The following is a 72089-nucleotide window of genomic DNA, read 5'->3' as shown; positions in this document are numbered from 1 at the left end:
TCCTATCAGTTGTCACCTAGGCTTCTCATTATAATTTTATTACCTAGGTATGTGTTACTAAAAATAGGATTTCAATTGTCTATTTCTTAAGGTTCATATAAATAAATTTGTATGAATTTTACATCTTTATTCTTGCACTATGAAAGATTAATTAATTGTAGGAGCCAGAGGGGTGGGGGACTCTAGGAGCCCATAGTCCACAGAATCAACTAAGCAGGGCCATAGGGGCTGCATGGGCAATCATGGAGCCTGCATGGGCCTCAGCTAGGTTCTCTGCATATGCCTTATGATTGTTTAGCTTGGGCGTGTTGTGGGACACCTAACAGTAAGAGTGGGGGGTATCTCTGACTCCTTTGCTTGCTCTTAGGACCCTTTTCCTCCTACTGGGTTGCCTTGCTCAGTTATGATATGAGGATTTGCACCTAGTCTTATTGTATCTTGTTATGCCATGTTTGGTTCATATACCTGGGGCTTGCTTTTTTTCTGAAGGGAAACAGAGGAGGTGTAGATCATGGAGAAGGGTGAGGGAGGAGAAGGACTTGGAGGAGAGGAGGGAAGGGGAAGGGAAGAATTATATGAGGGAAGAATAAATTTTTAAAAAGAAATATTAATTCACATTATTTGATGGGACAAGAGTTTATTTTCATTGCTGTCTACTACAAGAAAGATATGCATTAACCTAATTATAGGTAGGCATATGAGCTGGGTCTACGATTTTTCTTTGCTAATTGCTTTCTGTATGGAGTTACAGTCTCTCTAAAATTTTATATCTACTTTACCACTTAACATTTTAGTATGTTTTTGTGTTATAAAAATCATTTCATTATATTTTATCTAATTACTACATGACATTTAATTATACATACATGTCATCATCTATCCACCCATGCCTCAAATAGTTCTGTTCAGATTCTTTCCAACTACCATAAATAAAATTATAATGAACATTTTATAGGTTGGAAATTTTATCTATATTTCAAAGTATTTCTTTATGTTAATTCTAAGAAAATAGAATTATCATGTCAAAATAGTATAAATATTTTAAATCAAATTCTGTACAGAAAAAATGGTACTAAAGTAATGTATTCTTTTCTTGTGAATAAATAAGATTTTGTTTCATTCTAGCCAGAATTTAGTCTCTCTCTCTTTCTCTCTCTCTCTCTCTCTCTCTCTCTCTCTCTCTCTCTCTCTCTCTCTCGAGATTTCAATGTGAAATTTGACCTTTACATGATCAAAAAGCTTTTTTAGAAAAGATCTGTTGCACATAAGAAATACCTACATAACATAAAGAGGTAGCACACCCAGTTGCCCTGAGGCCCTGAGATGTGACAAGGTCTTTGATGCAGCAGAGGACACAAGGCATGGGGTACTGGGGAATGTTCTAGAACAACCCCTTCAAGTGAATCGCCCTCAAGATCCCTCCAGCAGTGACACAAACCACCCCAGGGACCCATGCTTCCTGTGCCTTCCTGTTTTCCACAAATGAGTCAAGTCCTGGGGAGAGCTCATCTACTGTGTCTTACAACGACAAACCTGGAGTTCGAAGATCCTCGTCAAAGTAGGGTTTTAAATGCCTTTATGATTTGATAATAATCATCAGCTGGGCTTCATGGACCTTATGAACGTCTCACATTGTCTCAGAACAGTGAAATGCAGACTTCCACGCCACACTACCTTTTCCCCGGGCCGCATAGGAACCTGAATTTTAACTCGTTTTTCATATTAATGAGCTTTTAAATGCTTTTAAATGCTTTGTGAGTCACACTTCCACCCTTGAAACCACAGGAGAAACATTTAGGGCAAAAATAAATAAACAAATAAGAATAAAAACCTTGAATCCAAGGTTTTAGGTTTCTGTGGCAAGCACTTTTCTCTGAAGATGTTAGTTCAGTGATTCCTTTAGGTATTTTTGTTCATTTGGTTTTTCTTTGTTTTTGAGACAGGGTCTTATCATTTAGCTATAGCGGGCGTGGAACTCACTATGTAGACTAGACTGGTTATCCTCCTGCCACTGCCTACAGAATGCCAGGGTTACAGGCATTCACTACTACTCCAGGACAGATAGATGGTCCTTTGAAGGGACAGCTCTAGAACATCTTCCTGCCTCATATCAGCTGCTCATCAAAGGCCCTGCCACCTTCCAGGACCACTCAGGGGAAATCAGTCCTCTCCCTGCTAGTGCCCACCTCCTCTTCTCCATCCCAGCCTGTCTTCCCGCAGGGTGAACCCCATGCAGTCCCTTTCCTATCTCTACCACCCCAAACTCAGGGTTTCTTCCCTTAGCTTGACCTTGGAGGAACACAAAACCAGCTTCTCCTTTCTGGATGGAAATAGGGAAATGACATCAGGGTTCCTTCCCAAGGAGCCAGTGGCAGCAGCAGCAGCAACCAGGAAGACCAAGAAAGTAGTAACAATTCTATACACAGAAATAGAAGCCAGCAATAGAGTCTGACAAGTTAAAATGGACAATTTACTTAATTATATTTTAATAAGACGAGACACTGTGATCAGATATTCTTATCCTCCACTAACTCCTTGAGAATGGCCTCTCAGGATCAACCACAGTTGTTACTTATCAGATGCCTGCGTAGTCTGCACCTGCCAGTTACAGCTGGAGCCAGGGGACACGGCTGAGCATTGCAAGTCTATCTGCTTGATAATTGGTCTGTAATCACACAACGTGTTCAAACCCTTGTCACTTTGCAACTGAAGAAACAGAGAAATCAAGTGAGTGGCTCAGTTTCATAACTGCTGACTGATACAGGAGGATATTACTGCGAGGTCTGGTTCCAGAGACATGTTCTTACTCAACTGTATTGATGTTTCCACAGCAGCAAAATGATTGTCAGTCATAGTGCCTCCTGCTGCTAGAATTTTCCTCTTTCATGAGCCCATCTAAAGTAGATGCATCTAGAGTCCAACCAAGAACCTCACCTACACTTGCAGGTGAGAGAAGGATAGTTACTCTGACACCAGTTTATTGGAACAGAGAGTTTTATTCTTGGCTTGATAATTTATTTATGAGAATACATCAAGAACAATGAAGGGTTGTATAGACTCTTTTTGGTTTCATTTTAGGGAGTCTGTCATGATTTGGCAGGTGGTGGTGGTAGAGTTTTAGGCTGTAATGAAGACTGAATTTGGGATCAATCATCTGCATGCCAGTCAAGGACTCTACCACTGATCCAAGATAAAGATAGTTAATACCCTAAACAATGAAAACATTTGATGGGCATCCATATCCAATATGTGTTGAAAAAATACAACTGTATTTCTGAATGATACAAAGATAGACTTATAAAAATCACTACAAATGTTTAGTGACATTAAATCATCACCCCCCTTTTCATCTTCTCCGTTTCTCCTTTCCTCTCTCTACCACCCTGCTTCATGTTCATGGGCAATCCAGTACACCCCCAAAGATGGAGCCGGTATACTGCTGGGGGCCTCTCCAACAGACAGAAAGTCCTCCTAAACCAAGATGACTTCTCTCACTAAAAAGAAACTCATTGCCAACAATTATTTGAAACTTTTTGAAGTCCTTATGATCTCTAAAATCCCTGGATCTTCCCAACAGCTCCCAATCCACTCTTGTAACATGCACATCCATGTTCATGTGTGCGTAGGCATGTGTGTATACTTGTGTGGGGTTACATGTGAATACATTTGTACATGCATGTGGAAGGCAATGGACAACCACAGATATGCTGACACACCATCCACCTTGGTTTTTGAGACAGGGTCTTTCACTGGCTGAGGCTCACCTAGTATTTGCTGGCTGAGAAGGGAGCCCTGGGAATCAGCATGACTTAACACTCCAGCACTGGGATTGCAAGTGTGCACCTCCCCACCGGGATTTCTCTTTTATTACATGGACAGGGGCTTCATGCTTCCAAGGCAAGCATTTTGGTGATCAAATAATCTTCTCTAGCCTTCAATTATTTTTTTTGACAGAAAAATGGGACTTTGGTTTTTGTCCTCAAAGTACTGTGTCTGTTTGATGACAAATGTACTCATTATCATAACCAGAATGACAACATGTCTTCCTCGTATTTAGTTTTAGCCTTGCTGTTCATCAAAATTGAGAATAATTAAATGAATTGCCAAAATGTTTGGGGCTCTCCAGTTGCACAGACTGTTCTGGGAAGAGAAGGGTGTGCAGCTCAGAAACAGCTACAAGGCTTACATTCTGCCAGAGGAAAGATCCCAAAGATGATGAAGACTGTGGAATCATGAACCCCCATTGACTGCATAGTACAGGTAGGACACACAGTAACACGGGCTCATTTTTGGGATGGGAACACTTTATACCCAGGACTGAGGCTACACTGGATCTTGAAAACTGAATAAATTTTTGTTGTGGAAGGAATGAGGAGGAGGTTTTTAGTAGCAAGGTGGTAAGAGTGATGTAGGGAAGGGTTAGAGTGGAGGCTGTGCCTGGACTCTGGACAGCAGCGTTCCTGGACAGCAGTGACCTTAGGAGAAGAGAAATCGGAGACAAAGCCACACAGGGCCACAGAGGCAGTCTTAAGGGACTGACCCCCCAGAACAAAGGATTCACTGAAGGTTTTTGGCAAATGTAGGCATAATGGGATAGTGATGGGACAACAAACTGGAAATGAGGTCACAGTTCCTCATATGTTTTATTATTAGCTCCCCGAATTTTCAGAAATTCTCTTCAGTTTTCAGCTCCCTCCAGTTTTTTTCCCCCTCCAGTTTTAATACCACAAATAAACTATGTATTTCTTTATGGCCTCCCTCTCTCACTTCCTCTCTCCCTCCCTCCCTCCCTCCCTCCCTCCCTCCCTCCCTCTTTCCTCCCTCTCTCCCTCTTTTCCTCCCTCTCTCCCTCTTTTCCTCCCTCTCTCTCTCTCTTCCTCCCTCTCTCTCTCTTCCCCCCTCTCTCTCTCTTCCCCCCTCTCTCTCTTCCTCCCTCTCTCTCTTTTTCCCCCCTCTCTCTGTATGCCTTCTTTATACATAGGAAGAATAGATCATTTTCAACCACCAAGGCTACTTTACCCCCTTGGGAGGAAATCTGTCCTGAGGATGCATGTTGCTGGCTGTGTAGAGTTGGAGGGTGCCTTAGTGTGTAAGGCAGAAGTGCATTACTTCTCACTGAGCTAGGGTGCCAATGGATTTGAGAACTTGTGCAAATTTATTTACTGGCCCATAGATGGCGCCTCCTCTCTTCATCCTCCCACAAAAAAAAAAAAAAAAATAGGGAACCTGAATTGCCTTGGGCCTATTTTAGGAGTGCTTAGCTCCCAACTCCATCACTTTGGGGTTAGGAGTTAACATATGCACTTTAAGGAATGAAAATGTTCAGACCACAGCAAAGGGGGCATATTGATATGTGAGACCATAAACTATTTCTGAACCAGAAGGAGCAGAAGGGAGTCACTAAGAGAAAGGTATTGAGAATACAACTTGGTAGAAAAGTGAGCTTGCAACAGGAAGGCTGCAGGGCTGGGGCGGGGCGGAGGGGGTGGGGCATCACATGCGAGTGGACTAAAGTGGAGACCACCTCAGGGGAGATGGGCAGCGGTCTGTACTGTGAAGTTCCAAGGAGACACACGATGTAATCACAGGGATTCAGGGGTGGTGACTTTGAGTTGGCAGAGAACAAGCTGATGTTGATGAAAGAAGTGACATAGGAACAAAGAGAATTGAATACCGGGGCCAGAGGGACAAAAAAGGAGAGTCCTATAGCACAAAGACTGATCTAGGGCCAAAGATGAGTACCAGGACCTGGCTGTCAGGACACAGACTGTTCATGTCAGTGAGAGAGCCCCTGAGATTTAACAGTCTTCAATACATCAAGATGAAATGACTCAGTAAACAGGAGGAGGACTGAGTCATAGCAGAGGCCTGACAAAGGCATGGGAACTGGGTGAGGCTGACAGAGGAGCTCAGGAGGTAGTCAGTGGCCACCTCAGCTCTTAGAAGTCATCTTGAGCTGGACATGGTGGCATACACCTTTAATCCCAGCACTTGGAAGACAGAGGCAGGCTGATCTCTGTGAGTTCAAAGCCAAACTGGCCTACAGAGCAAGTTCCAGGACTGCCAGGGCTGATACACAGAAAAACTGTCTCGGAAAAGAAGGAGGAGGAAGAGGAGGAGAAGGAGGAGGAGCAGGAGGAAGGGGAGGAGAAGGAGAAGGAGAAGTCAACTTAAAATGTTGAAGACAGTGGTCTAAGCTGCAGATCCCACCGTCCACTAAAATGAGAGTAAAGACAGATCTCACACATCAAAGATGACGGTGGAGGACCCATCAGCACAGAGACATGCCATCAATTGTTGAGACAGGAAAACTGAAGGCCAAAGCACACAAAGAGGCTGCAATGACAAACATCTGTCACTCACAGACCCCCACCAGCATAATGGAGAAGATAATAAGTAGAATCTGAGACAGAAGAAGCAATTTAAAGCCTGGATACACACACTATGAGCATGCAGAACTGACTCGGGAGCTCAGAATGTCCCTTCTGCTAATTGCACTCTAACCCGGGCTAGAAGAAAAGAGGGACAAGGAGAGCTAAGAGAGAAGAACTAAGTGGGGAAAAGTGCCTTTCCTAAAAGCCTCATCCATCTCTGGAGACTGGGGCTCTTACTGGAAGTGTAACCAGCAAATGCAGGCATCTAGAGGCCCAAGCATAACACGCACACACACACACACACACACACACACACACACACACACACACACACACACAGAGAGAGAGAGAGAGAGAGAGAGAGAGAGAGAGAGAGAGAGAGAGAGATTGGTACATGCCTATACTTCCACCACTCAGGAAATGGAAGAAGAAGGATCAAGAGTCCAAGGCCAGCCTAGAACACAGAGATTCTGTCTCAAAAACACAAACAAACAAATGAAAAGCAATTTCTGTGATCCAAATGCAGCAACTGGTTCTAAGAAGAGAGGAAGAACTGGGCAGATAGCACTTCCCAGGACAAAGCGAATATCCCAACTGGAAAATAGCACACCTCTAACACCACAATGAATACGTCGGGATGTTAAGTTTGGATTAGGTTCTGCTTGTCAGGGCAAGGACGCTTTTATAAGAACACCCTGCAATGGAGCTGCCACTAATGGTCAGATAGAGGTCCAGGATTGAGGCTACAACCCGAAGCACTTGGTGGTGTCTGGAGACTATTCCCACCTGAGTGGTCATTCCCACCCAGAGCCAGGATGTCATCTGGGCCTAAACTGCTGCCAAGAGCCATGTATGGGGCCATGGTTCAGCCACAGCTGGAGTCTGTGATGATGTCTGTGGCCAGTGTCACCACAGGAGGCCCTAGGAACCAAATGAAATGAAATCAGAGGGCCATGCTAAGCCACCCTTTACTCTCCTAGGAAAGCTGGCCTTCCCGCTCACTGCCCACTACAGCAAGAGAGCTGGCCTCTGCACTCAGGAGAGAGGGTCCCCAAAACTTACCACAGGTGAAGATGAACCTACCCTGAGGACATGAATGTAGAGGATCTGACTCTGCCTTCACACCTGAGGCCTGAGGCCCCAGTGACTGGATCTAACCTGCCTAGCTAACACCTAGGCCCACAGCTGGGTCTTGGGTTGGCCCACCAAGGGACTGGTCCTGCGGAATGATACCCATAAGATCTCTAAGACACAGGATACCTTAGAAGAGCTCTGGTGAAGATCCAGTGAGTCCAGTGTACCAAAGAACAGGGGCCTTGAAGCAGACCAATGTCTCATTGTAATGTGTAGTTGCCGGTCAAGCTGACGCGGGTCAAAGCTGTATGACACACGGAAGCCTCCAATGCCATCAGGACAAATGAGTAGGTGATAGAGAGGCAGAAGAGAAGTAGAGTTTTTTTGTTTCTGGCTTGATTTTGTTCTGTTTTGGTTTTATTAGGTTTTTTGTTGTTATTCTTGCTTTTGTTTGCTTACTTGTTTACTTTGCTTTGTTTTCTTTCATGGCAGGGGGATGCAACAGAGGTGGGGGGATATGGGGAGACCAGAATGTAAACATAATTGGGGTGCATGATGTAAAACCCCCAAAGATTCAATAAAGAAATGTTTTTTTTAAAAAAAAACAGAATACTCTACAATGGTATTGAAGTTTTCAAAAGTTCATGTAATTGGGAGAGTTGTTTTCAGGTGATAGACGTAAATTCATACCAACAGCACCACCTGCTGAACACAAAATGAACTGCCCAGATATATGTGGGTGGGGGGAGAGGCAGGGAGGGAGGGGGAAAAAGAGAGAGAGCAAAAGAATGGAACACTGGTCCAAGAGGCTTTTGGAAATTAGAATTGGATATCATTTGAAATCATGACAAAACCATCCTCCTGCTTGCATCAGCTAAATCAATAACCAAAGCCATGTGATATGGATTCACTTCCATCTGGAATGCAAAAGTCAAATAGAGCCACTTTTACGGTAACAGAGACTAGTGTTCCTCACACACAATATATTCTGTGCTGAGCTGGGACAGGTTCTGCCTACCCTCAGTGAGCTGCCCTCACCTTAATTCCTGATTAAGGATTGGAGACTTCAGATAAAAATAAGACTTCTGCAAATGTGATCTGAGATGGAGAGTGCTCGTGAATTATTATCAAGTGAGGTCAAAGGGTCTTTAAAAAGGAAAATGGAGGCAGGAGGACCAGAACTGGAGAGACTAAGTAATAGAAAGCAGAGTCACTGGCATGACTGGTGGCTTTTACAATGAACAGGGGATGAAGGCAAGAGCTGGAGAAACAGGGCGTGTGTTGTGCACAGCCCTGTCAGCCTGGAGAAACTGGGTCTCCAGCCATCTGTGACATGCACAGCCTTGTCAGCACTAGAACTTCAGCCCAGAGTGAGGGGTGCATTCTGGACTTTTGGCCTGCAGAAGTGCAAGAGAATCTTTTGTGTCATTTTAAGTTGCCAGACTGGTGGTAAATATATATTTGATATTTTATATATACACATTGCTACAGGGAGTAAAAAGAGTCTACCATTTTAGGAAAAACTGAGGAAGTAAGGAATACAAAGGGATCTTGTTGAAAGAAAATATCAAAACTCAAAATAAAGGTCACAGTATGGTCCCTATGTGTAACAAAAGGAAAAATATTATTGAATGCATTTGCTGCACAAGGGCCTTGCTCCCAGCTGGAGAGCTCTTGGAAGCTAATGGCTGCTGGGGTGTCATTTTTCTTCAGTTGTGTGCTCACTGCTAAACTGTTCATGTTCCAGTAAATGACACCCCACCCCCACACAAGCAACTCTAATCCAACTCAATGAATCATTTTAAAAGCCATGAAGTGGGAGGGGTGCTTGTTGAAGAAAGGGTTTGGGAGGGCGTTAAAATGCAAAATGGGGGATTGATGGTATATGAAGAAAATGTCCACCATGACTTTCTCCTCTGAGACATTTATGGTCTGGAGACTGCTCCCTATAGAGACAGGGATTAACCAGACCTGTCCCTTTGATCCAGCTGTATGTCATAAACCCTCCTAGTTTATCTGTGCATGATAAACACACCTGTTTGTTCACCTGTATATTATAAACACTCTAAGAGTCTGGGGGAGCAGTTTCTCCATGGAGAGCCCAGGCCCCCCTACACCAGTTTTTCTGTGTATCTGTGTGTTTGTCTTTTCTTCATTCCCTCACTACTTGTCAGGCCCATCCCTGGAGCTGTGCAGGTCATGGCACTCAAGGCCTTTAGCCACACCTATTTGATCTTTGCTAAATTAAGTGAAAAATTATACCTCATCATAATTTTATTTTGCATGATACCATGAATGATTTTATCCATCATTCCACATGTTTCAAAATAACTTATTTCACCTACTCTGCAAATTAATTTTTTATGTCCTTGGTCTTCACTTTCCATGAGTTATGGTCATTTTGCTTTCAATATGAAGGGATTATATACAGGCAGTTAATACCTGCTGGGACAGTCAATGATTACCCAGTTATCTTTATGCAAGTTATTTTAAAAAGGAACTTCCTTGTTTATATGTGTGTGTGCATATATAATACATATGATATATGCCTTAACATATATTAAACATATAATATATAAAGGAAATTATGCCCTTGCATTGTAAGTATTTTACAGGTGCTTTTCTTTTAAGCTTGCCTATTGGTGTAAGCTTTATTCACACATCAGGTTAATAATTGGGCACATTAAGACTTGAGTCACCATGCTAGTGATTCCACTTACTCCAGATCCACTCCACATAGGGCTCATCAAAATAGCACTGATGAGTGTAAGGGGATCCTGCTTACAACAGTTTAGGACCATGGGCATGAACAGACTCCTTCATTGGATTGATGCTCTCCTTTGCCTGTACCCAAACCATTTAAACCATGCCTCAAGTATCTTTCAGCATCTCCTCATAGAGATATAAGCTAATCTATGCTTTTAGTTCCTTTCTTATCTCCAACTTTTCAAACATGAATTAGAAAAAGTTATGGACACTCTTCTGACCCTTAGCCCTGTTTCCTCACTAAGGGTGTTGGACACTCTGCCATCACATACATAGAAAACTACTATAAGCCCCATGCACCAGTTCATTTGAGCAGTCTTCTATGGATGGAAATACAGGTTATTCCCAACCTTTTGCTAAAATAGGCATTATCACAATATGAATCTTGTGCCTACATCATTCATAAATGGATAGTGGACAAGTCTCAGAGTGCCATAAACGCTTTTATGGCTTCAATAACTACTGCCAGTATGTATTGGCTAATTTCCCATTTCTGTCATGTTGGGGTTCCTCCCTCACCAGTGTGTTGACACACTGTGTCATACAGCTTTTGAATTCCTGACAATCTGTTTGGCAAAGAAAGAAATGCTGACATAATTTGGATCTGTCTCCCCTATTAGGAGCTTTAAAGCAACCCTTCATGTGCTAAAGGCTCATCTATAGTACTTATTCTGGAAACCCTTTCTTTTTAGTTTTTAGTTATAGTGGTGGCTTTTTCTGAGACAGGATCCAGCTATGTAGTCCAGTTTGTCATCCAAACTAACAGCAATTCTTTATCAGCATCCCAAGAGCTGAGATTACAAGTGTTTGCCATCATGCTTGGCTTTATGTTCTAGGCATTATTTGTATACTAAGCTCTTTGTTACATAAACTAAGCATTTCTCTTTTTTTCTCGTCTTTTACATGTTCTTGTACTCATGATGGTGTTTTCCCTTTCCACCATCTTTGGTACCCTCTCTCCCTCCTTCTCTGCATCTTACTGTCCTATTGTTGTGAAGAGACACTATGGCCAAAGCGATTGGGGACCATACTCTGAGAAGGCTGCTGACAAATCCTAATGGCTCCTTCAACATCCTCAGCTTTCAGATTGAGCCACTCCTTACCAGCAGACACCTAGCCAGTAACTAGGCAGGCAGTCCAGACAGACAGGAGCTTCTCCAGGGGAATGTGCTCCAAACTTCATGTCACATTAGCAGGTACTAGTGGGATCCACAAAGTAGTCTGATACCTGCCCAGGTCGGCCTCCTGCAGGTAGAAGTGAGTGGCCTGTCTGTGCCCTCCTGCATCCCTAACTTCACCCCAGAACTGTCTGCATCCCTACCTTCATCTCAGCACTTTCAGAAACTCTTGCAGGCAACTCTGGAAAGGTCTCTATTATGATGTTCCACCTAAGTTTATCATTTTGAGATTTACCTGATCAAAGGAAGTTCAGAACTAATCTTGTCTTCTTTTTTTTTTCCTCGATGATTGTCCAGGTATCTCCACACAAGTTATTTTTAAAGGAACTGCATTGTTGTACAGTAAATTAAGGCTTACCTACTCCTGGCACTTTCCCTATCTGCAGTCATTTATGAAGCATGAGGTTCTTGTTGTGATAGTGGTTTAAACAAAAGATTGGAAAGAACCTAAGTGTCCATCCATATTTGTTTTAATATTGGAGTTTGCTTTTTTATTCATTAGTCTGTTCATGTGCCAATTCTGCAGAGTAATGATTCTCCAGGGGTGTGGTTCAGTGGTAGAATACTTGCTCAAGACCTGCCTGGGTCAGTTTCCAGCACCAGAAAGAGAGAGAGAGAGATTCTCTCATTTACATGAACTAATGAGTCATCATCGAACATGATCTAGTTCTGGGGGAAAAATCCACTGTTTTCATAGTGAGTTCATGGGAAGATTTGGCAGGGTTTACAAGCTGGATAAACACAACACATGGTAAAACATTTCCATCTTTATTTAAAGCCAAGTGAGTTCCTTTTCTTTTTCTGACACAGTTTCACACTGTATCCCAGGCTAGCCTGGGACTCCCAGCAGTCCTCTTGCCTCACCCTTCCCTGTGCTGGGTTACAGGTGTGAGCCACCAGACCCAGCTCAGCGCACTGGAGTAAGCCAGCCTTTGCTGCTCAGCTTATGCAATGGAGCATGGCTCTGCATCTGTGGAACTTGGGGGAAATCCAACTTTACATTATCTCACACACAGTTCTTACAGTTTCCTTAGTGACTCTGTAGAGTACTGAGGGCTGTGAAAAGATTGCTGTCATTTTTTAAAATTTTTTGAAGGGAGATTAACATTTTACTTAGGGAAAATAAAGTAACCCTGAGTGTGTGTAGTGTAAGTACAAATAGCAAAATGACTTCACGGAAAAGGCATCCTGAACACAGGAAACTGAAAGACAAGCATTAGGAGAGCTGAGGAAATGGCTTCTAAAAATGCTGTCTGTCGTTACCTCAAAGGGGAGAGACGGCCAAGGTGGAGAGTGAAAGAGAAAGCCAGAACTCTGGAATTCTAGGTTGTGCAAAAAGTACTTTTCTTTCTCCTTTTTTTAAAAAAAAATTATTTTATATTTTTTAATTTTATATATCAGTCCCAGTTCTCCCTCCCTTCCATCACCCTATTCCCCCAACTTTCTCCTCAACCCACACCCCCCATCTGCTCCTCAGAGAGGGTATATGCAGCATGAAAAATAAAAGACCCAGAAACTGATATTGGGGTTCAAATTTCAAAATGAAGATCAGAAAAGCAAAGCAGCGGGGCACTAGCTCTTTCTCTACCTCAGGCTGAAAGGCGATCCTGAATCCACCAAACCTTAGACTGCAATCCCAGACTGCTATGCTCTCCTCAGTATGGCTGGAGAATCCTGATACTGACTACTGAAGACCTTGTTCCTATCTTTTTATGCCTCTTTTGTGCTGGGATTAAAGGTGTGAACTCTGTTACTCTTTTAGACTGATTCATCGTGTAGCTCTGGGTGGCCTTGAACTCAGAGAGATCCATCTGCCTTTGTCTCCTGTGGCCTGGGATTATAATGGTGAGTACCAACCACTGCCTGATCTCTCTACAGCTTGAGGCTGACTTGGCTTTCTGAATCCTCAGGCAATTTTAATAATTCATAAATAATATGTCACCCCTGATATGGCCTCTCATGGGGAGTCAAGAAGTCTGTCGCATCACCACAATGAGGCCTGACCAAGGCCCTCCCCTCTGTATCTAGGCTGAGCAAGGTATCCCTACATAGGAAATGGGCTTCAAAAAGCCAGTTCATGTACTAGAGATAGATCCTGGACCTATTACTAGTGGCCTCATAAACTGCCCAATCCACCCAGTGTCATCTGCATTTATGGGGTCTAGTTTGGTCCTATGCAGGTTCCACGGCTGTCAGTCTGGAGTCAATGAGCCCTCACTAGCTCAGGTCGGTTGTTTCTGTGGGTTTCCCCATTATGGTCTTGACCTCTTCTCATATTATCACTCCTTCTCTCTTCAACAGGACTCCAGGAGCTTGGCTTAGTGGTTAGATGTGGATCTCTGCATCTACTTCCATCAGTTACTGGATGAAGGTTTGACAATTACAGTAGTCCTCAATCTGATTACAGGAGAAGGCCAGTTCAGTCCCCCTCTCCACTATTGCTTAGAGTTTTATCTGAGGGCATCCTTGTGTATTCTTGAGAATTTCCCTTAGTGCCAGGTTTCTTGATAATCCCAAAATGTCTCCCTCTATCAAGGTATTTCTATCCTGCTCTCCCTCTCTGTTCTTCCCCCAACTTGACCTTCTCCTTCCCTCATGTTCTCCTCCCCACTTCTCTTCCTTCCTCCCTCTCTCACCCTCCCCCCTCTCTCCCATCCTCCCAGTTTACTCAGGAGATCTTGTCTTTTTCCCTTTCCTAGGCAGATCCATGTGTTTCTCTTAGGGTCCTCTTTGCTACTTAGCTTCTCTGGGGTCAAACATTACTTTTTCTGCTAGTAAAAAACACACACTATTGCCTTAGCTGATAAGGAAATAAACCTCTTTACCCTTCCTCCACAGGAAACTCTCTCTCTCTCTCTCTCTCTCTCTCTCTCTCTCTCTCTCTCTTTCTCTCTCGATACTCCACCCCACACCCAGCCAGGACACCTCACCCTACCCCATCCCCATCCCTTCATTAAGAAATTTGGTTTGCAGCACTGCATATTTAGTACCCCAAGACCAACTAGGATTTTAGTTTTCCCATATCACTGTCAAATGCCTGGTTTCCAAAGGATATCATTTCTAAACACATACAGGATTCAGAGGGAAAGGAATGTTTATTTGTCATTCATCTTTTTGATACAACTATCATAATTTTGCAGGTCTGATAGAGCAGTAAGCTTGATTGGCAGCATTTCCAGGAGTTCACAATTTCACGGCTAAGGTTCCGATCCAGGTAATATGGTTATTAACTTAATAAAAATGAAGCTTTAAAAAAAGGTTATAAAGAGCAATCTGATCTCTTTATAGACAGTATTGATAACTCAGACATTAGACTTAGAGACAAATGAAGATCAGCACTAATGTCAACAGGGAGATCAGAAGGGGTGTGCCACTACTGTCATCTGTGACTCATTTGGTCATTAGCATACTAGTGAGAGTAAGGCAACACTTTTGGATGTTAGCATACTAGTGAGAGTAAGGCATCCTCAGGCAGAATACAAGCACGGCTGCATGTGCTGAAGGAAGCTGATGGAGGCGGCAGGCCCAGAGCACTCCAGGCAGCCAGCCTCAGTCATCTTCTCCTCCGCAGAGCAGCAGCAGGGTTTTCTTATAGTCTCCAGATGTGTCACCCTGGAACCCAAACACAGTTATTGTGATGACTCACAAAAGCCACAGGAAATAAAAGATCAAGAACTATCTGGGCATGAATTGCGTTCCTATGATTTTTCTCCCAACTGGGTAACTTCTCTGCATGAATCTTACAACAGGAATGCTACACAGGGAAGTTCCTACCAACTTTGCTTAGTTTAACTTTCTAATTTTACCCCTCAAGGGCTGTTCTCTTAATGGCAGTGGAGTGTGTCCTTCCATCTAGAAACAGAGAGGGCAAGGAAACTTTTCCAAGTATGTTAAAATCATCAAGCTGTCTAAACAGACTCCCAGTCTCTCTCGGGCTAATAAAGGTGGAGCCCCACCTGAGTGCTGTGGCTTTGCCTCTGACACAAGCACAGAAGATGCTTTTATCAAGCTTGCCTCATATACCAGTGTGTGTGAAATACTGGTGTCTTAAGTGTGCCAACTCCCTAGCACCCTTCAGCCCAAGCACACAGACCACACACTCTAAACCCAAAGTTTTGCTCAACTGAAACCCTGCTCTACACATGGTCCATGGTAACTTGCCCCACAAGAGTGTTAAAAGATCTGTGGCCAAACTTCAAAGTCACAGTATGCTTCCCTTTTACAGTGAAGCAGTGTTGCCTTGGCCCCTTGCTGCAGATATGAGCTGACACCAGAGAAAAAGTGTTGAAAGAGAGGCATTTAAAAAGATAGTTGGTAGTGATGAACACTGAAGAACACGTCTAAGCATAGGCAAAGCCTTGGGTCTGTTAGGCCTTGGCCATGCCTGTAACCCATCTCTCCCTTTCTCTCCCTCAGAACCCCTGGCTGTAATCCAATAGCACAGGAGCTGGAGAATCCTGTCATCCATTTCCTGCATGCTGTTCACTGTCTGATTCTGGGCTTCTAATGTAAGACAAAGTTCTACCTTGATCATAGAATACAGAGAGGTAGCGAAGTTCTTCCTAAACTCCTTCCTGATGTTATACAGATCAATCTCGCTCCTCGACACCACGACTCTGATGAGGGTATGATCATCGGTCCCAGCACCCTTTAAAGAAGAAAGAACACAAGTGTTAAAAGTCTTCACATACAACATCAAACGGCCCTGGTTTGAGTCACTTCAGTCTAGCAGTTTATTAGAAACAGGCTACACATCTGAAGATGTAAAATGCCTAGGTTGTTGTCTAAAATGGAATCAGACAGAGAAGGGTGCATTCATTAGACAGAAGGTTCATGGTGTCCACTCACCTTCATGGCATAGTAGAGGGTCTCTGCAAGGTAGGCAGGTATGCTCCGAATAGACTTCACTAGGAAAACACATAATACAACTGTCAAATGCTATTCTAACACAAGAATGACATAGTCACAATGCAAACACTGTCTCATGTTCCCAGCTTTGTTTCTTAGTATAAAAGTGAGATGTGCTACAGAGGGGCTCATCTGCAAGCTGCTAGGGTTCCCTCACCAACTACTTTCTTAGACACTAACCTGGTTCTCTCCTAAGGTCTATGCAGGCACAGAAAGACACTGGACCAGAGGCTTGGTCTTCTCTGTGCCCCTTTGTTCTCTGCAGTCTTTGTTGGCACCTGGGTAGTTATCATGCCACAGCCTTCATCACTGATACATTATATAAGTAGCTTGGAAGTTTCTGTTCTAAGATATTCAATCAAATGATACAAGAACACTCTATAATCTCTGGAAGCACTTGGACTGACTTTCCATGTTCTCTCCTAATCCTCCAAACTAAAACTCACAATTCAAGTAAGAGCCTGCATGTACCCATTGCAGTCCAGACACTGGGCCAGGCTGACAGAGAAGTGTCCCTCCTCCTCCCACCATACACAGCTGACACAGTTAAGGCTGTGTAGACCACAGTCCACTCAGCAAAGGACACCTAGCATATAAAAACTCTGTAGTATAAAAAATGACAATCCTGGGCTGGAGAGATGGCTCAGTGGTTAAGAGCACTGCCTGCTCTTCCAAAGGTCCTGAGTTCAATTCCCAGCAACCACATGGTGGCTCACAACCATCTGTAATGTTTGGTGCCAAACACTGTACATATAATAAATAAATAAATATTTTTAAAAAATGACAATCCTTCAACTTCGAGGTTTCTTAATTCTTCCTTGTCAAACATTAAGAAAAACATCTTTTCATGCAGACTGGAAAACTATCAGCTGGCTAGGAAAAAAATCCCTGTCTTTGACGTGACAGGAGCTGGGATGGTAGTTGTTTTCAGGTTAAATAATTTGGAGTTTTAATAAAATGCTCAGAATAACTGTAACTTTCATGTGTCTTCACCATGAGAGAGCCAAGTTTCCAGCTCAATGGTCATGGGCTCAGATAAAAGGCAACTTTTAAAACTTGGCTCTTGCATAACTTTTGTTCATTCTTCAGAAAACAGAAAGCTCGATGAGCTCCATGTCTAATGCTCAGAACAGATAGGTAGACAGGAAGACAGACAGACAGACAGAAAGACAGGCCACCTTCAGACCATGTGAAACCAGGACCTGGGCCCTCAGGATTTGGGGAGTGGATAAAAACCCACAGTCGACTGCAAACTCACTTCCCCAGTTATTCTGAGCCCTTAACGAAAACCCCAAATTAATTAACCCGAAAACAACCACCATCCCATCTCCTGTCACATCAAAGATAGACATTTTTTTCTAGCCAGATTTCTCAGTTCACATGAAAAGCTGTAAGGACAGTATTCAAAAGAATCTTAAAACCCCACAGGTATCAAAGGCAAGCCACTCTTGGAAGCCTCTGTGACAATGTCCACAGCATCAGAGGGCCATAGTACTATTTTTCATCTATTTTTTTCCAATACAGGATTCTCTGTGTAACATCCCTGGCTGGTCTGGAACTCAATTTGTAGACCAGGCTGTCATCGAACTCACAGAGATCCTCTGCCTCTGCCTCCCGAATGCTGGGATTAAAGATGTGAACTACCACACCTGCTGTACTATTTTTAATGTGACTTTAAGATGAGTCCTACTAATGCTCTTAGTGCTTCCACATAACTGGACAAATAACCAGATAACCATGTATTCACAGCATCAACCCAGACTTCCCAAAGGAAAACCCAGGAGTTTGGTTCATTCAATGCCTTGTCATTCCCTTAATTTCCATAAAGAAACATTATTTTCAGATTTGGCCTCAACTGGATGAAATCAATTCACATCACAATATATATTACACACACTGTGAATTCACTTACCCACAGCCAGGAGCAACTGCTCCAAGTTCCCTGAAGTCTCTCGGTCTATGGTCTCCTCAATCTGAAATCCCGATATCGTCATGTACTTGTCAAACACTAGAAAAATAAAAAAAGAACATGCCATCATACTCAATGAAGACAACCCTCCTTCCTTGCTGTCAGGGCCTCCATGACATTAATTGGGAATTTTTAATTGAATTTAGTTGGTTTTGTTGTGACAGGACTTTGCAATGTTGCACAGGCTGACCTCGACATTTAGCCTCCAGTCCCTGCTTTCCACAGGCTCACCTGAGATATAGCCAATCTTTATGATGTCATGCCATTGCGTCCTTTTAGCTATTGTCTTGAGTTAAAGATAGATTCCATTAGCCAAGAGGAATGTCCAAATGAGGACAAGATGTGACAGCGGCTTGCCTGAAGATCTGGCTTAGCATGGAGATTATTAGGCATAAGCCATCAGGCTTCTAAACATTATTTCATAAATGCTGATTTCCTGGCCTCTTGCTGATTGTAAGAGACCAACTGATAAGTCTGCTGTGAGATTCTGAAAAGCTTCTCCTTCCTTCTAAAAAGTGATCAGCAAATACAACTGATTGAACTTTTTCTCCTCTTCCTGCTGTGAAAATGAGGCTTGGAGCTACAGAGCCATCTTGTGATGATGAGGTAATGAGCATAAGAAGGGACACTCTAGCACAGAGGACAATGCCACAGGAAACCAGAAAACAGATACAAGTCCTACCAAATCGACCATGCCGTATACCACAGAAATAAAGCCCAACTGTTAAAGCCGAGATGAGGGCTTTTGTCACTTCCCACCGAACTAATTCTAGACTGACAATGGCGTGTGAACTGAACAAATCCATATGAAGTCTTAGGGACCAATGTGCAAGGAAGTTCTTAGAGTGAGACGCTCCTTGGTGTCTGGAGTCTGATGTCCCTCATCGCCTCTGAAGGTGAAGGGGCATCTAGCCTTGTAAAATCTCAAGACCTTTGAGATTCCTCCAGATCAAACCGTGAGAACTGGTTTTGCTCTGGGCAGGTATCTGCTCAGACTTGTCACGACTTCCCAGATTTGCCAAAGCATTGGTCTCAAACATTTTTTTTTCCCCGTACCTCTTCTCAGATGAGACACGCTGCGTGTTCCAAAGATGGTGATAAACTTCTCTTCATCTGTCCCCCACTTCAGCTCTCCAGCCTGGAACAAGGCCTGCAACAAACCACCCTGCAAGAGTCAGTCACTCTTCCGGCTTCCCAGTGCTCTGCCCCTTCCTGAAAAGTGAATCTACCTGCCTGTGCACCAAGTTAATGGGTCACATGCAAAGCACAGAGATGACACAGGAGCTCATGTTTCCAAGTGTTGACAGGACTATCCCATCTTCCAGGAGATGCCATGGTTTGGGAAAGCTCCTGCCATCTCACTGTTGAACACTCAATGTTAAGCTGTGTGGGTTTTGCTTGGCTCGTCCTATAGCTGCTGTCATGTCTACAGTACATGACAAAAAGTAAACTCCATGATTCCTGTTTACATCTGTGACTTAACCAAAGTTAGTTACAGAACACCGTAGTACACAGCCACACAGATCATGGTAAAATGCTCACACGCTGCAGGATAGCACAGCGGTTGGCATCTATAGGGCACTTAATAAGTAGTCCTGAAAGCATTTGAGTGCCCATATTCACTTTTGACATGAAAAATATAAATGCTCACAGAGTTCGTGCACAAACTTACAAAACTTATACATGAACATTATGAAAGCTGAGGTCACCTGGGATGTGCCAGTCTTTACGATGTCATACAGTTGCATCTTTTCAGTTACTGTTTTAACAAACAGATCCTTGTTAGGCCAAAAGGAGTTTAATTTGCCTGGATTAATTTGCCTGTGTGCCTTCTGCCACAAGGACACTCCAAATAAAGATAAGACATGACAGTGGCTTGCCTGTGGATATATGATTCCTGATCTTGGAAGGTACAAGCATGTGGAATATAATGGCCTAGGAGCTATTCTTTATTTTACCAACAGGATATTAAAAGATAAGATCCCTCCCTATACCTTTGTACTCAATAAACCCAATTCCCTTTTCCCTCTAAGAGTTCAATGCTCTGTCCAGAGCAAGCACTGGGCAAGAAAATCATAAACATCAGTTTTAACACTCTTAAAATATTAAGTCAGTTTAACACATTGAAAAACATGAGCCAGGGGTGGTGGTGCATGCCTTTAGTCCCAGCACTCAGGAGGCAGAGGCAGGCAGATCTCTGCGAGTTTGAGACCAGCCTGCTCCATAAGAGTGAGTTCCAGGACAGGTTCCAAAGCTACATAGAGAAATCCTGTCTGGAAAAAAAAATAAAAGAATAAATAAATGAAATTTAAAAAAAAATGTGAAATTGGAGGCTGGAGAGATGGCTCATTGGTTAAGAGCACTGGCAATTCTTCCAGAGAAGCCAGTTCAATTCCCAGCACTCACACAGCAGCTCATAACTGTCTGTAACTCCAGTTCCAGGGACTCTGACACCCTCACACAGACATATAAGCAAAACCCCAATGTACATTTTTAAAAAACTCTTAAAAACATTTTTAAAAGGTGAAATTGATTAATACTATATATATATATATATATATATATATATATATATATATAGTAAAGTATTGTCTACACGTTCAGTTCCCAAGTAAATGACTCAACTGTGGCTTATCAGATTCCTGAGATAACAGCCTGGCTCAGTGCCAAGTATCAGTAGAGAAAAACTCAGAGGTTTGTACAAAAGCCCTTTCACTGTCTCAGCTTACTCTCCACCAATAATCACTGATCCCTCCTAGTTAAGAAAATCTCTCTGCCTTTGCTACAATCGACAAAGGGTGTGCGCCTTCCAAGACCCAAGAGAAGCAGTCTGCTCAAGGCTGGATTACTGATGTGAACAGTCAAGCGGGCATGGCCAGTAAGGCTTACTCTCTGCTGCTCCAGGTCATGGCAAAGTGGGGAAAGCCTGGGTTCCATCAGGGGATTTTAAAGTACCCCCATAAGGCAGTATTCCCAGTATACAAAATCTCACTTCCAGTATTCTAAATGGTGACATCTGCTGCATGACAGGTAGGTGACATGGCCAAGGCCTGGGTAATCAACACAGTCCCCAGATAAGGACATCAGTGCCTGGGGGAGCATGAGAACCATGGCCCCACCCAGACGTGTAGGACTAGAGCTGAAGCCCAAGATCAGCAGGTGACCCATAGGCTCATGAACACAAGGGACCATTCTGTGCAACCAATGGTGAGAAGAAAAACAATCAATGAGAAAGTTCAAGGGGACTGCTTTCCCTAGGCCTCATACAACACAGTGCTGACTACAGCAACTATGCTGGGAAGTCTGCCAGCCAGGCCCTAGTGTAGGCCTCACCGATATCATCTGAGACTACAGTTGGCTTCCCTCCCTGTAACCAGTGAAAAGCTTCCAGAACTCCTAGTCCTGAGAGTAGGAATGTGAAAACTACTCTGTCTCTCACGAAAGCCCAAAGGAATCAATGCCTGGAAAGCAATGTGGTCATCTGAAACTAAGCAAAGCCCCTAGCTTGAGAGGTCTGTTCCTGCTCTTTCTCTACAAGAAGGTGGAGGAAAGTTGGACCTGAGCTTTTAACCTATATTCATAAATGCTTCACATGATATGAGAAATTAGAACAGAGAGCTAACACTGAATATGAGGCTTGTTTGGTGGAAGAGAGAAGGTGTTGGAGTCACTAGTCAGGGGATTGGAGCTCCATTGTTACTCGAAGGGCCTGGGCTTGTTCCCTTGATCACAGTTGAAAGCCCCCCTGAACCTGGGTGCAGCACCTACTCACACATCAGTTTCTGACTGAATGCCAGCACTATTGTAGGAGCTGGAGCGGGAACTGAACTGACATGGTGCCCTAGAAAGGCAGGCTGAGGCAGGAAGACAGGGACAGGAAGCCTCAGGTGCTACAGTTTTGCCTGAGGGCCACCGGACTCATGACTTGCAGGTCAGGAAAGGTCACACAGGAAGCATCTAAAATGGGACTGACCTTTGAAGAGATGGGGTAGGAACAAGAGGAGAAGAAAAGAGAACTCAAGATGGGGTAGAAAGCTGAAGACATGGATTACAAGGTTTAGGAAAAACATTCAGGGGCCTGGACTTTATCCTGAGGACAATGCCACACTAAGTTTGAAGGGCTTAGATAGGAAGGTGGTGAAGCTGATATTTACAAGGCAGAATGGGCATGAGTGAATACTGTACAGTGAGTGAGTCCTCAGTAAGTGTTTCCTTTTTCTCCAGTAAGGCTGGGACCACAATAACTGAAGCTGTTAAGAAATCAAGCACTTCAAAATATAACGTTCTCCTCTTTAGCAAAGTCAGATGACATATTGATCACAACTGCATAGAGTGGTCGACCAGATCTCCCTTCTTCCATGGCACCTTAACTGAATCAGAGACAGCACTATAATGGGTGATGCTAGGAACACAAGTACTCTAGGACCAATTCCCAGGTTTCACATCTCATGTTTCACATTTCCTAACGCTTCTTCCTTACGTGTAACTATTTTATAAAACACACTGAGACTGCACTGGGATTCAGAAGTCCCTGAAGCACAATTTTTCATTTAGGAGCTGATAAAGAGTAGCTGTCAAAAGAACAAAAGAACAATCTCTCTGCTTAGAGCACTGTCAATGGAAACAGAGAATTTTATAATGCTGAAATAAACTAACATGTCACTCCTTTTGTAATGAAATGCCATTTAAACCATAAACACTTTATGCATTCTTCCTTACTTTATCCTACTAATAAAACCTATTCAATCATGGCAATGGAATGGTAACACAGGGATTTTTTAATTAATAAAATTCTCCATTTTGTGAATAATAATAAAGAACATGTCTAGGTGTAACTTTCGATACAATTTGCTTTTATTTCAGCTTTGGATACAATTATTTTGTTGGCCAGATCAGAGTAAGAAAAATGTACCTATATGTTTTACAGGGAGATGCTAAATACATTTTTAAGGTTATTGAAATTCACATGATTTTTCATTATTATGAATTCTTTTTCTTTCTAAGTCATCACAAAGTTTTCATATAATAGATCTTACTCACCTGAGCATCCAGTTCAACTTGAGCATCATCAATTGCAGTATCAGGGTCTCTATTTGCCTGTAAGAAATGACATCACACACTGGACCATAGAGCATCTTCATTCTGATGGAAAGAGGCACCTAATGCCTATGCACAAAGCACATTCTCTCCCCGGAAAACTATGCTTGTGCTAAGATCTTATCACCCCTACAGCATGCTGCACTACCACATAGCAGCGTCCAGACCAGCACAACCCCGCTGATTCTAAATTGTATGAATGAACAGGCTGCATTCAACTGCCTGAAACAAATGAATGAGTTGGTTATTTATAGTCTGAATCAGATATTCTGAGGCACAACCAAGCACAGGCAGCATGTAGTCATCACAGTAGGAATCTGTACATACCAGGAATTATTGAAATATTTTAAGTGGCTTTAACTTAATACAGGCAGGTCATTCCAACCCAACACTTTAATCAGCTATGTTAAGTCTCTACCAGTACCTGAAGGAGGACTACCAACATCCTCTGGTAGTACCCCGAGGTATCCCCCACCACGTCATCTTCCAGGCTGGAACCATATTCTGCAAAACAATGATTTCACACTTGTTCATAGCATCCTTCAACTAGAAAACCCCTGCCCCATTAACCAAATGAACAAGACATAAAGGAAAACATGTATATTTGATTAACAAAATCTTCTGTATGCCATCAAGGAGTGCTCTAAACACGGATAGCAAATTCAATAAGTGAGTGGCCGGATGAAAATGGGCTACATTAATATCCCCCAAAAGCATTCACTCAAGCCTAAATTGTAACAGTCACTTAGAAATGCTCTCCCCAAATGTAGTTAGTAATGTGCCAAAACAGAATGACAGTGGAAAGCTTCAAGAGTATGGTAGTTGTAGGTAGAAGCTTTTATATTTGCCAGATGTTTCCATTATCTGAATTCCTGTCTCTGCACGTTTGTATCTCCTCTAATAAGATATTTTTCCTTTGCAGCACTTAGTCTACCTCTGACAGAGAGCAATGACATTTTAAAGTATGAACCCTCCTACCTCGGGTTCCAACTCCTCAATTCAAGGTCATAGGAAGGGGAGAACTGAGACCTCCTGAGTCACAGACCCTTTCACTAACTCTCAAACTGCTATTTTAAAATGGTCTTACCATAAGGCATTAAAATACTTAATCACTGTTTAAAAGCAGAATATTTTAAAAGCCTGACACTTGTATTTTATGTATATTAGAACCAGGTACCCAAATACAAAGCCTATAAGCATCTGATTCCTCCTCTACGCCAAGAAAACTATGTTTGTGCTAAGATCAAATCTACAAGTTATCAATTCCTCCCTCCGCTCCAACACCAGTAACTAGTTATCAATTCCTCCCTCTGCTCCAACACCAGTAACTAGTTATCAATTCCTCCCTCTGCTCCAACACCAGTAACTAGTTATCAATTCCTCCTTCTACTCCAACACTGGTAACTAGTTATCAAATCCCCCAAACATTTGTTCCTTTGATTTGGACTCTTCATGCCCCCACCTCCCAGCAACCTCGATGATGCCATAATTACTACACAACTTCCTCATTGCCTCCCTACAGAACTATCTATCCAATACACATCTAGACTCAAATCTCTTTCTGTCCTTCAACATTCCATCAGCCATTATACCACTGACTCAAGGTCACGTTCATCATTCAGACATGCAAATTCCTACACTGCCTACCTACCCAGTGCGGTTTATCTCCATAACAAACACACAGGTGCCCTTCCCTAGAGTCAGGCTCCATTAGATTTCCCTGTCTATGCTCCTCAGTGCAGGGTCCATGCCACTGACGATCAAAGTCACCTTTGGTACTGAAGACCCATCTAATCCTTCCCTCCCCACTTTGCTTAGTTACAAGAATAAATAGAACATGTATGTATTTAAGGTATACATCATGCTTGATACACACTGTGAAATAAATGGTTGCCACAAACTAACTGGCACCACTATGTAGTGTTCTTTGAATGGTGAAACACTTAAGCTCTAGTTTCTTAGAAAAGTTCAAGTGTACAATATAGTGCTATGAATGGTCTCCACGCTACGGCTTGTCCACCCTACCATACTGTGTGATAACACCGTCTTCTCCTATCCAGCCTTGGCAAACACCATGTTACCCTCTACTCTAACAGCTTTATCTGTTTTATCACTTGCTTGGATTCTACCCAAGTAAGGTCACGCAGTCTTTGTCTTTCTGCACCCAGCTCACTTCACTTAAGTCATGTAATGCCTTCCATGTTGACCTGTGCTATTGCAAATGTCAGAAGTTACACGTTTAAGGCTAAATAATGGAGCACTGTGTGTGCATGCATGTACGCCCAACTCGTTTCTTCCACATATTTTTCAATGGTCTCTTAGTATGTCACCTACTCTTGAAACTCAACTATCCAGTTTGTGTTATAAAGGCTCACCTAAGACCCAAAGCTATAGTGCCCTCTCCCTCCTGTGTGCATCCTGAGTTATGCTTCTCATGTAAGACTTTCTAAATTTCACCACCCTTTAACTACTGACTATAACCTCATTGACAAGAGCTGTGCTATGCATGCCTTCTGTGTCCTTCAGGGCAGCAATGGACACATAGCCATGCCCAGTAACATGCTGAACAGGATGCAGCATGCTCATTTACAGCAACACAGATGTTCAGGCCTCAGTATCAGCACTTCTAGATGGAGATCACACCAAATAAACTGTCATGTGTCACCTCTGCCATGGTGATAGCAACCATTTCTACTACAAAGAGAAGCTGGTAAGAGGGACTTGAGTAATAATCTAGTTACCCTAAATTTCACACTGTTCTGACCTGGTGGGTTAAAACATAACATCTAAATTCTATAAGCTATTCCTGCAGGAGAGCTGCCATCACTGGCTAACATTCCTGGCTGAGTCCAAAGACAGAAAAACCATACAAGATCACAACTCTCTTCCTTCACTTTCATTTTATGGGCTTGAATACTTTCAAAGCATTGAAATATGAACTAGACTAAAATAAAGACTTTGTTTTCACAAAAAAAAAAAAATAGGTCACACTAAAAATAACAGCCAAAACAACAGGACACTTTAGCCAAGCAGTCCCGGCAACTGAACAGCATACTTTTAGCAATGTTTTCTCCACTCCAGTCTGGAAAAGGGTTTCAGTCTTTCTTCCCATTCCTCAAAATGTCTTCTATATAGCTCTTAACATCTAGCATAAAACTGAATTTGTTTGAAGAAACCTAACATATTAGAAAAAGCCAGTCTATTCCTACAGTGTCTGCAAGACCTTTGCAAAACTAAACTGTCTCTCCCTTACATGTGCTTCAAGTTTATTCCTTTATTATTTTGTTTGTTGTCTGTTTTTCATTGAAGAAGAATAGCCTGACTTATTTACAGTTCATTCACTCATCATGTACTGCCTGATGCCCCTATCTACACAGGACTACATCCATGTGAGAAAAAGGGAAGGCAATGAACTCCAACTGCTTACCTTCTTCATAAACTTGTTTTATGACCCTTAGTTCTTCAGGTGTCCTTGAAGCAATAATTTCTGTCAGTACTTTTTCATTGGTCCCAGCTCCCTGTTGGAAGATTTATTTTTAATGGCGAAAACATGTCAATAAGATTTAAAAAGAGAGAGAGAGAGAGAAAGCTATTTCCCTGGATGTTATCCAAATTACATAATTAGAAAAATATCCAACAAAACATGGATTTCTTTGTATATGTGTTCTATTATTACAGACTTAAGATTCCACACTAATTTTCTTTCTAGGGGCAATGTAATTCTATTTTACTTTTTATTTTTCCCAGTAAAAAATAAAGTTTACTTTTCTATGTCCATCAAATATATCATTACAGCTGAGATCTTTAATTCTGTCCTCCTAAAAGTCCAACCATTAAACATTGGTGCCCAGAGTGGCACTAGGGGCTGCTAACCAAACCCTTAAGAGGCTTTTAGGTCACTGGGGGATGTCTTTAAAGGGGATGATGGGACCACAGTTGCCCCTTCTCTTGGTGCTAGTTATTTATGGACATGAGCCAAAATAAAGCCTTACTGCTTAAACAGACCATCTCAGGTAGCAGAACAGAAAGGTGGCTGACAATGGGGATCACGTGCTGACACTCACTTTCTGTTTCTGAAAAATAATTTTAGCTGGTTTCCCTCTGTACTTATAAAAGTCATGCCTACCCTGCTGTGTCAGAACATATAAGCAGCAATATGGTCAAACTTAGGTTTGTCTGTTTAAGATAGCATAGTTTCTATTTCTGCTTCTTTGCAACAACTCACACTAAAACACCTAAGTTCATCATATGGGAAAATCTGAGTTGCTCACAATGCTTGTGATGTATTCTGTTAAAAAGCCCTCTTCTCAAGTTCCTATGGTCTCATTTACTTCAAAACTGGAATGGCAGAACAGCACAGACACTCAGCAAATGCAGTCTCTTGGCTGGGTGATTCCCATTCTTCTGCTGTGTGAGTGGAATCCCTGAGTTGCTAATTTAACTACCGATTCAGAGCCCATGAAGGACAAGCCACTCCTGTCACTGTCTGAGCAAGTGTTTCAACACAGTCAACTTGAAACGTTCTATCTCAAAAGTTAAAATATTTCATCTGTAACATTTCCAAAGCCTGAAGATAAAATGAAAGTATAGGACTCTAGTACACTAAAATTTCAGACAGCACTTTTGAGTTTAACGATACAAGAAGACTGAATGGCACCCGTGTTAAGTTTGTTCCCCTTTATTGACTCCCCCAGTTTTGTCTTCTGAGCACCTTTACTGAAATGAGTCAAATAAAACACAGGCTGATTACCAAAAAAAAAAAAAAAAAAAAAAAAAATCAGCACTACAAATGGCAGGAACACCCCATGCATGCCCCCTTTTACCTTCAGAGCGTGCTTGAGCTCATAGGCATCATAGAGCCGAGAAGGCTTCATCAGAGCCACAATTAACTTCTCAAACTTTCCAGTCAGTTCTGATTTCAGGTCATCCAGAAGGTCCTACCTCAGAAAACACAAACTTGGTGACCATTATCTCCCCAAATGGAAAGAACAGCCCTTTGCTCAAGTCAATTCCCTATGCTGCTTCTTCAAGTATTACAGACGATACTTGTGCTAAACAGTGCCCTAAGGAGGGTACCTTCGACATCTGACCCAAACCTCAACAGCAGTACTTACCTACTAAGGTGTGAAAAATGTGTTCCTTAACTTCAAGCATTAAAATAATATGGAATGCCTTTATAGAGCAGGCTAGTATGTGTGGTAGCACGTGCTTGTAACCCCAGTATATGATGCTGCGGGACGAAGTCACTGGAAACATGTGCTTCTCTAACTTTGGTACTAGAATAAAACCCTGGGTCTCCTCGTGCCAGGAAAACACCCTACAGTCAGTCTACATTCTCAGCCTTTTGTAAATTGTGAGGCCGCTGTCCAGGCTGGTCTTAAACACACTCTGTACCCCAGGTAGGATTGTTGTTGTTGTTGTTATTATTATTACATTTTATTATTATTTCTTCTTCCTTTTCTTATTTTTTTTTGAGACAAGGTTTCTCTGTTTAACAGCCCTGGCCCCCCTAGAACTCACTCTGTAGACCAGACTGGCCTCTGACCCACAGAGATCCACCTGTCCCTGCTTCCCAAGTGCTAGGATTAAAGGTGTGTAACACTACTACCTGGCAGAATTCTACCAGGTAGAATTTGAATTTGTGGTCCTATCTCAACTTCTGGAGTATCTAGAATTGCAGGCCTACAACACTACACCTGGATCTATATAGTAAAATTCTTCCTCAAAATTCCAAGTCTCCTGTCCTGCTGTCCTGATCCACACCCCCACACAAAAGCTTAACTAGCAATGTCACTCTGTGGCAGAGACTTGGGCCATGTAAAGTATATATTCAACATACATATTTTTTCCAGTGCCCTTTCAAAAATATCCTTGTAAAAGCTCCCCTAAAGGGCTCGAATGCATCTCAGTAGCAGAAAACTGTGTCATATGTACAGGGTTTTGGGTTGGACCTCCAGCACCAGAAAGAAAAGGACAAAAAAAAAAAAAAGGCAAAAGAAATTTTCTCAAAACTCACAAATACAGTTTTAAGGGCAAGATTTAGACTGTAATAGCCAAGCAACTTCTTTTCTTTTTTGTTACTATGCAATTATAATATATAATATTAACGGTCCAATATGGAGTTAATGAACATTATTTTACTTTGAGAGGCATATGCTGGAGAGAGGAGCCTTTAGTGTGAGAACGTGTGCAATCAGTTATGAAAAGGAACACAGTGTTTCCCCAGCACACCAGGCAGCAGCATTGGGATTAGACATCTTCTACCAATGGGCTACACTGCAGCCCCGTGGAGAGCACTGGCCCTGGAATCCATCCCCAGCAACACAAAAGGACACTTTCTGGTTTGGCACTGCATTTGTTTCCCAGTGAAATGACAAAGGTAAATTGTCAGAATTACAGGTCTACATTATGGTTTTTCACACATCCTCTCATTCGGTAAGATTTCAATTTTTACTTTGAATTATTAATCAAATAAGAACTGGAGTCAAATAATTTAAAATGTATTAAACTTATTGCAATACAGGCATATACCTATTATTATTATTGCAACACAGGCATACACCTTAAAAGCAGAGAGGAAGGACGAGGAAAGTTACCAGCATGGGGTCACTGACACCTTTACACCCCAAAAGTGTCAAGCAAGGAAAAGCAATTGTGTGAGGCTGCTTTTCGCTATCTTCTAAACAATATGGCAAGACAATTTGTTGGTAGTGCATGCATTCTATTAGTATATACTGATCTTCTAAACATCTGGGAGTAGTTTGACCTCGTCAGAAGGAGGTCAGCAAGTTACAGGAGAGCCCCGTGCCATTCTTGAGGACGTGAGTATCTAAGGATCCCATATCCTTCAGGTGGAACAGAGAGGTCCTGACAAAATTCCCTATAAATACGGGGTGATTGTTTTACTTCTCAAACTCTTCTAAAACTCACAGCCGGACTCACTCCCACCTTGGCTGAGCTGTGCTCTTACCTTGCCAAACAGTGTCTTAAACTCCTCGGCAATTTCCTGGCGCTGAGCATTGCTTCGAGATGTAAGCAGGGTCAGGATGCTCTCCTCATCAGTACCTGGAATTAATGGCTAACATGAAAACTTGCCTAAGCACCCACTTCCTAAGCAACCTTTCCAATTAGCTCACCAGTCACTCTGTGCTCTTAACACCCTCTACAAAAACATAAAACATAGCTTACACAAAAGAAAATACAAAATTGAGAATAGTTAAACTATTATATTTCAAATACATATGAAAACACCACACACACACACACACACACACACACACACACACACACACACACATACAAAAGCTCCTATTCTCAACTGGACTTAAAGAAGATGGACAAACAGCCCTAGCTTTTTAAAATCCTGGTGGGCCTACCTTTTATGCATGGTTAAATAGTTACCCCAGTAATAGTTATTCACTAAGCATAGCATGTTGGTTATCTCAAGAGATTAAGAGAAGAAGAAAAGCATAGTGCCTGGCTTCAAGTTACAGATAATTTAGGGTGGAAAACTTAAAAACCTACAGATAACTAAAGCTACAGCAGAATGGCAAGTACCTTAGGGAGACCCAAGTGTTACATGAGATGCAAAAGTAAGTCTCCTGGCTTACAAGAGTAGAAAGGAGTTTGGGGGGAGGAGTTACCAAACAGTGTCTTAAAAGATGAATGCTTCTGAAAAGTAGCCATATAAGGGCAGGCTTAGAATAACAGAAAAGCTCACAGAATAGAAAAATGTGGGACTTGCACGCATAGAAGACAGCCAGGCCTGGCTGGATCTGAGATATCAAACAGTAATGGGAGATGAGTCTGAAAGGGGGCCTGGGGATGCCATGGGCAACCTCTCAAGGAAAGGAGAAAGAGAGATCTGGTGTAGGAGCCTGAGAGCAGATCAGACACTAACACACAAAAACCCTCAGGAGATTAGCAACTGCTTAGAAAGACACTGTAAGAGCCTCTTAAGCAGGAGAAGTGGACATGTGTTGGGCAAGGCCACTGAGTTACACCAGTTGGCTTCACACTGTGTGTAAGCTGGACTGGTGACCCCAGAGCACAGAGCTGATGTCACTTGCCTATTGAATTCTAGAGAATGAATCTTCAAGATGGTCTCAAGTATCAGTTCATTATCTGAACACATTTGTACCCATCTCCCACCCAGTGTTCGGTCTTCTAGAATGAAAAGATGTAACTTACCCAAGCCTTTCATGGCCTTCCGAAGAGTTTCTGCATCAGCCCTGCTATCAAATCCAGGGAAGGCAGTCACGGTGCCTCTGAGAACCTGAGACAGACAGAAGGACAGTATTATTCAGACTGTGACCAAGGTCGAAAACCTAGTAATATCAACAGCCCAGTCTCCCTTTGCTCAATGTTGTGTTTGACCTCTAAGTAAATTTACCATCTGGTAAGATTTGTGACCCACTGGAAAGTGGAAGTAAGCACTAGAAGTGACAGTGCCAGTCAAGGGCAGGAGACACCCAGAGCCACCGACAGCAACATCGGAGGGCAGCTCCCTCATCTACCTCACTGTGATCACGCCCAGCCAAGGCTTCCTGCTTCACAGAGCCTGCCTGCAGGCTTCTTTCCCTGCTAAGTCTCTCCCACTTGAAGCACACTGAGTTAAAATGTGATGTCAGTTGGAAACACAGCTCCAGGTTTACATAGCCTTCATACTGAATCCCAGTCCTGTAGAGCTGGGAATCTCGAGACAATTCAGCGATTTCTGAAAATACTTGGTAATTTATGTGCTGGACAAGTGCCCGTGAAGGATACTCTTCTTTAGAAGCCCTCCTGTTTCACATTATCATACGTAGAGCTTCTACTAATCTCTCGGGATTCCTAAACCAGGAAAGTGAGTAACCAAGTGAGGCAGAGCAAGCAATGCAGAGGCTGATCAGGGCCACTCACATGAACACAAACTTGAGAGAGCATGAGAGGGAAAGCGCAGAAGGGGGGAGAGAAGAAACTGAGGTGGGGGGAAAACACAAGCCAGAATTAAAGGCTACCTGTAAAGTCACCAACATCATAAAAATAGACAACTGCAGGGCCTAACTGTCAGCATGCATTAAGGCCCATGAGAATAAAATGATCTGTTACTTCTGGTTAAGGGTTAAATGCTACAACGGACTGGAAAAAGCATCAGGTTGTATAGAAGAGTCAACATGGGAAGGGTCTCCAAATGCCACACAAAAAGCACAGAGCTTGTCCTGCAGCCAACAAGGAACACTTCAGACAAAGGAGCCAGGAACAATGTCAGCTCTGCTCAGCACTGTGACTGACAACAGTGGGGACAAAGGAATAGACTATACAAGAGTGCAGCCAAGACTGCCAGAGACTAACACAAGAGAAGGTAAAAAGGAGATGAACAAATGGAACTGGTAGTAACATGGAGAGGGGAACGAGCAGGAACAGAGTCGGAGCCTCCAGTGCTGGTTTGAAAATGAGACCTGGAAAAAACTATGCATCTGTCCACAGCAGGCATGCAGGGAAAGGGCAGGCTGTGAGTGACAAAGCCATACAGATGGTGGTTAAGCTATTGGAGGGAGCCATCAAACCACAATAACAAGATGGGAAGAAGTAGGTGGAAGAAGGATCTGGAATCCCAGCACTCGGGAGGCAGAGGCAGGCAGATCTCTGTGTGTTCAGCCTGATCTCCAGAGTGAGTTCCAGGATAGGCTCCAAAGCTACATAGAAACCCTGTCTTGAAAAACCAAAAAAAAAAGAAAAAAGAAAAAAGAAAGAAGGATCTGGATAGGAATGACAACAGCTATCTGCTGAGGACAACAATGACCGGGTGCTGTGCTGGGTGCCTGTAGTTTGTCTCATGAGACTCAACTCTAAGGATGACTCCAGCTTAGCCAATCACTCAGCACCATCATGCAAGTACATAGCAGTTAGGACTTGACTCAAGCCATGGGTTTTGGTTCCTTAATCATGGGGTGTTGAGCTGCCTCCCAAGGCAAGAAGACAGAGAGGAAAGAGGCTTCCAGAATGTCCTACCTTAGGGTGTGATGAAACATCATGATGAAAGCACTTGAGGAAAGGATTTATTCTGCTTACATTTCTACATCCCTGTTAATCATTGAAGGAAGTCAGGACAGGAACTCAAAAAAAGGCAACTTCTGGAGGCAGGAGCTGATGCAGAGGCCATGGAGCAATGCTGTTTACTGGATTGCTCCTCGTGGCTTGCCCATCCTGCATTCTTACAGAACCCAGGACCACCAGCCCAGGGATGGCAACACCCATGATGGGATGGGCCCTCCTCCATCAATCACTAATTAAGAAAAGCCGTACAGGCTTGACTGCAACCCCATCTTAGCAAGGCATTTTCTTCATTGAGGTTCCTTCCTCTCAGATGACTTTAGCTCGTTTCAGGTTAACATAAAACTATCCAGCACACTAGAACAAAGAATAGGAGGGACAGACCAAAAGGCTGCCCAGAGGAAGGGGACAGGAGGTGTGTCAGATATACCCTCTGGTAAACAAAATATGCTACAAGACAGTGAGGTGGACTGCCTCAGAGAAACCATATCTCACAGAGTTTGAAAAGAAGAAATACTGATCTGCTCTGTAAGTTATGAAGAAACTTCAAGGAGAAAGAGTTAAACATGGACAAGTTTGAACAAAGAGATAGAAGTCATTTGTCTCAAAAAATATACCAGACCCTAAGAACTGAAGGAAATATCTTGAGCGGTATAAGGAAGAAAAATATCCTTAAAGATTTCAGCTATTAGCTAGAAGAAGTAACTTCCCAACACTTACTTAAGAGCTTTCTAGAAACTGTGACACCGTTTTGCTATATTCCATACAGGGCTAGCAAGGCCACAAAGCAGCACTAGGGGACCAGACGTGAGTCATCCATATGAGTAATGAGGACAGAGCCCTGGCTAGGGCTCTGCCTGCCCCTTGCTACCCACGCAAAATGCAATATGATTCCGAGTGACTCATCCAGGAGGCCCCCACTTCCGGAAATCCCCACAGTCCAGCAGAGTAAGCTTCATCCTCAACTTATCCTCATTTCTCTTCCTCTTTCATCACCAATTCCCCACAAAAGGAATTAACCCACCTGCTTAAACAACACCTGTTCAAAACATAGAAACCACATCTTAACTCTCATCTTTAAAAATATCCACTCTTTAGCTCAGTAATTATGTTGCCTGGAAAGGTAGAGAAGGGAAGACAGAGAGTTCTGCACCCCATCGAAGTGAAGCAGGAAGGTCTGATTGGGTAACAAACTAAAGGCCCACTAACATTCCCCGTGATATTGCAACCAACCGATAAGGAAAAAAATCTTATTCACTGAATTGCATGATCAAGAAAAGATGGAAAAGTCAACCTGGCGTGATAGTGCATTGCAAAAATGAAATAAACTCAAGAAAAAGTTAGAACTTCTAACAGGACCAAGGGGTGCAACACACCCAGGTCAGACATAGGATCCCAGCCCTTGCCCTGGCCGCTTCCAAAGAGGGAGGCTAGCATCAAGCTCTTGTGTCACACTTGGTTTACTGCTCTCAAGTCTTCCTTTCCCTTTCTCATGCCTTACTCCTTTTTGCTTCCCATCAGTTGGTCAAACTATCCAACTACTTTTGAACTCTTTCTTACGGTCAGGGACAAAAGTTTCATTGCAAAATGAGTTATTTAAGTTATTTGCACAATGTTAGAAAAGTTCCAATGACAAAATAAGGGTTTGTCAACGTGACTTAAAATTCTGCTAGCTGAATAGGCTTTGTGGAACACGCCTATAATACCAGCTGCTCAGGAGTTTAAGACAGGAAGAACAAAAGTTCAAGGCAACACAGCGAGTTCGAGGCTAGCTCAGGAGACTTAGTGAGACCATGTCTCAAAATAAAAAACCAAAAGAGGGCTGGGGAGGTAGCTCAGTAGTAAAGCATTTGCCTGGTACATGGGAGATCCTGGGTTCTGTCCCCTGTGCCCGTTTTTTAAAAAAAGAAAAACCTTTGGTATGTATTTCTTTGATATTAGGTGTTTTGTTTTTAAATTTCCCTGCCAGTGAAGAATGTCTCCCATTGGCAAACATCAGTAATGAAATAACACTGAGTGCTCTTAGAAGCTGCCCACAGTAAGGGTGGTGCCTCCTCTGAGCTTCAGCTCCCATGAGCTCCTGAGGCAGGCCGGGGACAGTCTGCTGTTTCACCTAACTGTTCAGCAGGGCATTCTGTGGACAACACTTGGAAAGCAGTGACAACCAACCAATTCATTTGCAAGGCAATCAGGAAACAATCAGGTTTATAGAAGAGTCAACAGACTGAAGCTTCATTTCCTTTTATATTTAAGAAGTACAAATCTAATGACTGACTTAGACTATGCTAAGGTAGAAAAGAGTTTCAAGTGCTGTTTAGTTACAGAGATATGCAATATAAAAATCACAGAAGTGAGAGGACTTAGGGGGTGTGAGCACCTTGCTGTTTAATAGGAAATGCAGCCTACATACCTTTTTAAAAAAATTATGCATATGGGTGTTTTGCCTGCGTGGGTGTATGTGCGCCACACAAGTGCCTAGTGCCCACAGATGCCAGAACAGGGCATCAGATCCCCAAGAACTGGAGCTATCTACAGATTATTATAAGCAGTGTGGGTACTGGAAAGCAAACCTCGATCCTCCGCAAAAGGCAGTACCCTTAACCACTGAGCCATGTCTCCAGCCCCCATTAAAGTGTATGTTTGTTTGTTTTTTTAACTTAAGCATATGCTTGTGAAACTATGTGAGCCTATGTTCATCAGAGGAGTGTAAGTGCCCAGAAGCCAGAATTAGCCATTTAACCCCCTGGAACTGGAGTCAAAGGCAGTTGTGAGCTGCTTAATGTGGATGCTGGGAACCTAAATATTTAATAGGAACTCAAATTCAACAAATTCACTTCTCTCTTCTCTGTCCAAACCTAAATCAGCAAGCGAGTCATCCTGATCGCCACCTAGCCCTTCATCAACTACCACCTCACTCACTTATCAAAGTTGTCCCCTTCTCCCATTCATCTTTCCTATCTAGTCCCAGCTGTGCACTGCATGACGACTAATGGTATTTGAAGGACTCTGGAGGCTGATGCAGGAGGATTGCTGTGAGCTCAAGGCAAGCCTGTGCCTGAGTGAGACCCCATCTAAAAAAATAATAACAATAAAGTCCTAGCCACTGCCTAGTTTACTTCCTTGGTGGTGGTGGAGCACGCCCTGGGATTATTGGAACAGGTTCCTAAGTGATCCAGGTTCCCTCCCAACTTCAACATGGCAACCCCTCTTCTACAACCCTCAGAAATGCAGCCACCATGCTAGCACCAGGATACTCTCCCCTAAACACAAATCTGGTCCAGGCATGCTCACCTTTACCAACCCTTTGAAGGGCTCACCATCATCTAGAAAACAATTCCTATTACTTGAGTCTGGCTCTGCCTTTTCACCTGGGATCTCTTCCCATGACAGGTAACCTCTCATCTCCCTTACCACAGTCACTCTGACAGTGCTACCCACAGTTCAGCCTGCCAAAGTCTTGACCATGCCCTAAGCATCTGCATTTGTTCTTTCGATGGATACAGAGGATTTATTCCACACAAACCATGCCAGCAAAACAACCTCAAATAATACATATTTCCAAAATGTATCATAAGTACTAGATAATGCAAGCAAAGGGTTTGGCAATGCATCTGTTCTAGTGACAAATGTTAGTCACAGTTCCCATTTTACGTTCCATGTCTTACAAGACCCAGGACAGAGTGGGAAAGCAAATATTCAAACTTTCAGGATGCACACACAAATGGAAACTCAACAGAATCAAGTATCCAAAGAAATGAAGCCAACTACATGTTCCTTCCAATTAAATTATGGCTTATATGTTTACATACTATGTAAACCAGTATGGAAAGGATGGATCCAAAACATATTTTAAAGCATAGATCTTAGGAGCACTAATTCTAATTCAACCTAGGCATTTGTTCAATTTTAGAATAGTAAACAGTTATACAACTAAAGTCTCTTTCAGAAATGGATCTATGATGTAGAAATATATTCATTCTATTTTGAACTCTGAAGTCATTATAGGAAGAAAAATCACAGACTACATGTACATCGCCAAGTCACTTAAGCACTGAAATGGGTCTTCCAAGGAACAGAAAAGTGATATGGAAACCAGGGCTCACTGGTGCCAATGAAGTGAACAGTGCCTTGCAAAGCAGCCAAACGGCTTTCTCAGAATCAAGATCTCAGAGTCAAAGGCATCAGGAACTGCAACACACTGAACCAGAGCAGCAGAGGCCATGGGGAAGAGGCAGCCTTGATCCAGGATCTGGAGATCAGCTATAGAGTAACTGACCTGAGGTGCAAGCCAATGTCCAGAGACTCCTCTGTAATGAACTTGTGAGAAATGTACTTGTTTACCCTGATCCTGCCTGCTCCACAAAGGTCCTTTGTAAATTATGATTATGAGCCCAGAATTTGAAACCAACCCCCAAATTTTCAAACCAAACCTTATACAGTTTAAATATATACCACAGAGACAAATGGTACTCTTAAAGTTTCTACTAAACATTTATGCAACCCAGTTTTGTCTTCATGGCATTCCTGCTGCTGTGAACATATTAACTCTTTAAGAGAAAAACTAATAAAATTAAGTTCATATTGCTCAAAATTAAATTCTTAAAATTTGATTATGTGAAAATGACATCCTTAAACTGAATTAAATTTATGCAATGGTTCATTTGTCTATGAAATACCAACAACTCTCTCCAAGCCAAAGAAAATAAGCCCATGAACTTTTAAGTATTTAAAGTAAATTGAAATACCTACTAATTTGGCTGTAGCTAGACAGTGAAATGAAATACTAGCTGTGCTGTTACATGGAACTGTGAATAAAATGAACCCTTTCCTCCCCAAGTTGCTTATGGTCATGGTGTTGCATGACAGCAACTGTAACCCTAACTAAAGCAGGTTGGAACCAGGATGGTGTGGTATGGCTGTGACAGACCTAATGATGTTTTGGGGGAGGACTTTGGAAGGACTGTTAGACTAGAAAAGCCAATGAATGTACAAAGCTTGGTGAGCTCTCTGTAGGAGCTTGGAAGATAAGAATGTTTCCAGCAATGCAGATGATGGAGGCCTGGCTTGTGACATTTCAAAGGGAAGTAAAGACTCTACTGGGGAAAAAAGAAAAAATACTGGGTAGACAGTAGAGTGTTAGTGTCTGGTCGGCTGGAGCTGAAGAACTGTCTGTGACTAACAAGGGGCCAGAAACATTAAAGTAAAATCTTTGCTTTACAGGGACAATGGATGCTGGCCAGCTGGGGCTGAAGAATCAGCTGTGATTAAGAAGAGACAAAGATCATACTCATACATATTTTACTATATAGAGAAAATTAACAGTTTTGTTAATTCTTAATAAATAATTTGAATTAGTTTGCATTCAAATTTACTATAGTAGAAAATGTTACTACTAATCCAAAAATCATAGTAACTTGTGACTCACAAGCATTGTTATGCTAAAATAACAGAGGCATTATGGTTTAAACTATATAACTCATTCAAATGAATACTTCCAAGCATACATTAAAAAAAATAACTGATGTCCATTCACTGGTTAAATGCTAAAAGTTTATGTGTAATTTAAACATTTCCTGAGTATCATAGAAAATACAATTAATCACTGTGTTTTCTTTGAGGAAGACTCAGAAAGCCATTGTTAAACTATTTCCTCTATCAAACAGCCAATCTATTGATGCTAAGGACCATGCATGGGTAGGATCCATGAAAGAGCAGATCACAAGGTGTTACCCTATGGATTCTTCCAGTTCTGAGTGTGTCTGCTGTACATGAGAATACAAATTACAAGGCTTTCAGTATGACTTCCTGCCTCGCTTTTATTCCCTATTCTGATAGGATTGAAGTAAAATTTAATTGAAAAAGAAAATTACACTGGTGAGCCCACCAGGCTCCATGGGTTGTTAGAAACTCATGGCCACAGAGACAGCCATGGTTTAACTCACTGGGTCACAAAACAAGACAAAAAGACAGGAATGTGGGAAAAGGACCTGTAGAGAGGAGGAGGGGTTGGGAGGGTTGAGGGGGTTGGGAGGGAGATAAGAGAGAGGTAAGGGTCATCAGAATGTACCATGCATTCATGAAATTGTCAAAGAAATTTAATTAATAAAAAATAAGACACATAGCTGAAAAATCAACAATAAGTATACAAGGGACAAAGAGGAAAGAATGGGTGAGGGGAGGGGAATGGAAACAAAGGGGAGGGATGGAAGTCCAAGGTACCACCAGAGATCAACCAACTCTTTGTAGTTAATTCTTAGCAAGATGGTCACAGTCATGTTCTGGATTCTCCACTTTCATAAATGGTGCAGTCCCAACACAAATAAAAGGAAATTGTAAATATAGAGGATATAAATACATATCCCAAGTTCATAAATATGAAGAATTACTGTAGTGGGAAGCTACATTTCAAGTTTTCAATAGGCAAGAGACATTAATGTTTAAGCAATGAATTTTTAATTACTGAAGCACACACCTCTAAGATAGAAATCTGATACCACTACTCTCCAGATGTCATGGAATGGAAATCTCTGGTTCCTATCCCCTTAGGTCAACAAAAGCCCTTCCACAGAAATTCTTTGAAACCTAGCATGAAGCTCTACCTTTCCTCCAACGACACTAGAAGCCAAAGGATTTAGACAGCAAAGTGCAGTTAGAGCCAGGCATGATGGCGCACACCTGGAATCCCAGAACTTGGGATGCAGGAGGGGGTGGGAGAATCAAGAGTTCAAAGTCATCCTCAGCTACAGAGTAAGTTCAAGGCCAGAGCGAACTATTTAAGACCTGGTCCCCAAAACCACTAGGGAGAGGGTACCAGTTATATAATGTGGACATTCTGCTCATTGCCAAATGCAAATGTAAGATACAAAACACTATTCTTTTTTATTCATTTTTTTATTAGTTCAAATTAGGAACAAGCTTGCTTCACATGTCAATCCCTTCTCCCTTCCCCCCCCACAAACCCCCACCAACTCCCCACCCCATCCCCCCTCCGCTCCCTAGGGAGGGAAGGGCCCTCCATAAGGGCTCCCCAAAGTCCACCACATCATCGTGGGCCAGGCCTAGGCCCTCCCCCATGTGTCCAGGCCAAGAGAGCATCCCTTCATGTGGGATGGGCTCTCAAAGTCCCTTCTTACACCAGGGAAACATACTGATCCACTACCAGGGGCCCCATAGAGTACCAAAGACTCCTCATTGACATCCATGTTCAGGAGTCTGGATCAGTCCTGCGCTGGCCTCCGATGTGCTCCCGCCAGTTCAGGCCAGCCACAAAACACTATTCTAATCTGAAATGTTTTAACAAAATGTTTTACTTCTGTGGTTTCCACAGATTCCTGACAAAGCTGCAGAAAGTTCAACATGCTACAATGTTTCCAATACTATCTTGGATAAAGAGTGGACACAATGGAAAAGAATTGATTGAGAAACTAAGCTGGCTGCATTAGCACAGATTTGTCATCTCCACCTTAGCAAGGCTGAGGCAAGAGGAACTCAGAGAAAGAGGAAGCCCACCCTTAGAGTACAGGCATGCTCCAGTCTAACCTGGGCTACACACGGGGACCTTGTCAAAACAAAAACACTTGATAGATCACTGGGAAATTCACAGGAGACTGAAGAATAAGCCAAATAGGCAAGGACAGAGGGAACAAGCTCTGAGAGGCTTGCTCATCACCCTGTGTACCACCACACCAGCATATGAAGATAGGAGAGACTCGGGGAGTAACATTAATCCCACAGAAACACACTTCATGCTGAGGAGCCTAAGTCCATGGTCCCCTTGAGGCAACATGAGAGAACCACCTAAGTGCAAAAGCGAAAGAATGGCTGCACTGTAGAAACTGAGTGAAGTTCCAAAATCATCTTAGTCCCTCTACTTTCCCTAGGAAGGGGCTAGGAAATCATTCACTAAAGCAACCTGACTATTAATCTAATGGGAGAGGGAGGGAAGGAATGTGTGTGTGTGTGTGTGTGTGTGTGTGTGTGTGTGTGTGTGTGTGTGTAGGCACATTGTTTGAGTAGGCTAAAGATTGTCTGGACTTTGACAAGATTGGCAAGATGTGTGAAATTAGTTTAGCCATGGAAATTTTTTGTTATTTTGGTTTTTGGGACAGTCTCCTATATCCAAGACCCTTGACGACCAAAGATGACCTTTCACTTCTGATCTCCCTGCCTCCACCTCCCAAGACATGGGATTCCAGGTATAGCCACCCAGGCCTCAGGGTGGAATATTTAAGAGATGATAACTGATTCACATGATCAGCTTTTTAAAATTGCTATACAAACCAGGTGGTGGTGGCACACACCTTTAGTCCCAGCACTCTGGAGGCAGAGGCAGGCGAATCTCTGTGAGTTCGAGACCAGGGATACACAGAGAAACCCTGTCTTGAAAAACAACAAAACAAAACAAATTCCTATACATACTAACTAGTTTTTCTTTGGTACACTCTTGACAAATATTAAGAGATTAAAAAGAAACAATAACAACAAAAGCCTATAGGTGATCAACTTCTGAAAGACTCCCAAGGTAAATTCAATGCAGAACTCGTTTCTCTTGTTCATTACTTTGGTTCAGTGCTTTTAGCGGAGGAAGCGGGGAAGGGGGGGGGGGGACAGGTCTTATGAATAGTCAGTTCCTTTTAAATAAACTGCTCTGAGTGCTGGAAAAGACTACCCTGAAGCACCATGGAAACCACCCACACACACCCAGTATTCAAGCACAGGAAACTGCGGGAAAAATAAAAAAAACAAGGGAAGCCAAAAGGGCGTTCGCCTCACATGACCAAGAGAGCTGTTCCCGCTCGGGTTCTAATTTTGGCAACTCTGGATTTGGGACGGCCCGGTTTACATACACCTGGAAATGCATCAGCTGGTTCCGGACACTCCGGGGCGAGGGAGAAAATAGGAGAGGGCACGGAGGGGGACACCAAGAAGACACGGAGAGGGCATAGAGCTGGACGTGGAAGGGGAAAGCGGAGACCGAGAGACTCTGAAAACAGCTCCATCGCCCCAGCTCTGCTGCTTTTGGAGAGGGTCCCCATCGCCCTGGTCGCGGGCGCACGGCTTACCTGGGCCATGACGCTGTTGGTCAGGAATGAGCCGGGGCTGTTAGGGGAGAGAGAAAGACGGTCACAGGAGTCCCAGTCCCCTTCCCCAAAAAGGCCTCGCGCCACCCCACTCCCTTCGTGGAAGAGCGGCTCCCGGGACCACAGCTACTCACCGAGACCGCAGAGCGCAGGCTACGGGCAAGAACGGGAACGATGCGCTCGCCGAGAGACAGGGCAGTAATCTCAGCGGCTCCGTGCAACGGAAACGCCCTGGCCAGCCCAGCACAGCCCGACCCTGCCCCGCCACACCACGCCACGCCCCTGCCGAGGCGGCACACCCACCAAGGCCCTGTCCCAGCTATGCTACACTCAAGCTCCACCTTGTCCCAGGCACTGGCCACACCCCTCGCTACCATACTTCCCTTGAGGGACCAGTCCTAGGACAAAGCCACACCCCCACCGTGGTCACGTCCCTCTCAGGCCCGGCCTCGCCCCCTATCAGGCCACGCCCTGCCACGTCCTGGCCTCTGCTCCTACGCCTGCGTGGGGCGCGGCTGGTCCACGTCCACCCTCCGCTATGCTGGACGCGCTGTGCTAGACCCACGGGCCTGGGTGGGGCTGGGTAGCTGGGGACTGTCCCAGCGCAGCCCACAGCGTCTTCCACCGCACGCTGAGCTTGGGGCAGTGAGGGCCTTTCTCACCCCAATTGTTTTCAAGTATTTAGTGCTTCTGATTGTTTCTTGGTGGTCGTGTCGTAGTTGTAGTTTTTTGTAGTATACGTGACTATGTAAAAGCCTCTGGAAACAGTTGCATTTCCAAACCCAGCCGGTAACTTGCAAGACACTTGCGAGGTGCACGGTGACTAAAGTGACGCTGGAAAAGTAGCTGGTGCCCTTCTCAAGTTCGCTGATGTGGGAGGGATGTGCCCGCAGGGCCTGCCTATGAGGCAATAGGACTGAGGCGTCCTAGCCGCGGATGTTCTAGAAGCAAACGTCAAGATCAGGTCTTGAGAAAGAAGAAGCCAATCACGTGGAGAAGGAATGTGGTTGTGTGGGACTTGTCATTTGCTGTGCACCACATGCTTTGTCTGGCCTTGTACAAGGTCCAGTAGCTTGATGGTTTTCTAGCAAAAGAGACTAAACTGTCAAGGAGGCTGCCACCTTTCTCATGGCCATAATCCTGTCCCATTGCCTCCTCATGCGCTCAGTGGAATCATTTCTCCAGGGACCTAGCCGCTCTGAATAGCCTAGCAAATTCCAGCACCTCTCCCAGGGAATGGTTTTTGTTTTGTTCTTTTTTTGGACTCAAGGGACCCTCCCACATGACTCTTCAGGGACTTCAATGATTTCGCTGCCCCCATTTCCCTGTCCCCACCCCCACCCCCGAGCATTCTTTTAAGACACACATCTTTCAGTCACTCATACTTGTCTTTCTTTCTGACTATAAATAATAGCATCTTCTATCTGACCTAGGCATTGTTTTTCCCACCCACACCTACTCAACTGCATTTTCCTCCTATCACTTTCTACTCTGGAGTTAGGGCCAGAGGAGCCTGTTTAAGAATGTTGATGTGGAAAACTATGCCTTGTAGAGGATCGTGAAGAGTGCTCGGCCCTGCAGTCAAGTGGGAAAGCATGAGCCAGGTTCTTGATCTTCCCCAGCAAATGTTTCTTTTACTTCCAGTTACAACTAGTTTATTCACCTGAACCCCAGACAGCTCTAAGCCCTCATTCTGGAAGAGCAGGCCAATTTTCTGTATCCAGTACATCCAATGTGATGATTCCTGCATAGAAAAATAAAGCAGAGTCCGTGGATGAGAGAGAGGAACACTATTTCCCAAAGGAGATCTGGAAGACGTTTCCAACTAAAGGAAAAGCTGGAATTAATCTGATTGAGTGCGCTAAGCACCTGGGAAAACATGCATAAGATAACCCACCTTCAAATTCTAAATATAGCACACATAAAAACACAGAGGAGCTAGCTAGCATGCTGTGAAAGAATGCATGAGATGATGTAATGCAGTTGTCTTATAAGCAACAGAACTTTATTTCTCAGCTATCTGGAAGTCAAAAAAGTCAAGATCAAGGCTCTGCAGATTCAGGATCTGGTGAACCTCTGCTTCCTCTGAGAACATCATCTCACTGAAGCTCCACATGGCACGAGATGCTCACTAGCTCCCTGGGGTCTCAAATATAAGGTCATTAGTCTTGACCATGAAGTGAAATCTTCATAATCTAATTGCTTCTTAAAGGCAATCCTCTGATCTCGGAAGCTGGGTTTTCAACCTATCAATGTGGGAGTGATACATTGGATCACAACAAGCCTAGGTACGTTTTCAGAAGGTTTTCTTAGTCTTACTGCAATTTGATATGCCATGCTTTGTTGATATCCAAGGGAGGCTGCCCTTTCCTGAACAGAAATGGGGAGGATGGGAGGTGGCAAGGGGGTGGGAGAGGGCCTGGGAAGACAGGAGGGAGGAGAAACTGCAGTTGAGGTATAAAATTATTTTTAATTAATTAAAACAACAACAAAAAGTAAATCAGCTTCTCAAACAGAAGACTAGAATGTGGTGGACCTTGGATAAATGATTACAGTATTTCATAGGAATCTTTCAGAAAGAAAGCTTTAGTCTTTAAAAGCCTAGCCAGGCCTAAGGGTGCAGGCCTATTGTTGTAGCTACTTATGTAACTAAGGCAGGAAAACCAAAAGTTCAAAGTTAGTCTGGTCTACAGAGTGAGTTCAAAGTCAGCCTGGGAAATTTAGTGGGACTCTGTCTTAAAATCAAAAGTAAAATGAGGGATGGAAATGTAGCTCAGTTTCAAGAGAGAAGCCCTAGATTCATTCAGTCCATAGTGCTGCAAATAGATAAGTAAATAAAACACATAAAAATAAGCAATAAAAGTATGTAAAATAATCTACAAAAAATACTTAGGAAAGGACAAGCACCCTGTCTGAATCTTGAGGACCTAGCACAGTGCCAGCACTTAGGGAAGTTACGTTGGTATGGCTGTGACTAGGTAACTGACAGAAATAACTTAGCAGAGGAAGGGTTTTTTTTTGTTTTGTTTTTTGTTTTGTTTTGGTTTTTTTTGAGACAGGGTTTCTCTGTATTGCTTTGGAAGCTGTACTAGAACTCACTGTGTAGACCAGGCTGGCCTCGAACTCTCAGAGATCCTCCTGCCTCTGCTTCCTGAGTGCTGGGATTAAAGGTGTGTGCCACCAATGCCTGGCTGAAGGTCTTCTTTTGATTCACAATTTTGAAGCGTTTGGTCCTTGCTTGCTTGGCTGGCGCTCTGGACAGAATGACATATCGGAGGAAGTGTATGGTAAAGGAACTTCTTTACCTCATGCTGGACAGGGCAAAGAGCTGGGAAGCAGAGGAGACATCATCTTCAAGGCAGCACCCAGTGAGGACCCACCTCTGAAAGTTTCTGTAATCTCCCAAAATGGTATCACCAGCTGAGAATCATTAAACCCAGAAGCCTGTGGGAGACAGTTCATGTTTAAACTATACTAGTAAATTGACACAAGAATGCAGTGTAGAATGGGGTTTGAGTTACTGTTTTGCAGCAGACTTTGGCTTAACATAAATTGTTAGTATTCAGAATTATCAAGAGTTATCTAAATAAGTTCAAAATAAAAATAAACTTTGAATTTTCTTACACAGATAGATGTATTCTCAGACAGACTTTGAATTCTTGGGAAGACTCATTCCTGATTCAAGTAAAATTTTGGCTTATGATCTTATTAGTATACTACCTTAGACAGTGATTTGATTTTTTGTTATTGTTGTTGTTTTTGTTTGGTTTTAATTTTTTTTTTTTGAGACAGGGTTTCTCTGTGTAGCTCTGGCTGTCCCGAACTCACTGTGTTGACCAGGCTGGCCTTGAACTTGGTGATCTATCTACCTCTGCCTCCCGAGTGCTGGAATTAAAGGCGTGTGCCACCACCACCTGGTTATGATTTTTTCTTTATTTGGGATGCTGGCTAAGATTACACGAACTGCCTTGTTCAGTTCCTAAAATAACAGGATGACTGATTTCAATTTCTCATGCCTTTTTCTCCTTCCAAAAACTGTTTCCACCAAATCCAACCCTCATTTTTCATGTTGATGATTCAATCCCCACCCATCCCACTCAAAAAAAGAAATACAGTCCCCACTCATCCCACTCAAAAACGAAAATACATCTCTCTAAATCCATTCACAGCTCTACAGCTGTGAGCCTAGTTACCAGCTACCATGCACCCATGGCACCCACACACCCAGACTCATTTCAGCTTCGGGGGCCTGCTTGATGGTCTTCTTAGCATTAGTATCATTCACTCATTGTTCATTCATTCATAAATGTATTGTGTGCCTTGCCACTGACACTGAGAACACAGAGGTGGGAGGAAAGGTACACAGAATCTAGCTAGCTAGCTCTGGGCCTGACAGGTTGAGATGACAGCACTGTTCTGTTAACTAAGCTATTGAGGAGTGAGGGAAGTCAGCGAGGGAAACCTCCTCATGGGGATGCAAGGGGTTATATGTCAACCTAACTACGCTCCAGGGTACCCAGACATCTGGTTAGGTGTTGCTTCTCTCATGTCTATAAGGATATTTCTGCAATAAACTGGCATTGACTTGGCAAACTGAGTAAAGCAGACACTCCTCCCTGATAGGCCTAACCCCATTTGTTAAAAGCCTGACTAGAACAGAGAGCCAGGAGGACCTGGTTTATGTCTGCATGACAGCTAGGGTGGTCTCCTGCCCACTGTGCTTCAGGTTCAGCCTTGAATTTGAATCTGCCCGCTTTCACTTTTGGGCTCTCCCACCAACCTCCCTTGGTCTCCTGCAGGCGGTACAACCCTTAGCCTCCCTAGTCATGTGATCAATTTCTTATCAGTCTCACTGTGTATATGTGTGCACATACGTATTTCAGTGGTCATATTTTTCAAACTAATACTAAGGGGAAAACCAACTTCTGTTACTAATATGTGGGATTTTCCATTCACAATGAGCAATTCTCGAACTCTTCAGCTACTAACTATATCCGCTTTAATTTAATTTCGACTCTACCTGGGGTAAAGGTCTACCTGTTAGACTCTGGGCTTAATTTCACAAGACCATCCCCACTTCAGACACCGATTGTGAGTCCTGAGTTGTCTGCACTTTTAAAAATAATTAAGTTTGTAGGGGAGGAAGGGAGGGAGACGGGAACTGGAATTGTCATGTACTTCAATCTTGTTTGTAATTAAAATTAAAAAATGATAATTAAGTTTACTTTATGGGTATGAGTGTGTTGTTTGCATGTATGTATGTATACCGTGTGCATGCCTTGTGTCAAAGTAGGTCAGAACAGGGTGTCACATTCCCTGGACTAAAGCTGGAGTTACAGACGGTCTGAGTTACACTATGGGTACTGGGAACTAAAAGCAGCAAGTCTTTTAACTGCTGAGCCAAATCCTCATCTGCATTTCTGAACAATGGGTGTAGATCAGGTTTCCCACAGCCTCTTCCTTAGACCTCATGCATAATAGACCATAATGGCTTACAAGATTCAGTAAGGCATTTACATATGCTTATCAATTAATTATAAAAAGCTGTTACAAAAGATTCAGATGAAGAGGGACATGGGACAGGCACCAGAACTAACAGACGTCGGCCCCACCCTGCTCTGTGCTGGCAGCTTGCTAAGGAGTGAGACTACAGGAGTAATCATTCTGAAGGTTTCCTGTCTAAAAGCATACAGAACATTTATGAGCAAGATGTTGTGTACTGGGCCATCCCCTGAGAGAGGATGCTTTAGGGCTAGCCTTTTGGATGGGCCCTGAAGCTGCTGTTCAGGTACCTCAAACATGACACCTGGTACCCAGCGCTACTCCCCTAAGGAGCCACCCTACTAAGCAACCCCAGCTCAGTACTTTGACTACAGGTCATGGAAAGCCCTAGGTCACACAACCCAGCAAGCCTGCTCTGGATTTGGTGAGATCCTCTAGCCTTAAGGGTAACCTGTGACAGAGCCATAACTAACATTCAAACAGTCCATGTCAGAGGTCAACATGACTGAAATTCCAGGGCCCGTTTCCAAGGTCATGGGACCTACTCTTCATGGATTTTGAATGATACCCATGACCCATCTTTGAATTCTCTCACTTCACTTTGAAACAAGGTTTAAAAAATTATTCTGGCTGGGTGGCACACTCGGGAAGCAGAGGCAGATGGATCTCTGTGAGTTCAAGACCAGCCTGATCTACAAGAGCTAGTTCCAGGCCTCCAAAGCCAGAGAGAAACCCTGTCTCGAAACCCCCACCTAAAAAAAAATATTCTGAAGAATAGTTTGAGTGGACAGCTTGAGTGGGCTATCTGACTGATGTTCATAGAGTGATATGAACCGTTCCAAATTTCTGTCACCACTTAGATGGCTTTAAGGACTCTGGCGTGGAGACTGAGGCAGTCTCTTCACTCAAGCTCCTACCTTTCTAGACTCCATCCATGAGCACCCTGTCAGAGTCTCTGGGAAACACATCAAGATGTCTAAGTCTCGTTTTGTTTTTTGTTTTTTTTTTTGTTTTTGTTTTTGTTTTTTTTATCATCTTCCAGGCTCTGGTTTTGATCTTCTGAACTGGAAGGCAGGGTAAGTGGGTAAATAATATGTAGTTGATTCTTATTCAGTAACTAAAAAAGAGAAAAATAATAACAACAACATGAAATAATCTCAAAAAAAAAAAAAAAAAAAAAAACAATTGAACCAAAGGAATGGGCCATGGGCAGCAAGAATCTGTTCTATTTCCATCTAGATGAAGTTTAGGAACAGGAAACCTATGTTCTGGTGATAAGTCAGGAGGCTTCTAGCTTATTTTAGGAGAGGACTTTTCAGTTTACTGAAAGCAGGAGATGAGGTGATGGAAGGTTTATGGATCTTAATGTAGTAACACAAGAGAATATGTTTTCAGAATTTACTAGTTAATAAAGGTATGGTCATTTCAATAGATTGCATAAATAGACAATGTAAAACAGTGTACAACTCCAAAAGCAAAACACGGTTTTAAAATGGAGCCTTTAGAACACACGAATAAAACAATTTCCAATTCACACGAGTAAAGTATTTCCAAGTACTTTCAGCAACTGCCCTTGAGAAGGACAAGCTGCTGGCACTGGAGCTGGCGTGCATTCTTCTCGCCTCACTCTTCTCCTGGCCAACCAAACTCAAACTGCCCAAGAGGGGCCCTCGAGGTTAGAAAAGGCCCAGCAGGACACAGCAGAGGACAATAACCACAGTGGCCTGCAGGGTCAGACCGTTCCAGGGTGACTCATTGTCCAGGAATCCCCCAGAGGCCACCCGAGGAGGACTTGGCACAGAAGGGAAACTCAAGAGGGAAAGCTTGCTAACAAAGCCCTCCCAGTTTTAGTCTGACGCACCTCAAGGGACGCATGTGCCACAGCTGTAACAGAGGGACCGCCATGTTAGCCAAGGGAGGAGGCCTGGGGATCGAGTCGTCCTAGAACGACTGTTCTAAGGACAGAAAAGGCAAAAGTGGTGGCTCAAGGAGGCTGCAAGCCCACTGTCACACAGGTCATGAGCCAGCCTTGCAGCATCCCTAACCAAGTTAAAGACCTTTCTGTGGCCCCCTAGGTCTGGGAAGCACCCTCCATGAAAGCCTTACCGCTGGCTAAATTAGATAAACATAACTCGGAAAGGGGTCTAGTGAGTAAGCTCAGTCTAGTTGCTCACTGATTTTCTGTCCTTCTCATGACTTCCACTGGTGTCTGCAACTTTCTTATCTCTACACTCTCCCCTGAAAGAATCCCTTTCAAACCTTCAAACTCTCTGTGAAATCTGTGCAGGCACCTTTCCCTGGGACACCGTACATCTGTCCAGCTGAGATTTCCATAGCTGAGACCACATCCCGCAGCTCCTTGGCTCACGCAGCCCGTTACAAGGGCTTGCCCTACTCAGAAGGTCCCCAGCTCTTAGAACCTACTTTGTTTTGTTTTTCTAGTACATTCGCTGACTTTGTGGAGTCCTTTCTCCTGTATTTTCCTGAAAAAGATTCAAAGATGATAAATCGTTTTCGGTTTTTTGTTTGTTTTTATTTATCATGTATAGTATTATGCCTTCAGGCCAGAAGAGGGCACCAGATCTTATCACAGATGGTTGTGAGCCAACTTGTGGTTACTGGGAATTGAACTCCTGACTTCTGGAAGAGCAGCCAGTACTCTTAACCTCTGAACCATCTTTCCAGCCCGGATGGTAAATGTTTTGAACTTGCATCTTTGAAATCTTCTTGCTTACTAGGAAACTAGGCTTGAAGTAAGGGAGGTGGTGAGAAGTCTAGACTGCTTTGGTTCTTGCTCTCTTTCATCTCTGAGACTCCTCGGGGTCTTTTCTTTAGCTACAAGATTCAAAAGTTTGACACAGCATCCAGGAACAACTTTTTAATATTTCTCTGCAAATATCTTACCTTTTTTTATGTTCTCTTTCTGGAACTAATGTGTATCAGCATTGGGCTTCTTGAGTCCTAGTATTTTCCTTCTTCTATTTCTTAATTTTTAAATTGACTTCCTGGATGATTTGCTTAATTTTATCCTCTAAGCCCTTCTGAAATTTTCTGTTACATTTAACTGTAAGTGCTCATGTGTTTGTAGGATGTTTTTCTGTTCTAAGCCCTGCTGCTGCTTTTCTGTATTTATTTCATTTGCTTGTGTCCATCAAGCTATCCATTCAGTTTGCATGACTCCTGCCTGTCTGCTCACACTTCAAGTAAAAGCCATGTGGGGCAATACCTGCCTGTCATATCAGCTCTGGAGACAGACAGGTGAATTCAAGGTCAGCAAGACCCTGTCTCAAAAGAACCAGACAGACAGACAGACAAGAGGAATAGGGTCTGGAATACATCCCTGAGAGTGAGCTGGGCAGTTTTTCTGTGTTAGTTTCTTCTGGTTTTGCTTCCAGGCAACTTCCCCTGGAGGGCTCAGACGCGCTCCCACCTGGAATATTCAGCTGCTAATTCACGTCTTTCACAGACACGCAATAAATCCTTACTCAACCCTTACTCCAAAATCTCTAAACTATTCCTGAGCTCCCTTCTTTCAGATCATCAGCATTCCTGGTTCCAACTGTGATTTCAACTTTGCCTCATACAAAACATTGGTTTTAAAACTAATCCAACTCTTCATTTCCAGAATTCCACATGCTCCATACCTATTTTTGTGACTGTGCCTTGTTAATTATGTAAAATGACCTTACAGTCACTTTTTATAATCTTGGGAGGAATGGTAATGAACTTGTATTCAGTTTTTAATCTTGAACTCACCTCTTTTCCCATTGATATCTCTTGTTGAATCTGGGGTAGGCAAGGTGAGGGGTTTAACAGTTTGGTCCACTGTCTAACGTAAGCCCTAGCACAGATTAGGGGCTCCCTGAGCATGTGAGCACCCGAATCCAGGTGAGTGGTGTTTATTGAACACTAACCATTTCATCTGCTCCCATTCCTTAGGGAACACATAGGGCTGTCCCTAGTTTGAATTTCAAAACATTACATCTTTAGTTAAACTAAAAATCCTCAGAACTTAAAGAAAACACTGGAGTCAAGCACTGGGGTCACAAACTGGGGACAGAGCCGGGGCAATGTGTGTGCAGGGTTAGCATCCCTGGTAGGCCTTGTGTACTTTCTTCTCTTTAGACTGGCTGAGGAGCAGAACATCTCCTCTGCATCCATGAATGAAAAGAGCTCAGAGAAAGGCCGGACTCTAAAGGGAATGTAGGTTATGAGGAGACATGAAGTGCCCACGCTGGGGGTTCATCTTAAACAAATGATCCCTCTCCCAGCCTTGATGCTTTGGCACTTCAGAAGCTTCTTGATGACAATACACAATCCAAGAAAATTCTCATATTTCCTGAGGTTAAGTTTCTACCCATATAGAATGGAAATTTAGAATTAAAGCATTTAGTTATAAACATTATATCTCCCAATCTCTTAATCAGTTCTTTTATTGTACTTTACTCTTTTCTTTTGAGACAGGATCTTACTATGTAGCTCTGGCTAGCCTGGACTTCACTATGTAGACCAAGCTAGCCTCAAACTCCCAAACTTCTGATGATCCTTCTACCTGTGCCTGCCTAGTGCTGAGTTACAGATTTGAGTTCTTACACCCAGCCTCGGTTTCACAAACACTGTGCAATATGGTGATTCCGATCATTAAATAGTCATTTTAAAACCCATAGAAATTTGGCTGACACGATGGCTGTCTCAGTCAGGGTTTCTATTGCTGTGAAGAGACATCAGCAACTCTTATAAAGGAAAACATTTAATTGAGGCTGACATACAATCAGTCCAGAGGTTTAGTCCATCATTGTCATGATAGGAAGCATGGTGCTGTGCAGACAGGCTCGATGCTGGAGAAGGAGCTGAGAGTTCTACATCCGATAGGCAGGTAGCTGGAAGTAAAGTGCCACACTGGCCAGGCTTGAGCTTCTGAGTTCCCCAAGCCCCCTAAGTGAAACACTTCCTTCAACAAGGCCACATCTTGTCATAGGGCCATTCCCTATGGCATACACACACAAATAAAAATAAATGAATATGATAAAAAATTACTTCATAAAGTCATAGAATAATATTTAATGACACGTATATTAACATACACACCAACATACTAATTTAGGACATGTAAAATTAAACACATGGCCAATGTGACATATAGATTTCTCACCTAAAGTTTATAATAGATTATCATGAATCTCTTTGGTTGGTGTGACTTGATGTTTCTTGAGACAAGGTCTCATATAGCTCAGGCTGCCCTTGAACCCCTGATCTTTCTTCAATCACCTCCTCAATGTTAGGGTTATAGCATTATCACCATGATCATTTTATTAATCAATAGAAAAAAAACTAAATAAGAAATCATCTGTCACGAATGTTTGTCAGAAATTCCTTCAGCTGAGATGAAGCTAGGGTTAGAGATTTGCTGAGGCTTCTGGGAAGGCTGGCCAAAGGCCACAGATCGGGGTGGGTCTGGAAGGATTGCTGAGATGTCTGGAGTTGGGCAAGATGATCCTGGGAAAAGAGACAACTTGGAGAGCAAAGTTGATGTTTTGAAACTGGCTTTTCCTTTGGACAATTGCTCACTCTGAGCACTAGGTGAGAGGTCAGAAAGCCAGACAATGACAAGAAGAGAGTCACTAAGGATGAGGAGATGGCAGAACTGTGGTTTCTGGAGCCAGAGAAGCCTTCTGAGCAAATGTGCTAACAAGGTGTACAGCTCGGTCTGACCAAATCTGGTGCTCCATTAAAAGTCAAGCAAAGAGCCTCTGAAAATGACAGAGGGGCTTTTTATTTTGCTGTTGTTTTGCCTCAAAAGACACAGAAGAAAAAAGACCACAGTGAGCACTGAGCCTTGGAAGACCTCAGGTAGAAATCATCTCCAGAAATAGGCTGAGTCAGACACAGAAAAAAGCCTTCCAGAGCTTACAGAGCAGTGTCCTCTCCAGGACGTTCTGGCAGAGGTAAAGCTATAGACACTGAAAAAAACTGGAAGTTTCCAAGGCTTGGTCACAGGGTGGTCCAGGTAGCAAGAGGAATGTTAGGGAGGGAAGCTGCTCTGTTCAGTGCTTTATGTGATGTGTGCCATTTGCCAGAACACACAGTACACACACCAGCAAGAGTGAGGCCAGGGTAGTGAGCTTTGGACCTTAGATGATAGTGATGCAAAGGCAGGCTCACCAGTTGGCAAAAGTCCTACTCTGGTGGGCAATGTTGATAGCTGGGGATGGCTGTGTGTGGAAGAAGACAAGAATTGCTACAATTCTTCTCAATTTTGCTATGAATCTAAGACTATGCTTTGAAATTAAAACTATAGAAAGAAAAAGAAAGAGAAAATAAAGGAAATGAGGAACAGGAGGAAAGAAGGGAGAGAGGGAGGGAGGGTGGGAGGGAGGAAGGAAGGAAGGAAGGAAGGAAGGAAGGAAGGAAGGAAGGAAGGAAGGTAGGAAGGAAGGAAGGAAGGAGGCAGTCAGGCAGGAGGCAGGCCAACCTTCATTGCACCCTGGAGCTGAGTCAGTCTCTCTCTGGCTGTCCCCAGTCACTAATAGAGAAAAAAGATCCAGAGAAAAAACAGAATAGACATAGAGACTTTAGTTACCACAAGCAGTGTGACTGTTGATTTGTCATCTTGACAAGATCTAGAATCACCCATAAGGAGCCTCTGGGCACACCCATGAGGTACTATCTTAATTAAGTTATTTGAAATAGGAAGCCCCATCCCAAATTTGATCTTACCTTACATCTCACTTCACCTACTTGTGCTGCTGCCGCTGCTCCTGCCACTTTCACTAACACTGCCACCACCATCACAGCCTGCCACCATCCTTCATGGACATCACAATCCAGCTCTCTGCCTTTCAACACAAAGTGAAGACCAGTTGCCCTCCAGGAACACCCTAGGCCTTAAGCACCAAAACAGGACTTCCTAGTAATTTAGGTTTGTGGGACTAAGACAGATATCCATGGACTAACCAGGGTGTATCATGTAAACCAATTAATCTAACAAAACCCTTTTAATATATCTATTCCGATGGTTCTGCTCCTCTGGAGAACCCTGACTAGTACAAACAGTAATTATGACGTGTGTGTGTGTGTGTGTGTGTGTGTGTGTGTGTGTGTGTGTGTGTGTGTGTGTGTTGGTATAAAAAATACAAGGTATGTCATTGCTTAAAGGCAAATATATATTTGGAGTATAATATATACCAAGAGAGTGTAACAGCTTATCACATTTTGAATGTTCATTGTCTATCAGGCATTGTCCTAAGTGCATCTAATTTCTTACAACACCCCTGTGAAATAAATACTATTATTGTCCCCCCTCTATGAATGAAGAAATGGAAGTACAAGATGGTTAAATAAATGGTTGTGGTCAAAGACTAGTAAATAGAAGAGCTGGAATTTGAGCTCAGGCAGTGTCTTCATTGCTGTTCGATTGCTGTTGAGAGACACCCTGACTAAGGCAACTCCTATAAAAGAAAGCATTTAATTGGGGGCTTGCTTATAGTTTTAGGGGGTTGGTCCATGGCCATTATTTTGAGAAGCAGATGGGCATGGTGCTGGAGCAGTAGCTGAGAACTTTACATCCTGATCTGTAGGCAGCAGGTAGAGTGGGGGAGGGAAAAGGAGAGAGAGAGAGAGAGAGAGAGAGAGAGAGAGAGAGAGAGAGAGAGAGAGAGAGAGAGAGAGAATATCCTGGTATGGGTTTTTGAAACCTCAAAGCTCACTCCCAGTGACTCACTTCTTCCAACAATACTATAAATCCTTGCCAAACAGTTCCACTAACTATTGGGGGGCCAAGCTTTCAAACACCAGCCTATGAAACCCCCACCATCAGTGGCTCTTCGTAGCAGGAGAGGTGGCTTTTCCTCACTTTCACTACTTGTTTTTTAAATGCGTGAAATCCTTTCTCATCCTTCTTTCCCCATCTTCTCCCTACCCCCAGTGCACTAAAAGTTTGAGATCCCCAGCCAGCAATTGCCATCAGTGCAAATAGGACGTGTGTCTGTGTCTTGTGTGGTACTGATCCAGGTGACGAACAGCTGTTGGAATGCTAAGAACCTGTCTGCACAGCAGACCTCTGGGAAGTGTCGCCTCTGTGCTTTTACTCCCCTCATAGTCCTCAAGTTCCTCAAACTCATCCCTCATCCTTTCTCCAATGCATTATCAAATCTCTACATACACTCTCCTCCATGAAGAAGCCACTTCCAGCAGGCTTGGAATTTGCTATTACGGGCTTCTGTAACAGCTTTTAATGATGCTGGTAACTCTGCCTATACATCCTAACGTTGGTCCCAAGGAGATCAGTGCATGAAGCCTCCATTGAGTCCATAGCTTTGAGTCGGGGAACACACGATGCAATGGTGAAATGTTAGCTTCTAGAGACTGCATTCTGTTGGACCATCAGAGGCACTGAATGGAAACTATGATTTCCCAGCCCTTAAGTAATTCCCTGATTGAAAGCCACAGAGCATTACAGATGGGCGTTTTCAGACCCATGGCATTTCTTCAAGACCATCAGTGGAGACAAGAAGAGCACAGGCATATGCTTGGTGGGCAGTCTGCCCAAGGTGGAGCCCCACAACCTCACATTTTCCCTAACAACACAGAAAGCAAGTATTCAACACAGAAAGGGGATCCTCAGAGGAAGGGCACGGCACTGAACTCTCTAATTACTTCCAGCTCGGAATGAAACTCAAGACAGCCATTTTAAAACCTCATGCTGAAAGCGGCTTCTCATCACAGAAATGTCAGACTTTACAGGACAGGGCAGAGTCTGCCAGTGGCTTGTCGATTTTGCTGATTTTACTGATAAAGACAAATACAAGCGACCACTTTGCCTCAAGCCTAACAGCATTTTATTATCTTTCTTTTCTCAAAGATAATCCTGGTAATAAAATAATGGGCTGAGTGACCAATGACAACATAAATCATATCTCAGTAGATATCACTATCACCTTAGCAATGGAGACCTCATTCAATCTATGCTCTATATTCTGGAGCAGCCTTGGACTTTTTCACTCATTTAAGGGCCTCTTTATCCTCCTAAGGAAAAAAAAAAACTCCCAGAAAAAGCCATCATTGCCCTATTAGTCATTCCACAGTACCAAACACTGATCTCTTGTTCTCACAATGACTCGTCAACATTCTTTTAGGCATGTCTGTGTCACCTGCCAGGTCACAAGCCTTTTGAGGATTTAAACTGTCATATCCATCATTCTCTGCCAGTTCAGCATGCATTTGTTGAGAGTGAGGCTGTTAAGATGTCCCTGTTCCAACTATGCCACTTTATAAATAATTCATTTATTTTCATCTCAGTCCATGAAAGAGGATAGAGCCTCCTCCTTCATGGGTTTGTTGAGTATGTTGTGATTCGGTATGTGTTCACCCTGGCTGTTCCTGCAGATACGACCATAATTTCTAGGGAGCACTGAAACACCATTCATAACACTGGAAGAACTGCCATCTGAGCTCATGGTCCTTTATAAACAGAGTCTCAGGCTCCGGGGGAAGGGGTGTGTGTGAGCTAGACCTAAGCTGCATGACATACAGACAAGAGAATTATATGTCAGATGTTCTGTTGTCCAAGAATAAAACTTGCACTGTGTATGTTTCCATGCTTTAAGGTGTGACTTCATTTCATCTTCTTATTCTAATTCTTGAAGATGAGGAAAATAAGACAGAGATTAAATTGCTGAAGATTACGCCCTAGTACGTGAGTCACTGGCCACAGATCCCATAAGTTTGCTTCAAGTTGTAACAGACAACAAACGAAGCACAGGATTAGCATTAAATGTTTCCTGGAGTAGTGTCTAATTCATCCTCCCACGTCACCAGTATTTCCAGGCCTCCTAGGCTGGTGTTGCTACTGAGGGACCAGGAGCAGTGCTCCCCAAACAATGTGGTTGCTGGGGTTCCCTCAATTCATCAGTAGATCTGCTGGAATCACTTCTGTAAGGTACAGATAACAATTCCTTTTTAAAAGACTATAAGCCAAGCCATTATTCGATATTATCCAGTCATAATAAAATAGTAATGCATAGAATTTCCCCAGGCAATCTCTGTAAAAAGTGTACTGCATCAAGCCACTAAACATAAATGAGGGATCTCAGTATATTAGAGCCCACCATTAATCACAGATCACTTATCAAATAGACATGAAAATAAGCAAGTGTTTTTAAATTTCATCAGAGTGAGGTAAGGGAAAGTTGCTTCTGGCCTCTGGTGAGTGGGAGCAGAGGAAGGTGTCAGCAGCCCAAAGCGTGCAGGATAGCCCCTGGCAACAAGGAATTATTCAACCCCAGTGCCAGACTTGCCCACACTGAGTATCTGGGACGCTGCATTTTTCACTAAACAGCCATCAAAGTCCTGAGTTCTCTCTGCTCATCCTGGACCCAAACCAAAATGACATTTCCATGTCAGAAGCCTGAGCCCTGGGTTGGTGACCTCCATCTTGCTTCAAAATATGCTGTCAAGGAGGAAAAGTAGGCAGGGTCAGGGTGCTGAGAGGTAATGGTATCACTTTAAAAAATAAGCCTGTGCTAATGGCTAATTTAATAACCAGAGCAGCCGGGCTGTTTGTAAGGTCTGCCCCTCCTTTTCATAGGTGCACAGAGCCAACCGCTAATGCGTTCATTAGCTATGTTTGCTTAGTAGTGCTAACAGCCGCGGTCATGGCTGAGCATTTGCTAACTGCCTGATGTGAGTCACCTCGGCAATGCACTGTTAATACCCGTGCTGTGCCCTCTCTTTTTCCCGGGCTGTGTCCTCTCTTGCTGGAGACACCTCTGTATTAAGAGAGGAAGCCGGAAGCAGCGCCACCTGGTGATTAAGCGTGTAGGAGAGTCAGTTTGCACAACAGTTCAGTGTGTGCAGACAGGAGGGCCTGTGCTGCTCCTGTCTGTTAGGTCCCAAGGGAACTCAGGACAGCGGCTAGCTGCGGTGCCTATTTAACTCACAAAAGCAGACACTGGCCGCCAGGCTCTCTCAGCATCACAAGTTCCTGATACAGGTAGAGTCCAGGCTCTTCTCAGCACTTCTCACCACGCCCTATCACCACACCCTCCACCCTGGTCCCCAATCTCCCCCTTCACCCTACCCTAAACCTCTTCAGCCTCTGAACTTTGCTTCCCTCTCTTCCCCAGCTTCTGCTTCCTATATAACCCAGCCATTTCGGCCACGCTTTCTCTTGGCTCCTCTTGGTTCTTCTACCTTTCCCGGGGCCCTCTCTTATGCATCTCTCTTTTCTTTTCTTGCTCTCCATACCCCCTTGCCCCCGCCAGCCCCTTCTCTCATGACCCTGGTCTATTCTGCTGGCCATGTTCAGTCTGGACTCTTCCTGATGCCTCTGGCTGTTCTCTCCCACACATCTACAATAAAAATCTCCTCAACCATACCTAGGGGCGGAAGCCATCATGTCCTGATTGTCAGTCACTGCTCTCAAGGAATCTGTAAAGAAAAATAAATTGTATTGTTCTTTTTCACAAATGCTCACATTTAGGAACCTGTCTCGGGTAAAACCAGATGCTCCATTTTTCTCAGGGAATCAAGACCAGAAGAAAGGGAATCCCGTCTTGCTTGGCAGCTTTGGTTGCCAGAGAAGGAGGCCAGAGCCAAGAAGAGCCGCTGAGAGTCTGGTGACTTCCTCGGGCCTATCCTTCGGGTAGGTGTTAGGCCTGCAGAGAGACAAATTTTCAACTGAGTTCCGGATGCCAGAAGGAAACACACTATTTGTCGTTCCCAAGACGCTTCTCGGATATGGCACCCTAGGGCCTTCTGCTTGACTTGGTGGATGGCTCCTCTTTGGCCACCTTGTTTGTCATATGACCTCTGTGTCCTGGGCGAGCATCGATGGCTTCCCTCGTTCTAGGAATTGATAGCATAACCCTCGGGCCAGGTTTTGAGACACCCTGCTGAGGAGAAAGACAATTCAGACCCAGGATTCAGGACGTACAGCTTTCATCAGGAGGCAAGAGGCCCATGCAGAGTGTGGTCAGAGCTGAACAGTGAAGAGCTTTCACGACTTTGTGCCCCGACCTTTGCCGAGGTCCGTAAAAGACTGCGGTGAGATGTCTCCCCCTAGTGGCTTCCTGGAGTCATGACTCGGGTTCCGTTTCTAACATACCACATCCCCTACAGACACCCAGTGGGGCTTCCTAAATCACGTGTGTAGGTTAAGGTTACAGCAGGAATCTAGCAACATCAAGTAGTTTATGATTGTTTGTTAAACCCCGAGCGAAGAAATTAATAATAATTTGAATAATGTCTAACCAAAATATTCTAGAAATAAAAGCTGTTTACTCATAAGAAAAAAGGATTCTTTTAACTCTAAAAATATATGTAGAGCTGGGTGTGGATCTCAGCCTGTGGGAGGCAGAGGCAAGAGGATTTCTGAGTTCAAGGCCAGCTAGATCTACATAGCAAGTCCCAGGCCACTTAGGATACAAATGCAAGTGTCTGAAAGTGGGGTAAGGCATAGGGTCTGGAGAGATAAGAGGGCGAGACCCTTGCCGTGCCAAGCATGAGGACTAGAGTTCAGACCCTCAGAATCTACATGAACGTCAGGGGCGTGTGATGGCCTCCACCTGTAACCCCAGAACCGAGAAAGAAGGCAGAGAGGATCCCTGTCGAGCTAGACTGGCTGGACTAGGGGGCTCTGTGTTCAAGGTGGAAAGGGACGAGGCCGACACTAACAACAATCTGGCCTCCAGGTGCACATGGACACGTGCAATCTGCACAAACACGCGCATCTGCACCCACACACATTCTAATGCATATACACACCTACACACACACACACACACACACACACACACACACACACACACACACACACACACACACACGGATTAAATACGTGTGTTCCGGAGTACAGAATTCTCAGCAGCCTTCATGTGTGAGGAATGCTTGGGTTGAAAGTGTTGTAATTTTAAAAAGCGGCACTTGACAGAAAGATGCCGCCGTGCGACAGAGCTTGGGAGGGGGGTGTTAGTGGGGGACGTGAACGAGAAAGGGGGAGGGGAGAAGGAAAATGGGCCTCTGGGAACAGAAGAGAAGCAAGGGTGAGAGAGAAGGGGGAATGAAGAGAGAGAAGGAGGGAGGGAGAAAGAAGGAGATGGGAGACAGGCAGGGCCTTTTTAAAAGCGAACGTAGGGAATATGACAAGGGTTGTTCTTAGTGGCTGCAGCTGAGGACATATCCTGTCAGGACCCCAAGGACAAGCCTGTACAGATGCCTGAGTGCTAACAGAAATAACATGAAACACTTAAATATTCCTTTGTATAGAAAAGGAATTGTTAATTATTTTAACCATCTTTGGTTATTCCTTTGTGTAAATTTTACTTTATGTTGCTCCTGCCTTAAACTGTATTTAAAATAAATGAAATCACATATATTTTTGTTACAGATGCTCCAACTTAGGAAGGTCCATTTGAGAGAAGCCTAGCCCATACCCACCACCTGTTTTCGTTGCATTTTTAAAAAGTGATTTTCACACCTCTGCTTGAAATGACTAGTAGCAAAATATTTTAACCTTTTTGTCTTCTGAAAATATTTATGTTTTAGCATTCTTACTGTCACTTCCCTCTTTTTAAGTCTTTTTTTTTTCCTTTCAGGAAAAGAAGCAAGTATACCCCATGGGGCATGGCAGCATGTGCCTACAATCCCAACACTAGGGAGCTGGAGGCAGGAGCATCAGAAGCCCAGGGTCGTTTTTAACTACATAGCGTCTAAAGCAGCTTGGGCTATATGAGACCCGGCCTAAAACAGACAAACAAGCCAAGAATTCACCTAGTGTATTTTTACCAGTGAGTTAGTTTTCACCAACTGTGCTTGGACAGCCCAAGGGGTTCCAGGCGCTGAGTCAGCAGTGCATGTTCACACATTCCCTCCTCTGGTGCTGTGCCAGGCTGTGGGCCCAAAGCTTCTAGCTTTCTTTAAAGAAAGAGAAGGAAAGAATTGTAGTCCCAGTAGGATGGTTTGCCATGCCTTCTCTCTCAGGGCCCTTCCAGACACCAGATGCACCATAAAGGTGACTCTGGGTCCTTGTTGCCAATGCCCTGGAGAGGTGTGGACAACAGTGCTCTCAAATGTTCCACTGCCATCTACTTAAGGGCTCAAGCAGCCAGAGAGCCACCCCTGCTGGCAACTCCAAGGACCTCATATTTGCCACTTCACATCTCCTGCAAATTTTTGGTGACCTTATGTTGCTGGAGATGAAGGCCAGGGTGTAATGCAAGGAAGAGTTCTATCAGCCCCGTGTCTGTCCTTAAATACCCTCTTTGCATGGTTTCGGGTGACTTCAGGGAAACTCTGTGGCTGGATTTCTTCCACACTCAGACTGCTGCGATTCTTTCTCAGGCTGGATCTTTTCTTTATGCCCAAATTCTGAGCATCATGTGTTAGAATTCATGCAAGTTGGTTGCTCTCCTTATTCTCTGGTGGTCTCCACTTTCCCGTGCTCAGTTGTGATGCAGTCTCATTCATTCCCACAGCTGTGAATGGTATCTACATATTTGTAACTGCTGAATACAGAGTTCTAAACCCATTGTGTTGACACCTGCCCTCCTGCTGTTACCCACAACCTTCAATATTCTCCCTCTTACTGGGCACTTCCCAGCTGCTCAGACCATGACATAGAGCTAACCTTGACAACTGTCTTCCTCACATCCTGCATCAGCAGATCAAAATGTATACTGTAGAATTAGACTCCTGCTGAATCTGCCACATGAAACAATTCTAAGAGGCTGCTTTGATATGGGACATACTAGGGATGGTACCTCTGGAAGCTCCGAGTCTGCTCATCACTGTCACTGGTCTTAATTTACTATCTTCATCTTTTAAACTGTTTGTTTCTATTTTCTGAGACAGGGTCTTGTATGTCCAGGCTGGCGTCGCATTCTGGTGTAGCCAAGAGTGATCTTGAACTCCTGCTCCTCCTGCCTCTACTTCCCAACTGCTGGGATTACAGGTATAGACCATCACACCTGGATTTAGTACCATCACCTTGAGCTGTGTTGTAAAATGTTCTAGAAGCTGGTGCCTCTGTCCCCATATTGCCCACTCCTGCTTGTACTCAACTTGCTGTCGCAAGATTCTATGAAAACGCAGGCCTTGATCAATAACTTTCCTCCTCAAAATTTTCTCAGTTTGTTCGAAGTAAAGTTGATATTTTGCTGTGAACTCAAATCCCTGTGTGTCATGGTCTCTGTCCTAACCCTAAGCTTAACACTTCTCTCTTCACAAATCATATAGAGGGCCCATGCCCTGTTGTCACCTCTTAAGTGAGGCTGCCCGGGGAGCCTATGGTAAGTTCTAGAGCCTGTATTCTCCCTATGGCTTTCCCTGCTTTACATTCTTTTGCTGACACGCATCACTGTAAGAAGCTGTGAGGATGGACAGCACCCTCAAAGGTGCTTCTCTACATCCCATGACTTATGTGATATGATTGACTCAACAGGTAGGAGAGGAGGGTCCAGAAAGCAAAAGGTAGGTGCAGAATTGGCCCATTACTCTCCCACCACTGGTGTGCTCTGCACTCTGCGGCTACACTCTGCTCTCCAGTGTCACTGCACAACTAAGATGAATGTTTACAAAAGCTTTGTTTTGACTTTAATAAGCATTTCGAGCCATTAAAATCACAAATGGGAGCCAGGAAGATGGCTTAGTGGGTAAGGGCACTTACTGCTAGGCTAACACCCTGAGTTCTGTCCCAAGAACCCATAATGTGGAAGGAGAAAGCTGACCTTCAAGTAAGTATATGCTGTGGTGTGTACATCCATACAAGCACGCATGCACTCATGCATGCTCGCGTGCGTGTGCGAGCACACACACACACACACACACACACACACACACACACACACACACTAAAAGTTAAAAAAAAAATTCTTAATTATAAATGGTCTAGGACCATAGCTTAGTGGTAGTGTTTGCCCAGCATGTGCAAGACCCTGGGTTCAGTTCCCAACAAGGTGAAATAAAAAAAACAAGTGACTAATATGAAATACCCTTGTATTCTAATAAGAATCACAGGCATATCTTACCAAGGCTCTTTGAAACTGCAATACTCCCAAAAGTACAAGCACTCACATGCTATGTAGGGAGTTTAGATTGGGAACATAATGGCTCCCCAAGTGAGAGCTGCAGAATCCTCTGCTCATAACAGTAACACTGGGCCCCAAGAATGAGCTGTGGGTGTGAAGAAAGGGGGGCATGGAAGAAGTGGTTAAGACAGAAGGACTACACCCTGTGAGAGGTGGGGTAGGTTAAGCCAGCAGCACAACCTGAGCAGCTCAGGAAAACACTTAATAAGTATCTGTTGTCCTCAAGACTCCAAGGTGAGGCTAATCTGGACCTTCCCTATTACAAGAAGTTACAGGTTAGGATATCTTTATTCAAGTAATACCAAACCCACTGGGGAAAGACACCCATGGTCTGAACCTCCCCAAACCCACTGGGGAAGGACACCCATTGTCTGGACCACCCCAATGGCCCTGGAAAAGGACACACATTATGGACAAATCTGGGGTGAGACAAAATCCTAAGCACAGATCCCTTTCCCAGGGCAGTTACCCCTTGTAAGAAAGTAGGGAGAGTGGGTTTAAAGTGACTGACAAATACTCAGAGAAACATGTACTTCCCACAGAAGAAAAGATCTCAATAGGATAAGATACATGGCAAGGTGTCCACTGTAATTCAGAAACACTCTGTGTTCCTGGTTCTTCAGTCGTCATCCCAGGGAACGTAGGAGAGGATAGGTTTGTAGTGACCTGAGCTGCACCATCAACTACTACTGCTTTGCTCATGTCAGCTACCCACTAGGCAGATCCCCCACAAATCCAACAACAGGACACCCTCACTCCACAGAGGACCCAGCCTGGAAATCCTGGGAGCCAATCTTGCAAACCTTTCCCAAGTCACTGAGATGCTCACTAAATATGCCCACATATTTTTCACTCCTTTGTGGCCAAATTAGTTTAAAAGGTCTGCAGGCACTTCAAAATCCTAGCCCAACTCCTCATTTCTAACAGTTCATCTACATGTAGAAAGAATATCAGCTGTCTAGAACTCCTCTGTGTTCATTCAGCAGTTCTACATGGGAGGCTGGAGGAGCCAGGCACAGAACATAGCTTCATCTTTCTTTTCAAAAGGAATTGCAAGGTTGAGAAGGATGTGAGCTGTGACCCTTGGGCTTTCTTTATGGGCAGGGATGAACTGGGATTTCTGGGATGGTGCACTCTTGTAGGAGCTGTGTTTTTTTGTTTGTTTGTTTTTGTGGGGTTTTGTTTTGTTTTGTTTTTGCATGCATGCATGCATGCATGCACTGAAAAGAACATGTTTGGCTTGAAATTTGCTGAAAAGGAAAGATGCCCAATTAAAACTCCATGTGCAAGTAAAAGCAATGTGTTGTTAGTCTTAACAGCTGGTTTCATACCACTTTGAATCAATTGAAAAAATATCAATTGACAAGGACTTAGAATTAATTGGAAAGAAAGCCTCAGCGAGAGGTTATATAGATCAAGCTGTCCTGTGCACATGTTCCAAGGAGGAGGTAGTCTTGACTGTTAATTGAAATAGGAAGACTTAGCCCATTGTGGGCGGCACCATTCCCCTGTGGAGTAAGGCCTGAATAGTACAACTCAGGAGATGGCTAGCTGATAGCAAGCAAGCAAGCATGGGTGCCTTCATTTCTCTCTACTCTTGGCTGTGGGCGTAATATGACTAGCTGCTTGAGTTCTTGCTTTGCCTTTGGCAAAATTACGGTCTATGACCTGGAATTTGAAACCAAATAAACCATTCTTCCACTCAATTGTCATGATGTTTCATCTAAGCAACATAAATGAAGCTAATACAACGAGGTGTCACATAGGAAGAACAATGGCACAGGAGTAGACCAAAAAGTCTTGGAAGAGAACAAGGATTCAGCTATCTCTGCACAAGCTAAAAAAGTGTAGGTTGTAAACCAGGTGGATCTGAAACATTAGGAAAAAGTGATTAGCTCTTTGTTAGACAAAAGTTGTGTCAGGGCAAGAAGACAGTAATGAAGTTATCCTGGCCTGAGGACTAGCTGACAGCCATTGAACAGTCTGTATGCAACATAAGGGCACATGTGTTCAATGTATTTCAAAATGTATCTTACTGGCCAGGCCTGTAATCCAAACTACTTGGGATACTGAGACAAAAAAATCGAAGGTTCAAGGCTATGGGGACTGAAAAGATGGTTCACTAGTTAAGACTATTTGTTGCTCTTCTAAAAGACTGGAATTTGGTTCCCAGAACCCATGTTGAGCAGCTCACCATTGCCTGTCAGTCCAGCTCCAGGGAACCCAACACCCTCTTTTGACCTCCTTAGGTACACCGTGCACATGTGCACACACACACACACACACACACACACACACACACACACACACACACACACTTAAATAATAATTTTAACTCAAGGTCTGCCTGGGCTACAAAGTAAAGCCCTGTCTCAAAGTTAAAATGTTTTATGAAAGTCACCACAGATGTTGCGGCTGAGTCTGTAGCTCCACGGGTAGAGTGCTCACTTGGAATGCCTGAAGCCCTGGGTTCAATCCCCAGCACCACATAAACTGGGTATGACTGTGCACAACTGCAATTTCAGCATTTCCATGGGAGGATCAACAGTTCAAGCTCATCCTGAGCTACATAGAAACTCAAGACTAGCCTGGGTTACATAAAACCCTCTCAGAAAGTGCTTGAAATACAGCTCAGGGATTACATGCTCTCACAGATGTGACTCACAGAGGTTCAATACCACAGAAATGCATCTTCATCTTTCATATAAGGCCGAGTGAGAAGTCAGGATGTCAGTGATATGCTGCATTAGTTTTAAGCACTGCCTCTCTAACTGGGGAGAAGTGGACAGTAGTAGATAAAGGGAATTCACAAACTAGATCTGAGTCATGGTGAGATCACTCTGTTGGGAAAAAAAAATGAGGGAGAATTGAAATTCTTATGAAATTGGCACCCTGGCCAGACTTCAGCTATAATGGTGCAGTCTAACTCATAAGGCCAGCTGACACAGAGACAAATGTTGTCATGACTAGTGAGCATAGCTGTTGGGAAAGCTGCTATCCAATGTCCTGTTTGTGTTGAAGAATCAGAGGTTGGGAGTGGCAGCCTCTGGCTTCTCCTCCTAGCTCAGGGATGCAGAGGAACCCTGCAGAAGGGCATGGGAACCACACACTTAGGGGAGGCAAAGGGCCTTACTTTCAAAGATCAGGCAGGGTAATTAGAAGTGAAGGAGTCTGTTATTAGGAATGAGCAAGGTGAGCTGAGTCTCAACCCACATCAAAATCCAATGTGATAGCTGTCCGCAGATAGACAAGAATCCTGATAAAAAATCACCAAGTCAGATATGTTTTGTTGGGGTAGAGTGACTGATAGTCCAGGTGGAACCCTGTGGCTCCCCTTCTTCAACTGCAGCTTTTCCTAGCTATACTGTGCTGTGCCCACTGGGATGGTGAGTACCCTGACACCCCAAGAAGAAGCCAGATGTTTTGGCAGTGGGGATCTACAATGAGTCTCGGCACTAGCCTCAGCAGTGAGGTTGCATGTCTGTCCCTTCAGCCAGAAGCAGTGTCCCTGAACTCCCTGCCAGGTGTTCAGCTGTCCCATCAGGGCCTGGTCTGCCTGCCTATGTGACAACCACCAGGCTCTTTACTTTCCTGTAACCAAAAGCTCCCACTCTGGTCAGGTTTATCTCTTAGCAGCGATATCTCCTTTGAATATGAAATAACTTGCCAATTATACCAAGTGTTTTTTCTCTGTCTTCCTTCTCCAAGCTAACGCCCACAAAGGTGTGTGGGTACTCAACTGTTTGGTTCATGCATGCACTCACTGCACAAACCAGAGCCATGCAGGTACTCAGAGCATTTACTGAATAAATTAAGAAATTTGACCATTAATTAATTAGCAATTACCAGCCACTAATTGGCTAGATAGATGGCCTGGTTTCATATTTTTCTATTAATAACACACATCCAGCTTTTTCCATGGGTACTAGGTCTTCAGGCTTACATGGCATGTACTTTATCTTGAACCATCTCCCTGGATCCTCCTACTTCTTATGTTTATTTGGACCTTAGCATGGAGCAAATATAGCAATCTGGTAAAGGGTATAAAATAATTGAATGTTTTTAATGGAGTTTGAGATTCAAAAAAAGACATAAATATGTATCTTTATACTTTTCAACAAAAAGAGTAAAAAGTCATACAGAAAGCCCTGTACCTCAAGAGTCCTGGGGACCCAGGTTTTCAAAGTAAAGAAAGAGGTCACACAAGATCTGCCCTGGTTACTCAAGCCAGGTCAGGCTGGCTAGGCCTCACCCTAAAGCATGTCAATGGTTAGGCTAGAAGCTCACATATAGTTCACATATAGTGTGTTTTTTCCTAAAATGTAAAGCATTCATTTTTCAATTAGAAGATCAGTAAAACATTTTTAAAGCTTTAAAAATAACCAAGGAATCCTGTAGCCCACAGTTATTCTTATTTGTTTATGACCAAATTGCATATGTGTTTTATATAATTATATCCATGGCAAACACAAAATTTTATGGCAGGACTTTTAACATAATATATATCAGAATAATGTCTTGTTGATACACAGATTTCATAGGTTCAATTTTTAATTTAATGTCTTATTGTTTAATTCGTAACTTTGGAGGTTTTCTCTTTTTTAAAAAATTAATCTGTGTGTATGGGTGTTTTGCCTGTGTGTATTTCTATGCACTACGTGTGTGTATGGTGCCCCAGGAGGCCAGAAGAGGGCATTAGATTCCCTGGAACTGGAGTTACAGATCATTGTGAACCATCACGTGGATGTGTGGATTGATCATGGGTCCTTTGGAAGAGCAGGCAGGGCTCTTGACTGCTAAGCAATCTCATCAGCTTGGTATGCTCCATCTTAAAGTAACTAACTACAGGTTATCACATTGAGTTAAGTATCTTATATTTAATCATCCTTCAACCACCAGATTGAGTTTGTTGTCAAATATTTGCGGAAAATTTTTATAGTGACTTTGTTTTTGCAGTAACACAGATGTGTTGAAAACAATATTTAGCAATGGACTAAATATTTTCAGACATTTTAAAACTCTGGCCAGGCTAGTAGTCTCATGTTTTTGTTTTTGTTTTTGTTTTTGTTTTTGTTTTTAAGCATATAGATGAAGGATGTAATGTCACACTGAAATCACAAAACCTTGGTTCAAATCTGACATTGATATCTTACAGCAAATGAACTTCCTATGGTGCCTTTTAAGTTCCCTATCATTAGCAATAAAAGACAACCTGACTAGCTGAGGGCACCGAACCAGATCACCTGACCAGCCTGTAAGCACTGAACCATAGCATGTGTGCCAGCTGTGTCTGTTTGGCCTTCACGAAATTTATGATTTCTGAAGGACATTTGAAGGTAGAGAAGATTCCATCAAACTAGTCAGAGCCCTTCTCTCTCCCCAAAGCCCTTTCTGCCCCTTCAGAGGAACAGCAGGAAAGAGAGAGCAGAAGTAGGTGTTTTTTTCTTCTTAAAGGACCAGGGTTCCTTCCCCTGCCATGTGAAGAGGGGTGATGAGCCAAGGGGCGGGGCCAGGTTTGCCTGGATTAAGCAATCTCCTTCCCTCATCCTCAGGCCAAGTGATCTAGATGCAGACCTACTTCCATTCCTTCTCAGCCTTCTGTCTCAGCCTGCTGTCCAATCCTCAATACTATTATCAGAGCACAGAAATATACCTAGACTATATCCACACATGGCAGCCCACAGACCAAGTGATTGGGTCAGGACTTGCTTGTGTCCAATCAGAATGAAATTCCTTTTTTTTTTTTTTTTTTTTTATTCAGAATGTAAGTTCATCAAAAGTAAGGACTTGGAGCTAGGGATACAACTCAATAAAGTCCTCAAGGAAATTCAATTAACAAAGCCATGTAAGCATGAAGACCGGGTTTCCTCCCCAAGAGGAACTCATAAAAAGGCTGGGAACAGTGGTCTCAGTATTATCATAACCTTAGTGCTAGGAAGGTAGAGGCCGGTGAATCCTTGGGGCTCACTAATCAGCCAGTCTAGGATAATTAGTGAGGTTCATGTCAGTGAAATGAGAAACAATGTCTCAAAAAGCAAGTTGGACATCATCCCATGTCAACCTTCAGCTTCCATGTGCACATGTATTCACACAATCATGTATGTATTTGAGCACATGGTCTCTCTCTCTCTCTGTGTCTTGCTCGCTCACCCTCCCTTCCTCTCTCTCTCTCTCTCTCTCTCTCTCTCTCTCTCTCTCTCTCTCTCTCTCACACACACACACATACACACACACACACTTCATTTGCCTGTTCACACTGCCTCCCCAGCATTTTAAGCAGTGTCTGGAACAAAGCTCAATAAATATGACTGAGGGAGGGTCAAATACCTAAAGCAAAGCTGGAAGGTGATCTGAGACTAAAACTGGATTGTGATGACATTTGAGTCTCTCTATGGTTTTGCTTTGAAGTCTAGAATCAGACAACATTCATTCTGTATAATAGAATTGTGTTCCAATGAGCTGAACAGGCTGGTTTTATGAACAGAAAGAACTTGAAGGAAGCAGAAACAAACAAACAAAACAAAAACAAAAAGGACATTGGCTGTTTCAAAATTACCCTGCTTGTAATGCAGAGACAGGATGGGAGATGGGAGAACATGAAAACAACTGATTAGCTAGCATAGAGGAATTTCACATTGTTTCTTTTGAGCATCTTTATTGTTCTGATTTAAATTGGCCCGTTAGGGAGACATGGCTGCCTTCTTGCCAAGTCAAGGGAATGGCTCGTTTTTGGCTTGGTGTTGGGCAGCCTAAGCAAGTCTCTCTGTTCTCTTTGACTAAGCCCCTGGGGCCAGTGCAGGCCTTTAAATGATGCCTGTCCTCTGCCCTATGCTCCCTAGTTAGAGAGTGAGCTGCTTCTAGACCTTGACCTTGGTTAAAGGATGTAGTCTCTACCCTGAATAAATTTCCTCATCAGCAGAACAAAAGTAGTAGCAGTGACACTGGTGGGTGTGAACTTTAAGAGAAGCAGCTAAGCTGGGATTAAAGGCAGCGCCACTAAGTCTGGCTCCTGATATCATTTAGGACTCTGCCATAACTAAATCTATTTCTGGGTCTTTCATCAAGCAGGTCAATATATAGCCCTTTGTTTGCTGCACCAGTTTGAGTTCTCATTTGCAAACCAGTAGTAACAAAGAAGCAGCCCTCAGCCTACAGTCATTGGCAGGATCAAGAGTCTAAGCCACAAAAGGCTTAAATATTTAATAGGTTCAAAACATGACCATCATTTCTGTTAAGTAAGAGAACTGTAAACAAAGCTGAGCATGGAGGTAAATGCCTGAAATTCCAGCCCTGGGGAATTTCACCCTGGGAGGGGTGTGTGGAAGCAGGAGAGCAGGATTGCAGGGTCATTCTTGACTTCCTGGTAAGTTTGAGGTCAGCTTGGACTACATCAGATGAGATAGACAGACAGACAGATGACACACAAACAGAACAGATAAGTGGATAGCAATTTGAAGTATGAAGAGATACAGATTTACTTTTTGATGACATACTTAATTTTGAAAAATTCAATGAGTTTTTTCAATAAAAGACACTGGAGTAAATGAGCATCCACATTGGAAACCAGAAAAAAAAAAAAAAGAAGAAGTATCTGAATTCATGTTTCATAATTTGTTTTGTCTTGTTTTTCCAGACAGGGTGTCTCTGTGTAGCTACGGAGCTTGTCCTGGAACTTGCTCTGGAGACCAGGCTGGCCTCAAACTCACAGAGATACACCTGCCTCTGCCTCCCAAGTGCTGGGATTAAAAGCGTGCAATACCATCACCCAGCTCATATTTCATAATTTTCACAAAATTCTACTCAAAATGATTTACAAACAAAAAATGCAAATAAATACCTCTAAGGTTGCTGAGGAGAACATACAGATAACCTTGAATTTGGCAGTGATTCTAGGATTCAACAACAAAATCAAGATCTACAAGAGGAAAAACCTGATAAACTGGATTCCATCAAAATAAGAAACTTCTTCAAAAGACAAGTCTGAGGTGGTGAAGCAGAAACACTCACAAATCAGTTTGAGGAAG

The 72089-nt window shown here is 43.4% G+C and overlaps 1 protein-coding gene and 1 long non-coding RNA gene across 2 annotated transcripts; both read right to left on the bottom strand.

Annotated features, from left to right (window-relative positions):
* Positions 1-14468: 14468 nt before the first annotated feature.
* Anxa5 (annexin A5) lies at positions 14469-42787 on the bottom strand. Its single transcript, XM_027391983.2, has 13 exons — positions 42616-42787; positions 42464-42500; positions 31557-31641; positions 30337-30431; positions 28190-28303; positions 26794-26884; positions 23791-23870; positions 23310-23366; positions 19326-19419; positions 18213-18308; positions 16241-16299; positions 15918-16040; positions 14469-15004 (listed from the first exon to the last, which is right to left on the bottom strand). Exons 2-13 carry the CDS (start codon positions 42470-42472, stop codon positions 14942-14944), a joined length of 966 nt encoding a protein of 321 aa, XP_027247784.1. The 5' UTR covers positions 42473-42500; positions 42616-42787; the 3' UTR covers positions 14469-14941.
* A 13936-nt stretch (positions 42788-56723) lies between these two features.
* LOC113832949 lies at positions 56724-60020 on the bottom strand. Its single transcript, XR_003480443.2, has 3 exons — positions 59916-60020; positions 59359-59637; positions 56724-58430 (listed from the first exon to the last, which is right to left on the bottom strand). It is a non-coding gene; the product is annotated as an uncharacterized LOC113832949 (long non-coding RNA).
* Between the last annotated feature and the right edge of the window lie 12069 nt (positions 60021-72089).

The sequence above is a fragment of the Cricetulus griseus genome (assembly GCF_003668045.3).
Source record: "Cricetulus griseus strain 17A/GY chromosome 1 unlocalized genomic scaffold, alternate assembly CriGri-PICRH-1.0 chr1_0, whole genome shotgun sequence".
NCBI classification, from domain to species: domain Eukaryota; kingdom Metazoa; phylum Chordata; class Mammalia; order Rodentia; family Cricetidae; genus Cricetulus; species Cricetulus griseus.
Note: the sequence above shows the minus strand (reverse complement) of the source record. Positions and strands in the feature narration are given on the sequence as shown.

Bases quoted from the DNA above. Each gene is read 5' to 3' on its own strand.
- Anxa5 (XM_027391983.2), bottom strand. The intron at 18,309-19,325 runs GTACGGGGAAAA...TTATTTTTCTAG, and splicing joins CGTGTCTCATCTGAGAAGAG to TGTTTGACAAGTACATGACG. The intron at 16,041-16,240 runs GTGAGTGGACAC...TCTTCTTTAAAG, and splicing joins CCCTCTACTATGCCATGAAG to GGTGCTGGGACCGATGATCA.